Source organism: Scomber japonicus, chromosome 2 (genome assembly GCF_027409825.1).
Source record: "Scomber japonicus isolate fScoJap1 chromosome 2, fScoJap1.pri, whole genome shotgun sequence".
Classification (NCBI taxonomy): Eukaryota; Metazoa; Chordata; class Actinopteri; order Scombriformes; family Scombridae; genus Scomber; species Scomber japonicus.
Window position 1 is genome coordinate 3,353,882 of NC_070579.1, and position 70,216 is coordinate 3,424,097.

At 44.3% G+C, this 70,216-nt stretch overlaps 2 protein-coding genes across 2 annotated transcripts; one reads left to right on the top strand and one right to left on the bottom strand.

Annotated features, from left to right (window-relative positions):
• Positions 1-5,573: 5,573 nt before the first annotated feature.
• On the bottom strand, positions 5,574-47,648 carry kif16ba (kinesin family member 16Ba). Its single transcript, XM_053336835.1, has 25 exons — positions 47,347-47,648; positions 43,989-44,172; positions 40,171-40,287; positions 38,475-38,572; positions 37,808-37,917; positions 36,244-36,386; positions 35,220-35,388; positions 34,354-34,485; positions 33,674-33,849; positions 32,905-32,970; positions 32,033-32,092; positions 30,567-30,686; positions 29,648-29,699; positions 28,786-28,923; positions 27,912-27,994; positions 24,916-25,004; positions 22,404-22,457; positions 20,231-21,583; positions 19,202-19,357; positions 17,173-17,278; positions 13,237-13,284; positions 9,211-9,333; positions 8,604-8,693; positions 7,758-7,841; positions 5,574-5,916 (listed from the first exon to the last, which is right to left on the bottom strand). Exons 1-25 carry the CDS (start codon positions 47,391-47,393, stop codon positions 5,755-5,757), a joined length of 3,960 nt encoding a protein of 1,319 aa, XP_053192810.1. The 5' UTR covers positions 47,394-47,648; the 3' UTR covers positions 5,574-5,754.
• Positions 47,649-49,456: 1,808 nt separating this feature from the next.
• snrpb2 (small nuclear ribonucleoprotein polypeptide B2) lies at positions 49,457-56,852 on the top strand. The gene is made up of 7 exons (XM_053336765.1): positions 49,457-49,479; positions 50,364-50,435; positions 50,788-50,960; positions 52,831-52,965; positions 55,163-55,198; positions 55,337-55,425; positions 56,667-56,852. Exons 2-7 carry the CDS (start codon positions 50,372-50,374, stop codon positions 56,824-56,826), a joined length of 657 nt encoding a protein of 218 aa, XP_053192740.1. The 5' UTR covers positions 49,457-49,479; positions 50,364-50,371; the 3' UTR covers positions 56,827-56,852.
• Positions 56,853-70,216: the final 13,364 nt, after the last annotated feature.

Below are 70,216 nucleotides of genomic sequence, written 5' to 3' on the forward strand. Positions count from 1 at the left end.
TCTTTCCTCCCTCCTTCCTTCTGTCCTCCCTCCCTCCATCCCTCCTTTCCTTCCTCCTTCAATCCTCCTTCCTTCCTTGACTCGAGGACAACAGGAGGGTTAACTGCAGACTGTCACTTTAACTAGACCTTCCATTTGTCTTTCACTCCTTCTTTCCTCCCGTCCTTCCTTCTTTCCGCCCTCCTTTACTTCTTCTTTCCTTCCCTCCTTCCTCCCTCCCTCCCTTCATCTCTCCCTTTCTTCCTTCCTTCCCTCCTTCCTTTCTTCCTTCTTTCCTCCCTCCCTTCCTTCCTCCTCTCTTTCTGTCCTCCCTCCCTCCTTTCTTTGAAGAAAATATCTGTGATGCAGAAAAAGAAAGAAGTCCACACAGAGTTGACTGGAGTAGAGTTTATGATTCCTCCCTTCCTCCTGTCCTTCTGTCGTTCCTTCCCTCCTTCCTATCTTTCCTATCTTTCCTTCCTTTATGTCCTTACTTCCTTCCTTCTTTATTTATTTCCTTCCTTCCATCCATCTGTCTTTCACTCCTTCTTTCCTCCCGTCCTTCCTTCTTTCCTGCCTCCTTTTCTTCCCTCCTTCTCTCTTTCTTTCCTTCCTCCTTCCTTCTGTCCTCCCTCCCTCCTTTCCTACCTCCTTCCTTCCCTCCCTTTCTTCTTCCTTCCTTCCCTCCTTCCTTCTTTCCTCCCGTCCTTCCTGCTTTCCTACCTCCTTCCTTCCCTCCCTTTCTTCTTCCTTCCCTCCTTCCTCCCTCCCTCCTCCCTCCTTCCTTCCTTCCTTCTTTCCTCTCCTCCCTCCTTTCCTTCCTTCCCTCCTTCTCTCTTTCTTTCCTCCCTCCTTCTGTCCTCCCTCCCTCCTTTCCTTCCTTGACTCGAGGACAACAGGAGGGTTAACTTTAACTAGACTTTATGTTCTACGGTAGAATCACAGAAACCCAGAAGAAGAAAATATCTGTGATGCAGAAAAAGAAAGGAGTCCACACAGAGTTGATGTACTGATACATTCCCTTTACTGACATTCAATGCCAATACTTTACATTTCATACAAGCACGAAGTATAGAAAACTATGCACATGAACATTTACAGTCTATATACACACACAGTATGGCTTTATGGCTTATTATGAAACAACAAAAACGCTTTAAATTGGATGGCCGTTTCTATTCAGGCAAAATGAACCGAGTGTTTCCTGTCGGGTCGTCAGCTGTTTGTGATCACATGACCCACAACAGCGAGGCTCTGCTGTCTGAGCGGAAAAGACTTCAGGACGGGAGAAAAGGAAAGAAGACAGGGAGGGAGGAAGGAAGGATGGAGGAAAGAAGTAAGTAAGGGAGGAAGAAGGTAGGAGGGAGGGAGGAAAGAAGGTAGGAGGGAGGGAGGAAGGAAGGAGAGAGAAAGGAAGAACGACAGAAGGAAGAAAGGGAGGAAGGAAGGAAGGAAGGATGGATGAAGGAAAGAAGTAAGTAAGGGAGGAAGGTAGGAGGGAGGGAGGAAAGAAGGTAGGAGGGAAGGAGGAAGGACGGAAAGAAGGAAGGAAGGAAAGAAGGAAGGAAGGAAGGAAGGAAGGAAGGACAGAGGAAAGAAGGAAGGCAAAATGAACCGAGTGTTTCCTGTCGGGTCGTCAGCTGTTTGTGATCACATGACCCACAACAGCGAGGCTCTGCTGTCTGAGCGGAAAAGACTTCAGGACGGACCACAGACGCCGTTTTCTTCTCGTCTTCAGAAGATAAAGATTAAAACAGGCTCTGGTAGATTTTATCAGTTAAATGTCGAAAAAGTTTCTCTGCTGTTTTAACCCTCCTGTTGTCCTTGAGTCAAGGAAGGAAGGAAGGAAAGGAGGGAGGAAGGAAAGGAGGGAGGGAGGAAGGGAGGAAAGGAGGGAGGAAGGGAGGAAAGGAAAGGAGGGAGGAAGAAGGAAGGAAAGGAGGGAGGAAGGAAGGAAAGGAGGGAGGAAGGAGGGAGGGAGGAAGGAAGGAGGAAGGGAAGAAGGAAAGGAGGGAAGGAAGGAAGGAAAGAGGGAGGAAGGGAGGAAAGGGAGAGAGGAAGAAGGAAGGAAAGGAGGGAGGAAGAGAGGAAGGAGGGAGGAAGAAGGAGGGAGGGAGGGGGGAAGGAAAGGAAAGGAAAGGAGGAGGAAGAAGGAAGGAAAGGAGGGAGGATGGAAGGAAGGAAAGGAGGGAGGAAAGGAAAGGAAAAGAGGAAGAAGGAAGGAAAGGAGGGAGGAAGGAAGAAGGAAGGAAAGGAGGGAGGAAGAGAGGAAGGAAGAAGGAAGGAAAGTAGGGAGGAAGGAAGGAAAGGAGGGGAGGAAGGGAGGAAAGGAAAGGAAAGGAGAAGAAGGAAGGAAAGGAGGGAGGAAGGAAGAAGGAAGGAAAGGAGGGAAGGAAGGAGGGAGGAAGAAGGAAGGAAAGTAGGGAGGAAGGAAGGAAGAAGGAAGAAAGGAGGGAGGAAGGGAGGAAAGGAAAGGAAAGGAAAGGAGGAAGAAGGAAAGGAGGGAAGGAAGGAAGGAGGGAGGGAGGTCAAGAACTCCACTCGTGTTCCACTCCCTCCCTCCCTTTCTTCTTCCTTCTTTCCACCTGTCCTGTCTTCCTTCCATCTTTCCTTCTCCTCCTCCTCCTTTTCCTTCCTTCCTACCTCCCTCCCTCCCTCCCTTTCTTCTTCCTTCCTTCCACCTGTCCTGTCTTCCATCTTTCCTTCTCCTCCTCCTTTTCCTTCCGTCCTTCCTTCCTTCCTTTCATTTGTCCTTTCTTCCTTCCTTCCTACCTTCTTCTTTCCTCACTCCTTGACTCACTCCTTCCTTCCTTCCTTCCTTCCTTCCTTCCATCTTTTAATGATCCGGCCCACATCAGATCAAATTGGACTGCATGTGGCCCTTGAATGAAAATGAGTTTGACTTTTGAGACCCTTCTTCTTGTAAAGTTACTAACAAGCTCGTCTAAAGCAACTATCTGTAACCGCCCTGAAGTCACACAAAAGACTACTGATTGATATATATATATTTATATTTATATATATATATATATTTGTAAGTTTTTTTTGGCTTTTATTTAAACTGTTCTGCTGCTCTGTGGCACTAATGATCAAGTCATTGTGGGGAATTAAGGATCCAGTGTGCAGGATTTAGTGCCATCTAGTGGCGAGGAAGCAGATTGCAACCAACTGAATAATCTCCAAATGTCTCTTTTTAAGTATTTAAGAGAACCTGCAGTGGCCACGAAATGAAAGAAATAGATGAAAGTCCTTCTCTAGAGTCAGTGTTTGATTTGTCTATTCTGGGCTACTGTAGAAACATAATGATGCAACACCTTCTGTAGATATAAAGGCTTAAATCTAAAGTACCCCGAAAACACCCTGATTCTTATTTTCAGATGACTAAACACTAATTAAAATATACTTATGGTTTTTATTATATTCAGTTTCTGCCAAGTTCATGCCACTTGATTCCACTAAATTATACAAACTGGTCCTTAATACCTTGATTTGGTTCTTAAAACATGATAAATGAACATGCAGGTTTCGTCTGTGATCAAAGTACAGCAGCTGCATCTAGTGATTATTTACCTTTAGTCTTCCTCTCTCTCTCCTCTCCTTCCTCTCTCTCCTCTCCTTCCTCTCTCTCCTCTCCCTCTCTTTCCTCTCTCTCCTCTCTCCTTCCTCTCTCTCCTCTCCTTCCTCTCTCTCTCTCCTCTCCTTCTCTCTCTCCTCTCCTCCTCTCTCTCTCTCCTCTCCTTCCTCTCTCTCTCCTCTCCTTCCTCTCTCTCTCCTCTCCTTCTCTCTCTCTCCTCTCCTTCCTCTCTCTCCTCTCCTTCCTCTCTCTCTCCTCCTTCCTCTCTCTCTCCTCTCCTTCCTCTCTCTCTCCTCTCCTTCCTCTCTCTCTCCTCTCCTTCCTCTCTCTCCTCTCCTTCCTCTCTCTCCTCTCCTTCCTCTCCTCTCCTTCCTCTCTCTCTCCTCCTTCCTCTCTCTCCTCTCCTTCCTCTCTCCTCTCCTTCCTCTCTCCTTCCTCTCTCCTCTCCTTCCTCTCTCTCCTCTCTCCTTCCTCTCTCTCTCCTCTCCTTCCTCTCTCTCTCCTCTCCTTCCTCTCTCTCTCCTCTCCTTCCTCTCTCTCTCTCCTCTCCTTCCTCTCTCCTCTCTCCTTCCTCTCTCTCTCCTCTCCTTCCTCTCTCTCCTCTCCTCCCTCTCTCTCTCCTCCTTCCTCTCTCTCTCCTCTCCTTCCTCTCTCTCCTCTCTCCTTCCTCTCTCTCTCCTCTCCTTCCTCTCTCTCTCCTCTCCTTCCTCTCTCTCTCCTCTCCTTCCTCTCTCTCTCCTCTCCTTCCTCTCTCCTCTCTCCTTCCTCTCTCTCTCCTCTCCTTCCTCTCTCTCTCCTCCTTCCTCTCTCTCTCCTCCTTCCTCTCTCTCTCCTCTCCTTCCTCTCTCCTCTCCTTCCTCTCTCTCTCCTCTCCTTCCTCTCTCTCTCCTCTCCTTCCTCTCTCTCTCCTCTCTCCTTCCTCTCTCTCCTCTCCTTCCTCTCTCTCTCCTCTCCTTCCTCTCTCTCTCCTCTCTCCTTCCTCTCTCCTCTCCTTCATCTCTCTCTCCTCTCCTTTCTCTCTCTCCTCTCCTTCCTCTCTCTCTCCTCTCCTTCCTCTCTCTCTCCTCTCCTTCCTCTCTCTCTCCTCTCCTTCCTCTCTCCTCTCTCCTTCCTCTCTCTCTCCTCTCCTTCCTCTCTCTCTCCTCCTTCCTCTCTCTCTCCTCCTTCCTCTCTCTCTCCTCCTTCCTCTCTCTCTCCTCTCCTTCCTCTCTCTCCTCTCCTTCCTCTCTCCTCTCCTTCCTCTCTCTCTCCTCTCCTTCCTCTCTCTCTCCTCTCCTTCCTCTCTCTCTCCTCTCTCCTTCCTCTCTCTCTCCTCTCCTTCCTCTCTCTCCTCTCCTTCCTCTCTCTCTCCTCCTTCCTCTCTCTCTCCTCCTTCCTCTCTCTCCTCTCTCCTTCCTCTCTCTCCTCTCCTTCCTCTCTCTCTCCTCTCCTTCCTCTCTCCTCTCCTTCCTCTCTCTCTCCTCTCCTTCCTCTCTCCTCTCCTTCCTCTCTCTCTCCTCTCCTTCCTCTCTCCTCTCCTTCCTCTCTCTCTCCTCTCCTTCCTCTCTCCTTCCTCTCTCCTCTCCTTCCTCTCTCTCTCCTCTCCTTCCTCTCTCTCCTCTCTCCTTCCTCTCTCTCCTCTCCTTCCTCTCTCCTCTCCTTCCTCTCTCTTTACACCCTTTCGACTAAATCAAGTAATCGTTTAGTCTAGAAAAACGTCAGAAATATAGTGAAAAATAGTGAATAATGCCCCAGCGTAGCTTCCCAGAGTCCAACCGGGAATCCAACTTACAACCCTTGGCAGTGATAGTGTTCGGTTCTAACTAGTGTTGAGCAGTGACGTCGTGGCATAAGTATCACAGATGCATGTAAATATATTTAATACAGGTGATTATCGGCTGGATGTGAAGCAGAACTGACCAAACTGAAGCAGAAAGTCGTACCGTTCTAGAAAATGAAACCACGGTTAGATTATGTTGAAATTAAACTCTCGACTGCTGGATTTCCTACCTCCACACATTCATGGTAATGCCTTCTCGTGGACTAAGTTTTGAAAGTTTGAAACATTCGTCTCAGAGAGGAAACTGACCTGCAAGTTTTCCCTCCTCTGACCTACTGAGGCGATTCTCCCGGGACGAGACCCGAGGAAAAGGCACCGAGCAGCTTTTTGTTTTTTATGTTTTGGTATCGAGGAAACATCGGCGCCGAAACACAACCGGGATTCAACCGGTACCGTGGCTGCCGTACTCGAAGACGCCCTTCTTGAAGAAAGGCGAGAACTCACAGATGGCGTGTTTGGACAGGTGGAAGCCGCTGTCTGTGTCGACTCTGAGAGGAGAGCAGGAGGACGACAGCATCACCCGGAACAAGTTCCTCAGGTAACGCTGCAAGACACGAGTGAAGAGAGAAAGTCACTTATAGGCCTCTAACTCTAATAATGCCTTCTTAACCCTTAAACAGGCAGCGTGCACCAGGAGATACAGACTCTTTAAGGAGCATGATTGGTTAAGGTGGTTGTTTAATTGTATATGTGCCTTTTAATTGGTAGAATTGAAGCTTGTTGGTAGGTTTATACTTTGATAGAAATGATCAAAATCAGTTTAGAAACTAGTATGTGTGATATTAATGAGCAGAATGTTAAATAACACATTTAAGTGTTTTTACCATTATGACCATTTTATACCTTAATAAGGGCAAAGCATCCTGGTGGAGATACAACTCATAAAATCCAAAATATATTAAAAATATGAAGGAAATGTTTTACTTTAGGTGTAAATGACATAACTAGTGACATCAAATTAGGATTTTTCACATCTAATTTTCCATCCTGCCTGTTTAAGGGTTAAAAACATACAACATTTCTTTTTGGACAAATCAAACATTTACACTGGAGAGGAATTTTCACTTTTCTTCTTTCTTATTGATGCTCGCTTGCTGCTGTAAACCTGTACATTCCCCCATCGTGGGACTAATAAACAGGGTTTATGCAGGTTTGTCTCGTCTCACAGGTAATCTGGGCCTGTAGACGTCCGGACGACAGATTCCAGTCCCGGACCTTCTAGCTTCATTGTTGATTTTCATTGTGCCTCTCTCCTCTATCCTTCCTCTCTCTCCTCTCAACCCCAACCGGTCCAGGCAGATGTTCTCCCACTCTGAGTCTGGTTCTGAGGGTTCTTCCTGTTAAAGGGAGTTTTTTCTCTCCACTGTTGCTCATGTGGGAATGTTGGGTCTCTTTAAAGTTAAAACCTGAAGAGTTCGGTTTAGAACCTGCTCTATGTGTAAAGAGCCTTGAGATGACTCTGTTGTGATTTGGCGCTATACAAATACAGATTGATTGATTGATTGAACAAGTTAAATTCAAGACCTTTTTAAGACCTTTATGAATTAAATTTAAGATCTACACGACGTACGACAAAATAAGGAAAATCGCAGTCTCAGGATTACTTTCGATTAACTAAATATCTGATGTGATCTTGTGTCTGACATCAGTGCTTTCACACCAAGTCTGCATTTTTATTTTTTATATTTTTATTACTATTAGTGGGGTGGGGGGGTTTAATTGTATGTTTCAATGTTTTTTGTTTCCAATTCTTACTGTTAAATGTTTGTTTTATGTAAAGCACATTGAGTTGCCATTGTGTAGAGAAATATATAGATAAGCTGCCTTGCCTTGCATAATTTGAGGGACTTCTTGCAGATAATACACAGTGTTTCAAATTGATTGTCGGTTTTAACCAAACACTGAACTCTGATTGTTGAATCCAACACTACCTGGATCCTTCAGAAAGAACCACAACACACAGATCTAACTGTGAATCCCACCAACGTACATATAAGACTTAAGACCTAGTATGCAACATATGGACGTATTTAAGACTTTTTAAGACCCAGCAGAAACCCAGAATAAAGTATTGTCTTATCTTATCTTGGGATATTATACCAGTGCACCGATGATTCCCAATGTTTTTCTGCCTCACGTGCCCAAACAGCCCCATCAGCTTCCTCTAAGTACTTGAGGTATTAAATAAGTTTATATCAACTCTTGTACATACTGTTACAATTTATTATTTCCTATTGTTCTTTATTTTTGTTATCCACTTACTGCTGTTACACTGTAAATGTCCCCATCGTGCATTGGGACTAATAAAGGATAATCTTATCTTTATGAAATGAGCCAGTATTTCTGTGATGCAAATAAAATAATTACAAAAATAAAAAGTCTTACCTCCAAATGATTCCGGCGTTCAGCAACCATCCGCTCGTCTCTGTTTCCAAACAGTTTCTTCGGAGGGAACTCCAAAGCTGCCAGCTGGAAAGGAGCCCAAAGACTTTAACACATTAACATAAACCTTAACACTGTTTCAGGTTTTCTAACAAGCCAGGTTTGAGTCGTTGAAGGATAAAAACCAACAACTAGTCCTCTGTGAAGTTTCCCAATGGACATACTGTTAACCCTCCTGTTGTCCTCGAGTCACCTCGAGTCAAGGAAGGAAGGGAAGGAAGGGAAGGAAGGAAAGGAGGGAGGAAGGAAGGAAGGAAGGAAGGATGGAAGGGAGGGAGGAGGAAGGGAGGAAAGAAGAAAAGGAGGGAGGAAGGAATGGAGGAAGAAGGATGGAAAGGAGGGAGGGAGGAAGAAGGAAGGAAAGGAGGGAGGAAGGACTGGAGGAAGAAGGATGGAAAGGAGGGAGGGAGGAAGAAGGAAGGAAAGGAGGGAGGAAGGGAAGAAGGAAGGGAGGGAAGAAGAAGGAAGGAAGGAGGGAAAGAAAGGAGTAAGGAGGGTGGGAAGGAAGGAAGGAAGGAAAGAAAGGAGTAAGGAGGGAGGGAGGGAGGGAAAGAAGAAGGAAGTGAGGAGAGAAGGAAGGGAGGAAGGAAGGATGGAAGGAAGTGAGGAAAGAAGTATGGAAGGAGGAGGGAGCAAAGAAAGAGGGAAGGAGGGGAAGAACAAAGGAAAAATTTAAGAAAGAGGGAGGAAGGAAGGAAAGAAGAGATGGGGTCAATTTGACCCGGGAGGACGACACAGGAGGGTTAAGTTCAGTTGGACTTTGCTCTCAGATCGTAATGTCTCACTCACCTCTGGATACTTCAATTTGAGGCTCTTATGCATTTCCCGGAAGCGGCTGTAGCGTCTGAACACTGTCCACGTTTCGTCCATCACAGCGATCTGATAGAGAAACACATACGAGGTTCTGTGTTGTTCAACTGTCACGACTCCACAGAACAAATGACTTTAAAAGTACCTCAAGAAGAACACTTTAACTCCTTGTGTCGTCCTCCCGGGTCAAATTGACCCCATCTTATTCTTCTTTCCTCCCTTCCTTCCTCCCTTCCGCCTGTACTTCCTCCATCCCCCTTTCTTCCCTCCTTCTTTCATTCCCTCCTTTCCTTCCTCCCTTCCTTATTCCTTCCTCCCTCCTTCTGTCTTTCTTTCCTCTGTCCTTCTTTCATACCTTCCTTCCTTCTTTCCTTTCCTCCCTTCTTCCTTCCCCTCCTTCCTTCCTCCCTCCTTTCCTTCCTTCTTTCCTTTCCTCCCTTCCTTCCTCCCTCCTTTCCTTCCTTCTTCCTTCCTCTCTTCCTTCCTTCCTGTCTCCTTTCCTTCCTTCTTTCCTTTCTTTTCTTTCCGGAAGGACGACACGAGGGTTAAAGTTTGGTGGAAAAACGCAATTCTCAGAAAAACTCACCTTCACCTCGAACTCAAAGTGCTCGTCCTTCCCCTGCCCACGCAGAACGTAACGGGGAATGCTAATTTTAACGGGCTCCTGGAGGCTGTCGGAGCTCATCCCAAGAGGACGAGACACCAAGTGCTACAGAGGGTTAGGGTTAGGGAAAGAGAAAGAGAAGTGGAGAGTAAAGTGTTGACAAGAAATTATAATAATTGCAGTGAATCAAATTTCTGGACTTGATTTCTGCAGAATTTGAGAATTATTTACTGTGATTAGCAAATAAAAGTAGTCAGCAGATTCATACAAAGTTCAATCTTTATTATTTTGCGACAGGTTCTCACTGTATAAAATTATAAAGGCACATTTAACAGGAATTCTTCAAGTACACACTAACCATATTTCCCCATTTTTAAGTTATCAAATAATTCATTCTCTTAAAGTGTGACTGCAAAATTATAGTCTGTGCAATTAAGTGTCCCATTCTTCATATTCTCAATATAAGATCAAAACTCAAACAAGAAAAAACACAATGATTGTCGACATCACTAAAATGGTAAACAGAAAAAGCCAAAAGACACTTAACTTTTATAAATACATTAATTTAGCAGTTTTTTTTAGCATTCATTATGAAAACATAGAAATTACAAGAGATTACATTATCATAACACAACATAACACTTCAAATCACAATCTTAAGGATTTAGTAGCCAACTGAAAACCAAATCACACATTTACATTTGAATAACATTGAAATGTTTAAAAAAAATGTTAAAACTGTTTTCAGATGTGTCTTTTCTTACTTTGGCTCAATGATAAATAACCTTTTCAGACAATATCGCAGAACTTTACTTTCCTGTCGAACAGTGGTAGCTTATTTAACGCATACTTAAAATACATAAAGTGTCTCCCTCATAACTTCTTTTAAAGACAACAGTGGACAACTTCAGAAAGCTGTAATGGTTTCAGGTTCTTTCTGTCTTTAGGTCTTAAACTCAGTTACAGAGATGATGAGTCAAGATCACAGCTTCTGAGGTACAACCGAAACATAACTTCCAGGAATCGCACTGATCGCGGGGCGCTGGCCTGGACTCCATCTTCTCCTCTCGAGTTGTGAATACGATTTCCACCACCAGGCAGTTGTCGCTCTGCTTCAACAGCAGGCATCGGATGTCTGAACGGTTGCGCAGTTCAAGTCCCTGAAACTGGGGCTGGATTGGGACCCGGCTGGAGCCCTGCGGCACCGGGTGAAAAACAGCATCCTCACGGAGAAGAGCTACATGAGTGTCTGTCAGGAGGAACTGGAAGATGGTGTCCTGGTGTACACGAGTGGAGTTCTTGACTTTGACACTGGTGTAGAGGAGAGGACAAATGTCAGCCAGGGAAGGTTTGTTAGGACCGTCCATGTTCCCGTGGATAATGTAAAGCAGGTCTGCGAGGACTCGTTTGAATCTGGAGGTGATGTGGAGGCCGTTGTCCAGGACAATGTCAGGAGCTCTGGCCTTCCAATCAAGAGAGAGGACCATGAGGTCATCGGTGAGCAGTGGGTGCCCTTCAGACAGCTTTTCAGGAGCGAGAGCCTTCAATAAAGCCTTGCAGAGCTCCTGGGTAAGCTCTTTGCTGTGGGTGAAGACTGCCAACACGGTGTCTTCAGTGTCACCAATGAGGCGGACGTGCTGCCCAGCCAAGCTAATCTGCACCTTCTTGATCTCCAGGAGATTAAAATGGTGAAAAACAGCTAAGGAGTCCTCAGAACCTCTACAGGCTAAGACTACTGTTATGTCCTTTTCAGACAAAAGCAAACATCCAGGTGTTGGGACGGGTTGCTTAATGTTAGCGGTTTTGAGCCAGAAGATACTCAGTAGTTTTCCAACTTGTATTTGAGGAGCCAGAGATTCCAACTTTTCCAGCATCTTCTGTGATGAAAATGACTGTAGCTGAGACAAAGCTGATGGCAGCTGCACCAACCTCTGATGAAACACTTCAGGGCTTGTGTGTCTGACGGAGGATACAGAGCCTTCGGGCAATCGAGACACACCAGGGATCGCAGACATGTCGCAATTTGGAGGAAGACTAAGGGTACAATCCCTGGCTAGATTCACCAAACTGACTTTGTTTTTTGGAGGGACGCAAGGTTCTGGCTCTGGTTTAAGCTGCAATCGATTAATCAGTGGCAGCTCACTGGACATCATAGTCACATACTGAGACAGCACAACCTTCATTTCACCCACTCCAACATTTCGAATAATGTCACGTGTGCCCTGCAGCCTTCTACCTGCGTCTTGATAAGCTTCAGACAGCTTTCCAGCAAAGTATCCAAAAACGTTGCTCCTGCTGACTTCAACTGTATCAGCTCCTGTCTCTTGTTTAGGCTGACCATTTACTGCTTCCTTTGACTTCAGTTTAAAATTGATGTGACTTCGGACAGAGGTGTTTGTCATTTGACCACAGGACGGCTCTGTCTCCACCATTACGCCAGGGTCAGATGTTTCCTGTTGGACCTTTTCCTTTGAGAAAGAATAAGAGAATCCACTCACAAACAAATCTTTCCCTTTATCTTCAACCTTTTTGTCCTCACCAGGAACACAGCAAGCAGAATTGTTTCTTCTTTCGTTGGTGATATTCTTGTTTTCGTCTAAATCTTCGGTTTTTGAAAAGGCATACCTATACTCTTTGCGTCCAGTATCACATCGATCAACTTTTGAAACAGCTTGGCCCACTACTCCTGGATGTACATTCATTCCTCTTTGCCAGCAATTACTTCTGCCCCCTTCTCTGTAAAGCACTTCCTCTTTTTCAATTAAGAATTTAGCTGTGGATATTATTTTTTCTCCTCCGTGAAGCTTTAAGAGGTGTTTCTCTGGTTCTTCTGATGTGTTTTCCTGGATGTTAGCAGGGGAGTTTGCCTGGAGCTCCGGGGCATGCAGGAGGCTAGGCCCGACCCCGCAGGCTCTCTGTGTGCACAAGGGGGGAGTCCATGACTACATCATCATCATCATCAAGAAGGACGTGAAGGCTCTTTGAATTATACTGAAGTCCTTAATCCAACCCAAAGAGAATTACATTTCTTCCATCACCAGGTGCAAAGGGTGAGTTGTAAGTGATTGAAAAAGAGGTTTCACATGCAAATTAGGTGCAAAACTACTCAATACTGCTTTAAAAAAATGTTAATATCCAATCAAACGTGGGGAAAGTAGCATTAGCAAACTACTGTCATGATAACCTTGGTGCCAAGATGGATAACGTTCACATAATTCCTTATTTTGTTTCTGCTTTCAATGTCATTTTACCTTGAATCAAACATGAGTTAAATAGCATTTGCCTTTTTCTTCTTTCTAATACATACAGTCAAGCCCGAAATTATTCATACCCCTTTTGGACATGCCACTTTTTGTTCAAATGTAAATAAAAGCTGACTGAAATATTTTTTTTACCACAATGATGCCTTTTGTACATCGTCTTTTTATCTTCTTGGAGACGCCTGTGTCACTTCCGGTCAAAAAACAACTTGCTGGTTGAATAAAAGTAACTTTAAGTCAAAATTTGCCAGGGGTATGAATAATTTCGGGCTTGACTGTACTATTTATAGAGTGCTTCTATAAATAAAATGTATTTGAAAGAAGAAAAAAGCATCTACTATTTTACCCATGTTTGATTCCTGTGAGCTGAAATATTATAATATTATACATATATATCTTCTCTACCTTATTGTTTCCTTGAGTTTACTGTCATCATGGAAGGAAATGAGCTTCCTTTCAAGCCAAATTGGAGTGATTTTAGTGTGTTTGTTCAATTATAAAACATAATGTGTCTGTCAGTACATTCCTGTGTTTGGAAACCCTTAAGATTTAACCCCATTCACCATTTCCTTCAAATTACTTCAAATTTCCATTTTCTGATATAATTGTTTATCATCATGCACACGAGCAATTACAGGCACATTTATACAACAATACAAAGCTATTCTAAATTTGTAGAGGGGTTACATGTGTTAAATGATTGATTATTGTAATTAAACCAAAATCAGATAATAAGATCTGGTCTTACCTCATATTTAAACCTCCTTGGATTAATGTTTTGCAGCTTTTCATCATCCTGAAAACAGCAAAACTAAACATTAGCGAGTGATCTCAATATCATTCAACAATTAATCTAACCCTCCTGTTGTCCTCGAGTCAAGGAAGGAAGGAAGGGAGGGAGGAAGGAAGGAAGAAGGAAGGAAAGGAGGGAGGAAGGAAAGAAGGAAGGAAGGAGGGAGGAAGGAAAAAAGGGAGGAAAGGAAAGAAGGAAAGAAAGGAGGGAAGGAAGGAAGGAAGGAGGGAGGAAGGAAAAAAGGGAGGAAAGGAAAGAAGGAAAGAAAGGAGGGAAGGAAAGAAGGAGGGAAGAAAGGGGGATGGAGGAAGTACAGACGGAAGGAAGGAAGGGAGGGAGGAAGGAAGGAAAGGAGGGAGGAAGGAAGAAGGGAGGAAGGAAGAAAGGGACGAAAGGAAAGAAGGAGGGAAGTAAGAAGGAAGGAAAGGAGGGAGGATGGAAGGAAGGAAGGAAGAAGGAAGGAAAGGCAAGAAGGAAGGAAGGAAGGTATGAAAGAAGGACAGAGGAAAGAAAGAGAGAAGGAGGGAGGGAGGAAAGAAGGAAGGGAGGAAGGAGGGAAGGAAAGGAAAGGAGGGAAGGAAAAGAGGAGAGAAGAAAGGGGGATGGAGGAAGTACAGACAGAAGGAAGGAATGAAGGAAGGAAGGAAGGGAGGAAGGAAAGAAGAATAAGACGGGGTCAATTTGACCCAGGAGGACGGCACAAGGGTTAAACCAAATATTCCTAATCTGTAAAATGACAAGCAGAATAAAAAAAATTTAAAAAAGCTGCAAATTATATTTATAACAGGAAAGAGAAAATCAGAGATAAGAAAAAAAATATCAAGACAAAATAAAAAAATCCAGGTGAAGAAAAACCAATTAACCCTCCTGTTGTGTGACCCTATCTCTTTTGACTGTTCCTTCCTTCCTTCCTCATTCCTTCCTGCCTGCCTTCCTCTTTTCCTCCTTCCTTCCTTCCTTCGTTACTTCCTTCCTTCCTTCCTCCCTCTTTTCCTTCCTTCCTTCCTTCCTTCCTCCCTCTTTTCCTCCCTTCCTTCATTACTTCCTTCCTTCTCTCCTTCCTTCCTTCTTTCCTCTCCTTACTTCCTTCCTCTTTTCCTCCTTCCTTCCTTCGTTCGTTACTTCCTTCCTCCCTCTTTTCCTTCCTACCTTCCTTCTCTCCTTCCTTCCTTCCTTCCTCATTCCTTCTTTCCTCTCCATACTTCCTTCCTCTTTTTCTCCTTCCTTCCTTCCTTCGTTACTTCCTTCCTTCTCTCCTTCCTTCCTCATTCTTTCTTTCTTTCCTCTCCTTACTTCCTTCCTCCCTTCCTTCCTTCGTTACTTCCTCCCTCCCTCCTTTCCTCCCTTCCTTCGTTCCTTCCTCATTTTGTTCGTTTGTTCGTTCCTTCCTTCTCTCCTTCCTCCCTCATTTCCTTCCTACCTTCCTTCTTTCCTCCTTTCCTCATTTTGTTTGTTTGTTCGTTCCTTCCTTCCTTCCTTCCTTACTTCCTTGACCTGAGCACAACAGGAGGGTTAAAGGAACTACTAGTCAAACTGATTGGGGAAAGTGCGATTGATTGATTGATTGATTGATTGATAGTGTGTGTCGATCAATAACCAGAACCGGGGGTGGGGTGGGGTGGGGTGGGGGGGGGGGGGGGGTCATGCAGATTACAGGGAAGGGAGGAAAGTCTCATTGTGACATACAGAGAGCAAATGGGATCCTGGTCTTACCTCGTCCGTTAACCTAACAGAGCTACAGTCGCTAACTTCCTCGTCCTCCTGCGGGGGTTAAAGAGCTAAACATCAGTTCTACACAAAGATGGAGTCGGCTTCACTCACAATCTGTTAGCGGACCTCGTGGATTTACTGATTCACTCTGAGAGTAGAAAAACCTGTCTGTCCACAAACTGTCAAATATGAGCAAAGTCATTTAAATTTGAGAACCTACGGAGGCGTATCGCATTCACTTGAATTTTAAAAAATAAAAAAATCTGGTTTTTCTGTGTCATTTTTTTTTCTTTTTAGCTACGCCCTAATGCATACCCTGCTTTATCGTCACATATAAAATCAGGGAGGCCAAAATGTCCCAAATGAACATCATACTGCATTGAAGAAGGCTTTAAACTAGCGATTGAGACCATAAACACATTTTGAAAACGTTTACTGAGGTTAGAAATCAAGTGAGAAGTTGGTGAATTCTCCATTGACTTGTATAGAGACGGTCGCCCCCTGGTGGCCTTTTGATAGAATGCAGTTCTAAGTTACTTCCTGGTTGGCTTCATTTCAGAGGACCAGAACTCCCCGCCTGGTTAACCATAGATGAGAGTCACTTGCAGGTTGGATGTTCTCGCGTGATTTCGAAGTATCGCGATAATTCAGAGAAAAAAATTACCACGAAAAACAGGAAGAAAAAAAAAAGACTCAGAAAAACAGGATTTTTTCTTTTTTTTTTTTAATTCAAGTGAATGCAATACACTTCCGTAAGAACCAGATCTCAGTTTGGACAGATCGCAGCTTAAATTATGTTTTGAGACGTGAAGCCGGTTGCAGCAGCTGTTCAAAGCACCAAACTTAGACTCATTATAACAAAACTGACTACATCACACAACCAAGAGATGAGTTGTTACTACTAGACCCTTACAATATATCGGTCAGCTGGTATTATTGGCTGATACCTGTCTCAGATATATCAGTATCGGCGTATATGTTGTTCGATATGTGCCTATACTATTTTAACTTGTATAGACAGCATTCAATGTACAGGGTTTCCATAAAGTCTCTTTACAATTTAACACATTTATTATAAAAGCAAATGAACCTGCTGGACACCAGAACCCATCAAGAGTCAGAGGATCCTGGGAGTTACAGCAGAGCTCAGTGTTAAGGCCATATTGTACATTAATAATATCCATAATTTGAATATTGTGTATTTGCAAAGATTTTACATTTTTGTGAAATCTCCAATTTTATGTCATCATTTAATAGCAACAGACAAACATCATTTAGTTAGAAGTGAGGTTATTAACATCGTGTCGTCCTCCCGGGTCAAATTGACCCCGTCTCTTTTGACTGTTCCTTCTTTCCTTCCTTCCTCTTTCCTTCATTCTTCCCCTACTTCCCTCTTTCTTTGCTCCCTCTTCCTTCCATACTCCTTTCCTCACTTCCTTCCTTCTGTCCTTCCTTCCTCCCTCCCTCCTTATTTCCTTCCTTCCTCCCTCCCTCCCTCCCTCCTTCCCTCTTTCTTTCCTCCCCCCTACCATCCTCTCTTTCTTCTTTCCTCGGTCCTTCTTCCCTCCCTTCCTCTTTTCCTTTCTCCCCCCTACCATCCTCCCTTTCTTCTTTCCCCCGTCCTTCCTTCCTTCTTCCCTTCCTTCCTTCTTCCTCCCTCCTTTCCTTCCCTCTTCCTCCCTTCCTTCCTTGACTCGAGGACAACAGGAGGGTTATTTGAAGTAATGTTGATTGTCTTATCTGGCATTGACTTTTATGTAAGCTACATTTGTGCTCCATTAGTCTGTCCTGGGTTTGCGGGTTTCTGGGTAATTTAAGGTAGTACGCTGAAGATGCGCAAGAGAGCAGGATGTGGAGCAACAGTTTTCTGACCGTAAATAGGCTCGGTCATTTTTCGTTGATTTTTCTTTTTAAGTTTTATTAAGGATATAGACTGCTGGACAGTGTTAGGTAGCATAGGACTCCAGTTGTTAAAATAAAGGCGATAATTTGTACTTTACTCCAGCCTCATTTTTGCACACGTTTTACTTTTGAACATGGAAAACACGAGTCAGAAACTTTTGCATCCTGCAGAAGATTTAGTCACAACACTCAACAACACTCAGTACAAACAGCTGATGTGGATGTGAAGTCAGATGTGTGAAATGATGTGCAGACTAGACTAGACTGGACTGGACTCACCCTGAGCGATTCACAGGACAGAGACAGATCCTTGTTGCTGCTGCCGTTGAGAAGGTTCAGCTTACGTAACCGTCGCTGCACTTCCTCTTCGATGTACGCGTTGATCCTGAGGAACGGAGAAGAAGCAAAGACACCGAACAATGAGCTGAATGAGACTATAACTGACCTCCCTCCACTGGCTAGCTGAGCACTTTAGAGTCCATTTTAAGATTCTTGTATTTGTTTTCAACCCTTGTGTCGTCCGCCCGGGTCAAATTGACCCCGTCCGTTTTGACTGTTCCTTCTTTCCTCCCTCCCTTCCTTCCTTCTTTCCTTCCTCCCTCCCTCCTTTCCTTCCTTCTTCCTTCCTTCCTTCCCTCCTTCTCTCTTTCTTCCCTCCTTCCTTCTTCTTTCCTCCCTCCTTTCCTTCCTTCCGTCCTTCTCATTCTTTCCTCCCTCCTTTCCTTCCTTCCCTCCTTCTCTCTTTCTTTCCTCCCTCCTTTCTTCTTTCCTCCTTCCCTCCCTCCTTTCCTTCCTTCCCTCCTTCTCTTTCTTTCCTCCCTCCTTTCTTCTTTCCTTCCTCCTTTCCTTCCTCCCTCCCTCCTTCTGTCCTCCCTCCTTTCCTTCCTTCTTCCTTCCCTCCTTCCTCCCTCCTTTCCTTCCTTGACTCAAGGACAACAGGAGGGTTAAATCTTTAAATGGTCTGGCCCCGCTCTACCTCTCTGAGCTCCTTCACCCCCACGCTCCTGCTCGGTGCCTCAGGTCAGCTGATCTGCTGCTCCTAGAGGTACCGAGGTCAAAGTGGAAGCTCAGAGGGGATAGGGCATTTTCTGTAGCTGCTCCTAAATTATGGAATGAGCTTCCTTTAAATATTAGACAAGCCAAGGGAGGAAGGGTGGAAAGGAGGAAGGAGGAAGGGTGGAAAGGAGGAAGGAAGGATGGAAGGGAGGAAGAAGGAAGGAAAGGAGGAAGGGAGGAAGGATGGAAGACAGGAATAAGGAAGGAAAGGAGGGAGGAAGGAAGGAAGAGAGGAAGAAGGAAGGAAAGGAGGGAGGAATGATGGAAGGGAGGAATAAGGAAAGGAGGGAGGGATTAAGCAAGGGAGGAAGGAAAGAAGGAAGGAAGGAAGGAAGGAAGGAAGAAGGGATGAAGAAGGAAGGAAGCTCCTCACTGTCCATTTTTAAAACTCGTCTTAAAACCCATTTTTATTCCTTGGCTTTCAACCCAGCATGAGACCCTGCTCCTGTTTTACTGTTTTATGGTTTGTTTATTTTAATTAGTTTTATTGTTTTTAATTTGTTTTAAAAACAATAAACAATTATCTTAGTATTTATTTCCTGTTAATTGTTTTACGTTCCTGTGTTGTTTTATCTATTTATGTACAGCACTCTGTTTCAGCTGTGGTTGTTTTAAAGTGCTTTATAAGTAAAGTTGAAGTTGAGTTGAGTTGAGTATAACTGGCTGGTGGGCTTTAACCCTTAAACAGACAACGTGCACCAGGAGATACAGACTCTTTAACCTTCCTGTTGTCCTCCCGGGTCCTTCCTCTGTCCTTCCTTCCTTCCTTCCTTCCTTCCTTCCTTCCTCAGATCTAAGTTCAGCTGTTAGGGTAAATGTTCCCTCCTTCTGTCCTTTCTTCCTTCCTTCATCTGTCCTTCCTTCCTTCCTCCCTCCTTTCCTTCCTTCTTCCTCCCTTCCTTCCCTTCCTCCCTCCTTTCCTTCCTTCTTCCTCCCTTCCTCCCTCCTTTCCTTCATTCTTCCCTCCTTTCCTTCCTACCTTCCTTCCTTCCTCCCTTGCTTCCTTTCCTTCCTTCTTCCTCCCTCCTTTCCTTCCTTCTTCCCTCCTTTCCTTCCTACCTTCCTTCCTTCCTCCCTCCTTCCTTTCCTTCCTTCTTCCTCCCTTGCTTCCCTTTCTTCCTCCTTTCCTTCCTTCTTCCGTCCTTTCCTTCCTTCCTTCTTTCCTTCATTCCTTCCTTACTTGAGGTGCAAATGACATAACTAGCAAGGTCTGTTTAAGGGTTAAGGAGAGCGGTGTCGTCTGTGTGGTTACCGGTCGTCCGACAGCGGCAGCAGCGTGTTCAGACTCTGGATGTGGCTGACCGGAGAGCTGTGACCCGTCTTGTCGTCGTTGCTGTTGGAGTGAGTCCTGGAGTTTTCTTCCCCTTCGCTGATCCTCTGCCTCAACTTCTGGATCTCCCGCTCAACTCTGGAAACAAAAAAACACAACGAGATTAGGAGCTTAATTGTTTAAAATGACACACTTTAGAGCAGGAGGGTCAAACTCATCTTCATTCAAGGGTCACACACAGAACAATTCCTTCCTTCCATCTTTTCCATTAAAAAGATGGAAGGAAGGGAGAGAAGACAGGAAGAGAAGGAAGGAAGGAAGGAAGGAAGGAAGAACAGATAGAAGGGGGGAAGGAAGAGAAGGAAGGAAGGAAGGAAAGAAAGAAAAACAGATGGAAGACAAGAAGGAAAGAAGGAAGGAAGGAAGGAAGGGAAGACAGGAAGGAAAGATGGAAGAGAAGACAGGATGGAAGGAAGGAAGGAAGGAAGGAAGAGCAGACAGGAAGACAAGAAGGAAGGAAAGAAGAACAGATGGAAGGGAGGAAGGAAGAGAAGACAGGAAGGAAAGATGAAAGGGAAGACAGGAAGACAAGAAGGAAGGAAGGAAGAGAAGACAGGAAGGAAAGATGGAAGGAAGGAAGGAAGACAGGAAGGAAATATGGAAGGGAAGACAGGAAGGAAGGGAGGAAGGAAGGAAGACAGGAAGGAAAGATGGAAGGAAGGACAGATGGAAGGGAAGACAGGAAGACAAGAAGGAAGGAAGGAAGGACAGATGGAAGGGAGGAAGGAAGAGAAGAGAAGAAGGAAAGATGGAGGGGAAGACAGGAAGGAAGGAAGGGAGGGAGGAAGAGAAGACAGAAAGGAAAGATGGAGGCAAGGAAGGAAGGAAGGAAGGAGTGAAAGACAGATGGAAGGAAGAGAAGACAGGAAGACAAGAAGGAAGGAAGGAAGGAAGGAAGGAAGGAAGGAAGGAAAGACAGATGGAAGTAAGAGAAGACAGGAAAGTGCTGACCTCTGCTGGTCCAGTTCTCCTCCCGTCCTCTGGTTCCTGAGGACCGAGCTCTTGTGTCTCTGCTCCTCGGTGTCGGGCTCCAGAGAGACGCTCCTCCTCAGGGCCGAGTGCCTCCTCTCCAGCCTCGCCACCGCCTGCTCCATCGCCTCCCTCTGCTGCTTCTCCTTCGACTCCAGGATCTCCTTCTCCTTCCTCCTCACCTTCTCCTCCTGCCGGGCCACGTTGGCCGTGAACTCGTAGGTCTCCTGGAGCTGCTGGAGCTGCTGGGCGCTGTTCCAGTGGAGGTTCAGCTTCTCCTCTTTGTCCTCCAGCTCCTTCTCCACCTGGTACAGCGTGTTGTCCAGACCCGGCGGACTGTCGCAGTTGCCGTTGTCGCCTCGGCCGCTGCGCTCCAGGACCTCCACGGCTCTCTGCTTCTCCTCGGCCAGCGCCGGGAGGAGTCCGTCCGCCAGACTCGCCAGCTGTCGCTCCTTGAACTGCAGCCGGTGCTCCGCCTGTTTGACCAGCTGCTCCTCCTGGCAGACCGCCGTCGCGTCCTGCGCCCCCTTCTCCTGCGTCTCCTTCAGCTGCTGTTGGTGCTCTTTGAGGCCGTGGCCGAGCAGCAGCATGGTGGCTCTCTCGGCCGCCACCTCCTCCTCCAGACGCTCCCTCTGCTGCTGGAGCTCCTCCTCCAGTTGGCCCAGCTCCTTCACCTGAGCCGCCTTGAAGTCGGTGTAGCGGGTCTGAGCGGATCTCGCCTCCTCGCTGGCTCCTTCCACATCCGTCCGCTCTCCTGCTTCTTTGGCACGGAGCAGCGCCTCCCTGATCTCGGCCAGGGCTCGGCGCTCCTCCTCCAGGCGGCGGGCGTCCTCCCTCGTCAGCAGCGTGGTGGCCGCCTCGTGTTTCTCCCTCAGCTGCTCCTCCAGCCTCCCCACCAGGCTGAGCTGCTCCCGCTCCTGCTCCTCCAGCCGCCGCCGCTCCGTCTCCAGTCGCACCTTCTGCTCCTCCCGTTCCCTCTTCAGCTTCTCCAGCTCGCGGTAGATCTCCGTCTGCTCCGCCGCCTCCTGCTGCCTCCTCAGCTCCTCATCCTGCTGCTGCTCCTCCTCCTCCTCCGCTTCGCCCTCCTGCTGCTCCTTCTGGTCCATCCCCTGGATCTCGGAGCGTCTCTCCTCTTCGAAGCGCTCCTTCTCGGCCAGGAAGTCGCGCAGGCGGCTCTCGATGTCCTGACTGCGGTGACGGAGGGTTTCCTCCTGGCGCATGATCCGCTGATGCACCTCCTCTGACTCCTTCCTCTGGCTCTCCACCTCCTGCTGCAGACGCTCCAGCTCCGCCTTCTCAATCTGCTGCTTGGCCTCCATCTCCTTAATGAGCCGCCTACAACAACACACACAGAGCAGTTAGATAGACGACTCTCTTCCTCCTTTATCTTTCTTTCTTTCTTTCTTTCTTTCTTTCTTTCTCCTCTTCCTCCTTTATCTTTCTTTCTTTCTTTCTTTCTTTCTTTCTTTCTTTCTTTCTCCTCTTCCTCCTTTATCTTTCTTTCTTTCTTTCTATCTTTCTTTTCTTCCTCTATCTTTCTCCTCCTCCTCCTTTACCTTTCTTTCTTTCTTTCTTTTCTTCCTCCTTTATCTTTCTTTCTTTCTATCTTTCTTTTCTTCCTCCTTTATCTTTCTTTCTTTCCTTCCTTCTCCTCTTCCTCCTTTATCTTTCTTTCTTTCCTTCCTTCTCCTCTTCCTCCTTTATCTTTCTTTCTTTCTTTCTTTCTTTCTTTCTTTCTTTCTCCTCTTCCTCCTTTATCTTTCTTTCTTTCCTTCTATCTTTCTTTTCTTCCTCTATCTTTCTCCTCCTCCTCCTTTATCTTTCTTTCTTTTCTTCCTCCTCTTCCTCCTCTATCTTTCTTTCTTTCTTTCTTTCTTTCTTTCTTTCTTTCTTGATGGATCATATATGTAATATGTATCATTCTATTGTGGTTACACTATTTGACATTTTCAGGAGCATTCAGTCTTACTTCATTTAAATGATATAAAACCAACAAAAATACTGAATGTACATTTTAACAAACCTGATGCTGCTTTAAAATCTAGTTTAACTGATTGTTGAATTGATCATCTTCCCATATTTCAACATTTCTAATCATCAGAGTGACTTTACGTTCATCTGTCGGAAGGTTTTGAGTAGATATTGACTCGTTCACCTTTTCAGCTCCAGTTTCTCCAGCTCTTCTCTCTGCTGTCTCTCAAACTCCAACCTGGAAACACAAAAACTGACATTAACATCTTCTACTGTCGTCAGAAAACAGACCACACACACACACACACACACACACACACACACACACACACACACACACACACACACACACAAAGACACACAGACACACACACACACACACACAAAGACACACACACACACACACACAAAGACACACACACACGCACACACAAAGACACACACACACACACACACACACACACACACACACACACACAAAGACACACACATCAAACACCACAACTCTAGTAAATATGTGAAAGCAGCAGCCGACGAAACATAAAATGGTTTCAAATGAAATGCACCAAAAAAAAAAAAAAAGCGATGACAAGCTTTTCTACTCTCAGACGTCAAATGGAGACACAAGCAGCGAGACGACGTGCAAAAATAATAAAAACAGACAATGAGGGTTCAGTTTGTGAGACTGGACGGGTCAACACACGCCTCTCTGTGTCAAACAACAGGACAGTTAGACAGGAAGTGGACAGCTGAGTCTACCTGAGGAAGACGGGGCCCTTCTCAGTGAAGAGACTGTCAGGATAAGTGGGGAGGGGGGGGGGGGGGGACGGGGGGGGACAGTTAATACCAGCAGGTCTGAACCACAGAGAGTTTACACATGATTGGAAACTGTGAGCTTCATATTATAATAAACTACACTGCTGGTTACAGGCTACAAGTTCAACCAACACACGATCAATAAATCTGTTAATACGATCAAATACAAACATTAGCTAGAATTTAAGCTAATTTTAATTAATATATTTTATTCAACAATAGAGAAACTTGAGGTTGATGTAGTTAAAGTATTACAGTAAAAGTACTGATATATTATTATATAGCTGCTGGAGGTGGAGCTAGTTTATACTACTTTATATACAGTTAGCTAGTTTATACTACTTTATATACAGTTAGCTAGTTTACACTACTTTATATACAGTTAGCTAGTTTATACTACTTTATATACAGTTAGCTAGTTTATACTACTTTATATACAGTTAGCTAGTTTATACTACTTTATATACAGTTAGCTAGTTTACACTACTTTATATACAGTTAGCTAGTTTACGCTACTTTATATACAGTTAGCTAGTTTATACTACTTTATATACAGTTAGCTAGTTTATACTACTTTATATACAGTTAGCTAGTTTACACTACTTTATATACAGTTAGCTAGATTACGCTACTTTATATACAGTTAGCTAGTTTATACTACTTTATATACAGTTAGCTAGTTTATACTACTTTATATACAGTTAGCTAGTTTATACTACTTTATATACAGTTAGCTAGTTTACGCTACTTTATATACAGTTAGCTAGTTTACACTACTTTATATACAGTTAGCTAGTTTACGCTACTTTATATACAGTTAGCTAGTTTATACTACTTTATATACAGTTAGCTAGTTTACACTACTTTATATACAGTTAGCTAGTTTACACTACTTTATATACAGTTAGCTAGTTTACGCTACTTTATATACAGTTAGCTAGTTTATACTACTTTATATACAGTTAGCTAGTTTACACTACTTTATATACAGTTAGCTAGTTTATACTACTTTATATGCAGTTAGCTAGTTTATACTACTTTATATACAGTTAGCTAGTTTATACTACTTTATATACAGTTAGCTAGTTTAGTCCAGTGGTTCCCAACCTAGGGGTGGGGCCCCTCCAAAGGGTCAGCAGATAAATGTGAGGGCTGCTGAGATGATTAATGGGAAAGAAGAAAAAACAAAGTTCTGATACACAAATGTGTTTTCAGTTTTTGGACTTTTTCTCTAATCTTTGATTTTTGCTGAAATATTGGATCATTTGAACATTTATTGAAATGAAAGCATGTGAGAAGTTTAGAGGGAAGAATCAGTATTTGGTGGAGCTGTTAACAACTCATAGACATCTGAAATGTGAGCCGACTACACACTGCTGACTGGTTTCATCTTTAACAACGTGTTGTATTTTAAAAGCTTGTTATATTATCCATTGTGTCAAATCTGCATCTGAAAAGTAACTAAAGCTGTTAAATAAATGTAGAGTGATGTTTGTTTGGAGTCACAGGACAAAAAGGTTGAGATCCACTGGTTTTATCTTCTAAGTAAGTAACAGGAAACCTCAACACAGTAGTTTAGTACAGAACTTTTCTGCTTTCCACCACAGTGAGAAACTTCTAACTGGACAGAATAACAATAACCAACAAACAGTGCTTCTCCAGCTATGACCAGTAAAGAGGAAAGAAGCAGTTTATTCTGGACTTAGCGTAATAAAAACATGTTCAGCGCTTCGTATCTAGAACAGATCGGATCAGGCAGCAGCAGCTCTGATGACGGAGGAGTTTGATGCAGGGAGGAGATGCGCTGCAGGGACTGAGCTGATCATCACATGCAGCATGTTTATCATGTTTCTATATGTGTGTGTAATCACTGAACTCACCCGGGGTTGTAGAGCATCACAGCGGACAGATTCTCACAGGACTGAGACAGATCGGTCATGGAGAGGCTGAAGGAGGAGAGGAGGCCGCTCTGAGGAGACAAACAGGGTCAGAAACATTAAACAGACTGAAAACTGGTCTCTAACCCTAACCCACTGGTCTCTAACCCTAACCCACTGGTCTCTAACCCTAACCCACTGGTCTCTAACCCTAACCCACTGGTCTCTAACCCTAACCCACTGGTCTCCAACCCTAACCCACTGGTCCCTAACCCTAACCCACTGGTCTCTAACCCTAACCCACTGGTCCCTAACGCCAACCCACTGGTCTCTAACCCCAACCCACTGGTCTCTAACCCTAACCCACTGGTCTCTAACCCCAACCCACTGGTCTCTAACCCTAACCCACTGGTCTCCAACGCTAACCCACTGGTCTCTAACCCTAACCCACTGGTCTCTAACCCTAACCCACTGGTCTCTAACGCTAACCCACTGGTCTCTAACGCTAACCCACTGGTCCCTAACCCTAACCCACTGGTCTCTAACGCTAACCCACTGGTCCCTAACCCTAACCCACTGGTCTCTAACCCTAACCCACTGGTCTCTAACGCTAACCCACTGGTCCCTAACCCTAACCCACTGGTCTCCAACGCTAACCCACTGGTCTCTAACCCTAACCCACTGGTCTCTAACCCTAACCCACTGGTCTCTAACCCCAACCCACTGGTCTCTAACCCTAACCCACTGGTCTCCAACGCTAACCCACTGGTCTCTAACCCTAACCCACTGGTCTCTAACGCTAACCCACTGGTCTCTAACCCTAACCCACTGGTCTCTAACCCTAACCCACTGGTCCCTAACCCTAACCCACTGGTCTCTAACCCCAACCCACTGGTCTCTAACCCTAACCCACTGGTCCCTAACCCTAACCCACTGGTCCCTAACCCTAACCCACTGGTCTCTAACCCACTGGTCCCTAACCCTAACCCACTGGTCTCTAACCCTAACCCACTGGTCTCTAACCCACTGGTCTCTAACCCTAACCCACTGGTCTCTAACCCTAACCCACTGGTCTCTAACCCTAACCCACTGGTCTCTAACCCTAACCCACTGGTCTCTAACCCTAACCCACTGGTCTCTAACCCTAACCCACTGGTCCCTAACCCTAACCCACTGGTCTCTAACCCTAATCCACCGGTCCCTAACCCTAACCCACTGGTCCCTAACGCTAACCCACTGGTCTCTAACCCTAACCCACTGGTCTCTAACCCTAACCCACTGGTCCCTAACCCTAACCCACTGGTCTCTAACCCTAACCCACTGGTCTCTAACCCTAACCCACTGGTCTCTAGGTTTACGTTCATGAGACACAATTAAACTTCGTCGAAATATTGCACGATCACGCACAGATCTCTAGATGTGCTGTGCGGGTGTCTGGCGAGACCACAGTCAGGTATTTCAGTCATTGCACGATATTCCGCCGATGTCTCCAGCTTTAGCAGTAGCAGCAGAGTAAAAGCCATCAGGTAAGTATTATTTTAATAAACTCCTGGTGTACTTACAAACTTTCCAATGCATCGATTTATGAGTAAAGACCTTATTTGTACTACTGTAGAAGTTTGATAACAATCCAGGCATTATTAGTGGGGTCATTTTCCAGATACACTGGTGGTCCCGTTAGCGCCTGGTGGTCCCGTTAGCATCTGGTGGTCCCGTTAGCACCTGGTGGTCCCGTTAGCACCTGGTGGTCCCGTTAGCACCTGGTGGTCCCGTTAGCACCTGTACTAAGACATTCGACTGATGGCTGATAGCTCTAACTCCACTAATTTGCGACCACATTTTTAAAAAATGGCTGAGGTGGTGTTTAGATAGACGTCATGGTGCATATGACGCTAGGTCGAAATTACGCCGAACCATTGCTTTAATTTTGCTGAACTTTGACCTGTTGTCCTCATTTGTAAGTGCTTTTTTGTGCCACCTAGTGTTAATAAAAGCACATTACAGTGTAAAAAAATCAGAGCAAAAAGTCAATCAACAGCCGCTCTCCAGTCAAAAATGGAGCAGGTACTAAACCGCATCACATTTCATGGTTGAATCTGGATTATTTATGCTTAATAACGTTTATAGTTTGATATGTTTTACAAATTTGACTAACAAACTATGACGCTGCTAATTCATACAAAAGGGAATAAACAGCTTAATACACTGGTGATTTAATTTTGACCCATTAGACCCATTGTCCAACATTTGAGGACATTATTTATTTTAAAAACTTCCTTTTAAAAGACGATGTTTAGGCGGAGTTTAGCTCAGTGGGAGGAGCGCCCACCACGTGTTGAGGCTGTAGTCCTCGCTGCAGGTGACCCCGGTTCGAATCCCGCACCGAGTGGTCCTATCCTGCGTGTCATTGTCCCCCTCTCTGTCTCCTGTTTCCTGTCTATCTCTAGTAACCTGTCCATTAAAGGCAAAAAGCCCAAAAAATATATACTTAAAAAGACAATGTTTAGTTTTTGTTCTCATCAGGTCCGACTAATCCCAAAAATCTAAAGACATCTAAAGAACAGCAGCTCGGGTCTCAGGAGGGTAAGTATGACTAGGTTAATATGGGGCAGGGATGTCAAACATGCGGCCCGTGGGTCAGATCCGGCCCGCCGAGGGGTCAGGTCCGGCCCTCTTTCCTTATTCCCCCCTTCCTTACATCGTCCCTTCCTTCCTTCTGTCTTCTTTTTCTTCCTTCCTTCTTTCCTTTATCCCTTCCTTCATCCCTTCATTCCTTCAGTCTTTCATTCCTGTCTACTCTTCCTTCTCCTCCTTATTTTCCTTCCTTTTTTCCTTCTATCTGTCCTTCATCTCTTCTTTCCTCCCTTCCTTCCTTCCTTCCATCTTTTTAATGATCCGGCCCACGTGAGAATAAATTGGGCTGCATGTGGCCCTTGAATGAAAATGAGTTTGACATCCCTGATATAGGGTTTAGTGTTCAGACTTCCAGACAGTCTCACCTTTCGTTTCTCTCTCAGCCTCGCCGCCTCCTTCGGATGGTTGAACCGGAACATGTTGGTTCTGCCGAGTAGAATCACCGCACCTGGACCAGAACAGCACCAACACGATCAAGCATTTTCATGAAACCAGAGGAGCTAAACTAAACTTTTCCTTTTCTCTGCATCTGAATAAACGTGTTGATTAAACATGAGGCCCGTGGGCCAGAACCGGCCCATTTTCCTTCCTTCTGTCCGTCCTGTCTTCTTTCCAGCTGTCCTTCCTCCCTTTCTTCCCTCCTTCCTCCTATTGTTCCTTCCTTTATCCCTTCCTTCCATACTTCTTTTCCTTCATTCCCTCCTTCCTTCCTCTTTCCTTGCTTCCTTCCTTCCTTCTTTTCCTTCATTCCCTCCTTCCTTCCTCTTTCCTTGCTTCCTTCCTTCCTTCTTTTCCTTCATTCCTTCCTCCTTCCTTCCTCTTTCCTCACTTCCTTCCTTCTTTTCCTTTATCCCTTCTTTCCTCCCTTCCTTTTTTCCTTCCCTCCATCCTTCCTTCCTTCTTTCCATACTTCTTTTCCTTCATTCCCTCCTTCCTTCCTTATTTCTTTCCTTCCCTCCCTCCTTCCTTCCTTCCTTCCTTCCTTTATCCCTTCCTTCCTTCTTTGCATACTTCTTTTCCTTCATTCCCTCCCTCCTTCCTTCTTTCTTTCCTTCCCTTCCTCCTTCCTTTCTCTCTTCCTCCCTCTTTCCTTCCCTCCTTCCTTCCTTTTTAATAATCCGGCCCCTTGAACTAAAATGAGTCTTACTCCTCTAAAGCAGTTTGTTCCTGCGCTCCTCTAACAGCTTCCTGTTTAGGAGAATCTCTTAAAGACTAAATGCTGTGACTTCCTGTCCTCACCTTGGTTGAGCTGCGACGGCTCCGTCACCTGAACGCCGTTAACCGAACACTGAGCCCCGCCGAGTGGCACCAGGATCACCGTCCCGTTCTTGTTCTCAAACATACAGTGTTCGCTCTCCAGGTCCAAACCGTGCAGGACTGCAGGGGGGGGGGGGGGGGGGGGGGCAACACAGGAGAGGCATGGGTACGGTCCACAACATCAATTAAAAGGTCAAACTGCACTTTAAATATGATTATTAACATTAAACTAACATACAAAGAAGTAGGGCTGTCAGCGTTAATGCAATCCATAACGCGTACATTTTTTTAAATGGCATTTTAATGTAGCAAGCCTTTTTGTCCCTTCTACTCCCCCGTAGACGGCTCCTCTAGCTGTAGCGCTATGCTTTGAAGTGGCCTCCTGCAGTAAACCTACCGCGCTGATGGAAAGTAAGAGAGCTACTGGACTTTTGAACGGCTTGTTTAACTTTAAAACACTTCCAGACGCTTCAGTTGACAAGTCAAAAGTAAAATGCAACCTGTGTCAAACGGAGTTTAACTACCACCGGAGTACGTGGAGTTTGAGTTAGCACCTCCACGCTAAACACCCAGGTGCAGCCAAGCCAGCCTCAGCTCCACCAAAGGACCATTTTGGAGTGTGGGAGTCGCAGCAGAGCCGTGATTGATTCCCAGTTAAGACACTCTGGTAAGAAATGCTTTACATTATGGGCTTAAAACTGCCTTCAAATGGAAAATAACAGGATTTTATACATGCAATTCAAAACGCCATTAATCGTGATTAACTATGGAAACTCTGCGATTAATATCGATTAAAAAAATTAATCGTTTGACAGCCCTAGAAAGAAGATAAAAGGTTACTCACTGATGTCCTGCTCTGTGGACGCGTCATCTCTGCCAACGTACGTCCGTCCCTCCTGAGGCGGGAAAATAGAAGTTTAGATTTTAGAAGTAACGCGTGAACAGAAAGAAACATGCGGCCCGTGGGCCAGAACCCGCCCGCCGAGGGGTGTGAACTTTCCTTTCTGTGTTCTTTTCCTTCCTTCTGTCCTTCCTTCCATCCCTATCTTCCTTTTATCCTTTTTTTCCATTCCTTCCACCTGTCCTTCCTACCTTCCTTTTTTCCTTTCTTCGTTCCTTTCTTCCTACCTTCCATCTGTCCTTCCTCCCTTCCTCTGTTTCTTCCTTCTGTCCTTCCTTCCTTCCGTCCTTCCTTCCATCTGTCCTTCCTTCCTTCTGTCCTTCCTGCCATCTGTCCTTCCTTCCTTCCTTCTGTCCTTCCTGCCATCTGTCCTTCCTACCTTCCTTCCTTCCTTCCTCCGTTTCTTCCATCTGTCCTTCCTTCCTTCTGTCTGTCCTTCCTACCTTTCTTCCTTCCTCCGTTTCTTCCATCTGTCCTTCCTTCCTTCCTTCCTCCGTTTCTTCCATCCGTCCTTCCTGCCATCTGTCCTTCCTACCTTCCTTCCTTCCTACCTTTCTTCCATCTGTCCTTCCTGCCATCTGTCCTTCCTACCTTCCTTCCTTCGTTTCTTCCATCTGTCCTTCCTTCTGTCTGTCCTTCCTACCTTTCTTCTCTCTTTCTTTTTGTCTCTCTTTCCTTCCTTCCCTTCTTATTTCCTCCCTTCCTTCCTTCCATCTTTTTAACGGTCCGGCCCTCATGAGATCATATTGGTCTGTTTGTGGCCCTTGAATGAAGATGAGACTCCTCTGCTCTCCAGCTAACCAACACTTCTTTAACTCATCTATCGTCTCGGTGAAACGCTCTTCGTGACGTAGATTCTGACCTTCAGGTGATAAAGGATGATGCCGGTGCTCAGGAGATCGTCGTCGATGCCGATGAGGTGAGGAAGCTCCGAGTCCAACACCACACCGATCCCTTCTTTCCTCAGAGCCAGAGTCTCCTCCTGCAGACACGCAAGGTCACATTTATTATTTTATTTTCTCTCACTGCAACAACTCAACTCAGTTTATTTATTTATTTATTTATTCATAGATCAGCTTTAATACACCAAAGCATCCCAGAGTGTTTCACAGAGCAAAATAAAAAAAGTTATTAAATAAAAGTAAAAGAGTGCAATGTCGAAAGAATGATTAAAAACCAATAAAACCAAAAAAATTAAAAAATTAAATAAAATAAATAAAATATTTTAAAACCAATTAAACAAAAAAATATAGAAATAATTAAAATATTTTAAAATCAATTAAACAAAAAAAAATATTTTAAAACCAATTAAACAAAAAAATAAATAAAATGTTTAGAAAAATAAAATAACTGTAAAATGAACAAAATGTTAAAACAATAAAATAAAATAAATGTTAAAAAAATAAAATGTTAATGAAATAAAATAAATGCTAAATAAATAAAATGTTTTAAAAAAGGTTAATAGAAATAAATAGGTACAAATATCAAAGATAAAATTTAATAACTAAAACTTGGCCAAATGTAGAGTGACTCAGATTATGTGAAAAGAAGTTTAAAACTTTGATTAAAAAGCAATAAACCTTTTGAAAGTGGAGATTTGCTTAAAGGTAAAACATCAGTCAGGTGTATCTGCAGCTGCAGCTGTGTTTAACCCTTTATTGGGCAAATAATTATATTTGGTAACTTCTGTAAATATCCCAAAATATCCTTTCTTTCTTCCCTTCCTCTTTTCTTTTCTCCCTCCCTCGTTCCTTATTTCCTCCATCCTTCCTTCCTTTCCTTCCTTCCATCTGTCCTCCCTCCCTCCCTCCCTCTCTCCTCCCTTCCTTCTTTCCTTCCTCCATCCCCCTTTCTTCCTTCCTTCCTTCCTTCTTTCCTTCCTCCATCCCCCTTTCTTCCTTCCTTCCTTCTTTCTTCCCTTCCTCCGTCCCTCCTTCTCTCTTTCTTTCCTCCCCCCTACCTTCCTTCCTTCCTTCTTTCCTTCCTCCCTCCTTCCTTCCTTCCTTCTTTCCTTCCTCCCTCCTTCCTTCCTTCCCTCCTTCCTTCCCTCCTTCCTTCCTTCCTTCCTGCCTTCCTTCCTTCCTTCCTTCCTCCCTTCCTTTCAATGAGTGTCCTATAAAGGGTTAATAAATGGGAACAGATCACTTACTAATTCTTCTCTTAGCAAATTAAAACTTTGTATAACTGCACAACAAAGATTGGAGACTGCAGAAAACAAGACTAGCAGTGTTTCACTTCCTCCACAGCGGTTGTTAGTTTCTCTTCAGTGATTTCAGGACCGACTGAACACACATCGGTCACTGAAGATAATCAAACATGCTCTCTCACTTTCAGGATGTTCTGGGTCTCGTTCCACTTGTTGGTCCACTCTTTCGTCAGCTCCCGAACCTGCAAACACGGATAAAAACGGATCAACAGAGACCAACAGGAAATGAATCACGGCTAGCAACCGAGCTAGCCGCGATCGGGGAACATAGGTACGCTCCCCAGGTTTAACTGCTACTCCCACTGGCGTTACAATGTAATGTACCTCGGTGGTTTCAAGTCAGTTACAGCGAGGGTATGTTCGCTTCCTGTTTTCAAAATAAAAGCACCAACTCTATCGTTATGGTTTTCTTAATAATAAAAGGCAACGGGTGTTTTATTTTGTGAAAATGACCGGAAGTGCGTTACTCGCTACGGCTAACTTGAGTGGCTCCGAATTCTCAGGAACAAAAAATAAAATCCGCTTCAGCCTGCTGGTTTCAGTTTGGGTAGGAACGAAATGCATTATGGGTTATCGTGTAGTTTACTGACTGGTCTGCTCACGCCGATCAGGCTACAGAAACAAGCTATCATTTTGAGTTGGGAGCTAGCTAGCTAATCGATTACACACCACTCAAAGAAAGACTTCCAGTTGAAGACTGGCTAACATTAAATACTGTTGTAGAATTAATTGGTCGAAATTAGTCGTTACCCTGTATGACTCATCACTTGATATGACGCTGGCTAATCGACTGACGCACTCGGCACCGGACCTGGCAACCCGACTGCTGGAATTACTTTTTGGTTGTTGCGACTACGATCTCGAGACACTAGATGGCGTTGTTCTGCTCATTCTACATATTCTACCTTTAAACTCTCCTGATAGACAGACACTGATATCATGATTTTGTGCGTTAATTGGACCGGAGCCAGAAAGGTTGGAACATCGGACTCACTCTGGCTTCGTTCTGGTGCAGTTTCTCCTCCATGCTCAGAGCAGTCGGTGAATCCAGGAGAGCGATCTAATAAAAAAGAACAAAAAAAGAAACAGTCAATAAACACTTTCACTGGATCGTCTCCACAGTGACATTCATCAGCTGCCTTTAACCTTCCTGTCGTCCTCCCGGGTCACATTGACTCGTCTGTTTTGACTGTTCCTTCCTTCCTTCCTTCCTTCCACCTGTGCTTCCTCCCTCCTTCTCTTTCTTCTTCTTCTTCCCTCCTACTTTCTTTCCTTCCTTACTTCTTTCCTCCGTCCTTCCTTCCTTCCTTCCTCCCTCCTACTTTCTTTCCTCCCTCCCTCCTACCTTCCTTATTTCCTTTCCTCCCTTCCTTCCTTCCGTCCTCCATCCCCCTTTCTTCCTTCTGTCGTTCCTTCCTTTCTCTCTCCTTCCTTCTTTCCTTCCTTTCGTCTGTCTGTCCGTCCTTCACTGTCTGTCTTTCCTACCTTTCTTCCCTCCTTCCTCCCTCCCTCCCTCCCTTCTTTTTGTCTGTCCTTCCTTCTTTCCTTCCTTTCGTCTGTCTGTCCGTCCTTCACTGTCTGTCTTTCCTACCTTTCTTCCTTCCTTCTTTCCTTCCTTCCTCCCTCCCTTCTTTTTGTCTGTCCTTTCTTCTTTCCTTTTTTTCGTCTGTCTGTCCGTCCTTCACTGTCTGTCTTTCCTACCTTTCTTCCCTCCTTCCCTTCATGCCTTATAGGTGTATTCTGCTCAGTGGGATGCTGCTTACCTGGTTGCCCTGAACCAGCAGAGCCTTCAGTCTGGCGATCTCAGCCCGCAGTTCTCTGATCAGCCTGACGTTGCAGTCCTCGTTGATGGTCGGCTTGTTGATGATGTTCTTGGCTCGGTTGGCGTAGCGCAGGGTGCTGAGCGTCTCGCCGTAGTTCACGTCAGCCGGGGAAACAGCTGCAAGGAGAATATAAATTCATTACATCCAGTAGGTACGTTTTTTAACCTTCCTGTTGTGTTCGAGTCAAGGAAGGAAGGGAGGAAGGGAGTGAAGGAAAGAAGGCAGGCAGGGAGGGAGAAAGGAAGGAACGACAGAAGGAAGAAAAGGGGATGGAGGACAGATGGAAGGAAGGGATGAAAGGAAATAAGGAAGGTAGGAAGGAAGGATGGAGGAAAGAAGTAAGTAAGGAAGGAAGGTAGGAGGGAGGGAGGGAGGATAGAAGGTAGGAGGGAGGGAGGAAGGAAGGAGGGAGGGAGGAGGAAAGAAGTAAGTAAGGAAGGAAAGAAGGTAGGAGAGAGGGTGGAAAGAAGGAGAGAGGAAGGTAGGGGGAGGAAGGACAGAAGGAAGGAAGAAAGGGAGAAGAAGGCAAGAAAGAGAGAAGGAGAGAGGAAGCACAGATTGGAAGGAAGGAAGGAAGGAAGGAAGGATGGATCTCTGTAATGATGGTTTTATCTGCTCACTGGCGATCATGATGGTCTTGGCGTTGCCTCCCAAGCTGTCCTTCAGCAGCCACGTTAACACGGAGTCTCTGTAAGGGACAAACACTGACTTCTTCTTCAGGTTGGTGTTCACGCCGTCCTGCGCCATGTCCGCTAGGAAACAGGAAACAGGAAACAGGAAACAGATCCTTCATTGAGCTGCAACAACTCAAATTATTATCTTCTCACTACTTGTTTCCATCTATAATGTTCTGTTATTTATACTTTAAACAAAGCTACTATAGTTAGCTTACGCAGAAGCTTTGGTTGCTAAGGTGGTTGCTAAGGCGGTTGCTAAGGTGTTTCCACTCCCATATCTCTGATTTGAACATTTGGAGTAAAGAAGGAGAAAAAGAAGTGAAATCCTGCTACTATAGTTAGTTCATGTAGAAACTTTGGTTGCTAAGGTGGTTGCTAAGGTGTTTCCACTCTCATAGTATCTCAGATGTGGTTCAGCTCCAACATGTATGGATGTGATTTTGAGAAGTTGAACATTTGAAGTGAAATCCTGCTACTATAGTTAGTTTACGCAGAAGCTTTGGTTGCTAAGGTGGTTGCTAAGGTGGTTGCTAAAGCGGTTGCTAAGGCGGTTGCTAAGGTGTTTCCACTCCCATATCTCTGATTTGAACATCTGGAGTAAAGAAGGAGAAAAAGAAGTGAAATCCTGCTACTATAGTTAGTTAGGCAGAAGCTTTGGTTGCTAAGGCGGTTGCTAAGGTGTTGTTAAGGTCTTAAAGAGACAGGAGCTAAAACAAGGTTTCTGACACAGACAAAGACTTTAATTCCATCACAGCTCAACACTCATCACACTTTATCATCATGTCTGTTTGCTTTCTTTGTTTTCTGACCTAGAGCGGAGATGACGTTGCCGAGGGTAACCAGCGACTTGTTGATGTTTCCTCCTTCCTTCAGTCGGACGCCGGTCGCTCCGGTGGCGTCGGCTCGCTCGCTGCCAGCCAGGTCGACCAGGTGGATCTTACTGACCGTCTCACTGGGCATCTCCGCGTCGAACTTAGCCTGAGAGCATAAACACAATCAGTTATTACACAAAACCTACAAAACACTACTTTCAAGATCAAGATTCACTCTAAATCAGAGGTGTCAAGGAAGGAAGGAAGGAAGGAAGGAAGGAAGGAAAAGGAGGAGGAGAAAGATGGAAGGAAGAAAAGATGGAGGGAAGAGGACAGATGGAAGGAAGGAAGGAAAAGAAGACAAAGGAAAGATGGAAGGAAGGAAGGAAGGAAGGAAGGAGTCAAGGAGTGAGGAAAGAAGGAAGGTAGGAAGGAAGGAAGGAAGGAATAAAGAAAGGACAAATGGAAGGAAGGAAGGAAGGAAGGACAGAAGGAAAAGGAGGAGGAGAAGGAAAGATGGAAGGAAGACAGGACAGGTGGAAGGAAGGAAGGAAGGAAGGAAGGAAGGAAGAGAAGACAAAGAAAAGACGGAAGGAAGGACAGAAGGAAAAGGAGGAGGAGAAGGAAAGATGGAAGGAAGACAGGACAGGTGGAAGGAAGGAAGGAAGGAAGGAAAGAAAGATGGAAGGTAGGAAGGAAGGAAGGAAGGAAGGAATGAAGAAAGGACAAATGGAAGGAAGGAAGGAAGGAAGGACAGAAGGAAAAGGAGGAGGAGAATGAAAGATGGAAGGAAGACAGGACAGGTGGAAGGAAGGAAGGAAGGAAGGAAGGAAAGAAGGAAGGAAAAGAAGACAAAGGAAAGATGGAAGGAAGGAAGGAACAAAGAAAGAAAAGGAGGAAGGAAGGAAGGAAGGAAAAGAAGACATGAAGGGGGCCGGGGCGGACCCCTTGGCGGGCCGGTTCTGGCCCACGGGCCGCTTGTTTGACACTCCTGCTCTAAATGTTGTGTTTCCATGCCGACCTGCGTGAAGTTGATGGTGAAGATGGCATGCGAGCGGCTGCTGACGTCGTTCATGCCGGTGCTGGCGGTGGTGCGGTTGATGTTTCCCGCCTCCATCAGCTCCTCCACATCGCTGTAGTTCTGCACCAGGTGTTTGGAAAGATCTGACAACAGGAAGTGGAAGCAGAAGGAGACAGGAAGTTTAACACATGGACATAGAAATAAGAGAGGAGACAGGAAGTGGAAGGAGAGGAAACAGGAAGTGGAAGGTTTATTAGTCCCATTGTGGGACTAATAAAGGAATATCTGATATTACATCTTAACTGACTAATTGCTTCTCTCCTATCCTTCCTCTCTCCTCTCCTTCCTTTCTTTCCTCTCCTTTCTCTCTCCTCTCCTCTCCTTCCTCTCTCTCCTCCCCTTCCTCTCTCTCCTTCCTCTCTCTCTCTCCTCTCCTTCCTCTCTCTCTCCTCTCCTTCCTCTCTCTCTCTCCTCTCCTTCCTCTCTCCTCTCCTCTCCTTCCTCTCTCTCCTCCCCTTCCTCTCTCCTCCCCTTCCTCTCTCCTCCCCTTCCTCTCTCTCCTCTCCTTCCTCTCTCTCCTCCTCTTCCTCTCTCCTCCCCTTCCTCTCTCTCCTCTCCTTCCTCTCTCTCCTTCCTCTCTCCTCTCCTTCCTCTCTTCTATCCTTCCTCTCTCTCCTCTCTCTCTCCTCTCCTTCCTCTCTCTCCTCTCCTTCCTCTCTCTCTCCTCCTTCCTCTCTCTCTCCTCTCCTTCCTCTCTCTCCTCTCTCCTCTCCTTCCTCTCTTCTATCCTTCCTCTCTCTCCTCTCTCTTTCCTCTCTCTCCTTCCTCTCTCCTATCCTTCCTCTCTCTCCTCTCTCTCCTCTCCTTCCTCTCTCTCCTCTCCTTCCTCTCTCTCTCCTCTCCTTCCTCTCTCTCCTTCCTCTCTCCTCTCCTTCCTCTCTTCTATCCTTCCTCTCTCTCCTCTCTCTTTCCTCTCTCTACCCCAACTGATCGAGGCAGATGTTCTCCCACTCTGAGTCTGGTTCTGAGGGTTCTTCCTGTTAAAAGGGAGTTTTTTCGGGGGGCTAGCTCATAGCATAGCTCAGTTGGTAGAGCACCCGCCCCATGTGTTGAGGCTACAGTCCTCGTTGCAGGCGACCCCGGTTCGAATCCCGCACCGAGCGGTCTTATCCTGCATGTCATTCCCCCTCTCTCTGCCTCCTGTTTCCTGTCTCTCTACTAACCTCTACATTAAAGGCAACAAAGCCCGAAAAAATATACTTTAAAAAGAAAAGTTTTTTCTTGCCACTGTTGCTCATGTGTGAATGTTGGGTCTCTTTAAAGTTAAAACCTGAAGAGTTCGGTTTAGAACCTGCTCTATGTGTGAAGAGCCTTGAGATGACTCTGTTGTGATTTGGCGCTTTACACATAAAGATTGATTGATTGATTATAGTCTCAGCATTAAAAAGCTCATCTTTGTAGAAAAATAACACCTGAACCAATTCCATATCCAGCCGACTAAAACCAACATTTATTAAAATGAAAGAATCTTGAGAATAAAACCTAGCAGTGTGGATGTACTGACCCTCTACATACGGTCCGTCTTTAGGATGCTCCCGGACTCTCAGGTTGTAGGTCTGAGTGGATTTCCTCCTCAGCAGGTCTCTCACTCTCTCGTTGTAGATCTCCAGGTAACTAAAAGAAGAGAGTAAGACATAGATCCAAACTTTACTGCTCAGTGTCTGAAGTTTGAACGACTCTTTAACCCAGAGGTGTCCAACATGAGGCCTGAGGGCCAGAACCGGCCCGCTGAGGAGTCCAATGATTGGACTCCTCGGTGGGCCGGTTCTGGCCCACGGTCCTCATGTTTGACCTCCTGATTTAGAGCTTCTACTAATCAAGGCTTTCCTCCTCATACCTGAAACACTCAAACTAAATAAAAACTAAACTAAAAACTACTTCATCACTAGTTAACCCTCCTGTTGTCCTCAGGTCAAGGAGGGACAGAAGGAAGGACAGGAGAAAGGAGTAAGGAGGGGAGTAAGGATGAAAAGAGGAAGGAATTTAGGAGAGGAGGAAAGCAGGGAGGAAGGAAGGAAGGAGGAGGGAGCAAAGAAAGAAGGGTGGAGGGGAAGAAGGAAGGAAAGAAGGAACAGTCAAAAGAGAGATGGGGTCAATTTGACCCGGGAGGACGACACAAGGGTTAAACAAAAAAACTAAATAAAGACAGGAAGGGTTGACTCTGGACTCACCTGACTTCTGTACGAAACGAAGCTTCATCCCATCGAGTGGCGTCTGAGATCCGGCTGAACAAACCTTCACAGATCCTCGGGATCAAACCTGCGTCTCCCTGACAACCACACAACAAACATTCAGTTATTATCAGACATCAAACACACTAGAAAATTAAAACCAGATCAGATGAAAGCAGATTTATTACTGGTGATATTTATGGTACAGCTTTGTGTGTCGACGTGTTTGTAACTCGACATCATCGTAAACGGAGGCGACCTCAATGATTCTTCGAGTTTTAATCAGACGGGGAGTTCAGGCCAGGAAGTAACTTAGAGCTGCATTCTATCAAAAGGCCACCAGGGGGCGACCGTCTCTATACAAGTCAATGGAGAATTCACCAACTTCTCACTTGATTTCTAACCTCAGTAAACGTTTTCAAAATGTGTTTATGGTCTCAATCGCTAGTTTAAAGCCTTCTTCAATGCAGTATGATGTTCATTTGGGACATTTTGGTCTCCCTGATTTTATATGTGACGATAAAGCAGGGTATGCATTAGGGCGTGGCTACGTCCTGATTGACAGGTTGATTGACCAATGTCCTCGAGATCCAGCCCTCGCAACCATAGCAACCTCCCCGCTCCGCCTCATAGCCATATAAGTAGAATCCGTATTTCTATTTTTCCCAGCATGCACCTGAAATTTTCAAGATGGCGCTGCCCAGATTAGAAACTATTGGCTTCCAAGCAGCAGTCCACAAACCAATGGGTGACGTCACGGATGTTACGTCCATTTCTTTTATACAGTCTATGGTAGGACCCAGATAGCATGCGAATGTGGGCCACTTGAGGCAATGATCCGGCACTGTAGGCATTCTTCTGGCCCGGACAAAACAGACGTGAACCTAAACTGGCCCATACATTTGGGCCAAATATCACAAAACGAATATGGCCCATCTTTGGCCGAAATATGGCAAGTATGGCAATGACTAATCCGGATGTGAGCCTAAAGAGGCCCACATATAAGGAAACATACTTGGCCCACCTTTGTTGAAACATATTTGGGCCAGTCTTGGCTGAACTGGTTTATTTGGTGTGTTTTTGGTTGACATCTGGCATTGTGATGGCTTGGTTATGGCCCACTTTTGGCAAACATGAGCGGACCGCCCAAGTGCCATCATTCCATGCTGTATGTGGGCCGGATGAACATGTCAGGTGTGGGCCAGATATGGGCCAAAAGAATTTTGCTATCTGGGGAACCAGTGAGCTTAACGCTGAGAGTCACAGACAGTCAGAAAGTATTGAGAGACCGACTGAAATTACGTTTTTGGAGATTTTTTTAGAGGTTTGAAGACAATATTGTAGCTGCAACGAAAAAATCATCTACATCTACTACTTTGAGTCATTTTTAAAGAAGATAATGTTCAAATTCTCTGATTCCAGCTTCTCAAATATGAACATTTTCTATAGTGTCTTTAGTTCTCTGTGACAGAAACTGATGAAACTGTTCTTTGGCTTGAGGGCGGGGGGGGGGGGAGCGGGGGGGACTTTGGACCCATTATCTTTAAAAGTGACAGTCATTTAAATCTGAGCCGAGGTCAACGTAACGACCCGGAGCCTTCGGAGACGATCCAGGAGTCTGAAGCTGTTCCATCTGATCATCTCATCTCAGGAATGTTAAATTAAAAGGGTTAGAAGAAAGTTAAAAGCGTCTCACTGGATTTCCCATCATGGTGTAGGATTTCCCCGAGCCGGTCTGACCGTAGGCGAAGACGCAGGCGTTGTAACCTTCGAACGCCGCCTTCAACACATCGGTGCCCAAATCCTTAAAAACCTGCCAAGGAAACAAGAAAATAATAAGAAACTTTAATACAAGATCATCATAAAACCAGATGTAGAATATGTAACACTGCTGGTTTCATCGACCTACTTAGGAAGGAAGGGAGGAAGAATTAAGGAAAGGAGGAAGGAAGGAAGGGAGGAAGGGAGGAAGGAAGGAAGGAGGAAAGGAGGGAGAACGGAAGGGAGGAAGGAAGAATGGGAGGAAGAAGGAAGGAAAGGAGGAAGGGAGGAAGGAAGGAAGGAAGGAGGAAAGGAGGGAGAAAGGAAGGACGGACGGAAGAATTAAGGAAAGGAGGGAGGATGGAAGGAAGAAAGGGAGGAAGGGAGGAAGAAAGAAGGAAAGGAGGAAGAAGGAAGGAAAGGAGGGAGGACGGAAGGGAGGAAGGAAGAATGGGAGGAAGAAGGAAGGAAAGGAGGAAGGGAGGAAGGAAGGAAGGAAGGAGGAAAGGAGGGAGAAAGGAAGGACGGACGGAAGAATTAAGGAAAGGAGGGAGGATGGAAGGAAGAAAGGGAGGAAGGGAGGAAGAAAGAAGGAAAGGAGGAAGAAGGAAGGAAAGGAAGAAAGGAAGGAAGGAAGGAAGGAATGAAGGGAGGAAGAAGGAAAGTCTAAATAAATATTATTAGGGCCCGAGCGCTAACCAGCGAGAAGCCCCATTGTATCTGTAGACCGACATGCATGGGGGGGGGGGGGGTGGCGAGGGCCCGTTCATTCCTGCTTGCAGCTTTAATTCTTATTAACTTCCTTCCTTCCTTGATTCGAGGACAACAGGAGGGTTGAAAGTTCATAATAATACAAATAAAAACTATTTTGCACTGAAATAATCTGCTGGAAAACTTCCTGCAGTTGTTTTGTCACAGTTTGAGTACAGTGAGCCGTTGATAGTTTACTCAGTGATATGAGGAAGGACAGCTAACGATGCTAACGAAACGGCTAACGACGCTAACGAAATGGCTAACAATGCTAACGAAACGGCTAACGACGCTATCGAAATCCCACGAAGGTTCAGCTCGTCGAGAACACGAGGCGTTTAGAGATTCACGGCAGGTTTGTTCACTTACGTTAATTTTACACCAGAGTTACCGTAATTTATTTATGTAATAGGAGTATTAATATAGTAGTAGTAGCAGTATTAATAGTATTAGAAGCAGCAGTAGTAGAATTAATAGTAGCAGTAATATTAATACTAGTAGTAGTAGTAATAGTAGTAATATAGTAGTATTAATAATAGTAGTACTATCAGTATAGTAATCAGTATACTAATTGTTGGTCAAAAAGGGAAAATATATAGTTTAAAATACACACAGAGAATTGTATTAAAAGTTCATAATAATACCAAATATTTTGCACTGAAATAATCTGCTGGAAAACTTCCTGCAGTTGTTTTTGTCACACTTTGAGTTCAGTGTGCCGTTTATCAGCTGCTGATAGTTTACTCAGTGATACGAGGAAGGACAGAAGATAAAGGTAAGCTGCTTCAAACTACTGATTTATTACTATTTCTCTTGGTTTTCTATCCTTGGGGTGCTCATGCTGTGAAGTGAAGACCCAATAAAGTGTATTAATAATTAAAAGAATAGAAGAAGAAGAAGAAGAAGAAGAGGCGTTTCAGCTCCTGTTGAGTAAGACTACTGTTATTATTTCACTCCCAACATTTCATCAGACGTGTTCAGACGAGTTTCAGGTTTCTGTAACGTGATCCGTCTTGTTTTGAGTCCTGAGTAAACACAGCTGCTCTGACCCAGAACACGACTCTGATTATAGACCCAGACCAGGACTCTGATTAATCCACTTCTGTTCCCCTTAAATCACCAAAACAACAAGAAGAGGAGATTTACAACTCAGAGCTGCAGATTTAACCACATTAACTCTTTAAAATCCTGCTTTTCTTTCTTTATTCTCTCTACTTTTAATTATCCATCAGGTTTAAAACTGTAAACTATTAGTCAGTTGATAGATTAGTCAAATAAATTCACATTTTAGTCATTTACTCTTTAATTTAAGCATAAAATTGTAAATATTTGCTGGTTTCAGCTCTTCAAATGTGAAGATTTGATGCTTTTGTTCGACAACAGTCCCTAATATAAAAAGATATTCAACTTATTTTTCATATAAGACGAAGAAAATGAGCCAATATTCATATTTAAGATTTTTAATTTTTTTAAAAATGACCAACAATTAAAACTAATTTTGTGAATGACTCAGCTCTAATTTAGTTTTTGGACAATTTAAAAAACAGACTAAATTAAAGAATGAACGACAATAGACCTAAAGAAAGCAATATATTAGTATAATTAGTAAACTGAATATTCTTGTTTTTTGGACTGTTGGTCAAACAATACAAGACATTTGGTAACTGTAATTTCTCAATAATTTTTAAATTTAATCGGACAAAATGATCAACCAATTATTTGAGGAAATAATCATTAGTGTCCAATCTGACAGCAGCAGCCTTTAAATTAAACGAAAATCCAACTTTTTTGTTACCCTTTAGGAACATTTTTATGCACAAACCAACAGGTAGCTTTATATCAATGATGCTAACGAAACGGCTAACGATGCTAACGAAACGGCTGACGATGCTAACGAAACAGCTGACGATGCTACCGAAACGGCTAACGATGCTAACGAAACGGCTAACGATGCTAACGAAACAGCTGACGATGCTAACGAAACGGCTAACAATGCTAACGATGCTAACGAAACAGCTAACGACGCTAACGAAACGGCTAACGATGCTAACGAAATCTCAGGAAGGTTCAGCTCGTCGAGAACACGAGACGTTTAGAGATTCACGGCAGGTTTGTTCACTTATGTTAATTTTACACCAGCGTTACCGTAATTTATTTATGTAATAGGAGTATTAATATAATAGTAGTAGCAGTATTAATAGTATTAGAAACAGTAGTAACAGAATTAATAGTAGCAGTAATATTAATACTAGTAGTTGTAGTAATAGTAGTAATAGAGTAGTATTAATAATAGTAGTAGTAGTAGTATTAGCAGTAGTATTAGTAGTAATATCAGTATAGTAGTATTAATAATAATAATAGTAGTAGTAGTAGTAGTAGTATTAATTATAGTAGTAGTAGTAGTAGTAGTAGTATTAATTATAGTAGTAGTAGTATTAGTATCAGTACAGTAGGGTTAATAATAATGGTAGTATAGTAATAGTAGTAGTAATATCAGTATAGTAGTATTAATTATAGTAGTAGTAATGGTAGTAGTAGTATAGTAGTATAAATTATTGTAGTAGTAGTAGTATCAGTACAGTAGGGTTAATAATAATGGTAGTATAGTAATAGTAGTAGTAGTAATATCAGTATAGTAGTAGTAGTAGTAGTAGTAGTATTAATAATAATAGTAGTATAGCAATAGTAGTAGTAATATCAGTATAGTAGTAGTATAAGAGTAGTAGTAATATCAGTATAGTAGTAGTATAGTAGTAGTAGTAATATCAGTATAGTAGTAGTATAATAGTAGTAGTAATGTAATACTATCAGTATAGTAGGGTTGATAATAATGGCAGTAGTAGTATCAGTATCATTTAGATGTCTACTCTCTGCCAACATAGAAAGCTCAGAGTTCATGGTTCACAGTAGATAAACCAACATGTTGTTCATTCTCAGTGTTTTAAACCTTCAGATTAACTTCTTCAGTTTTCAGATAACAGAAACTGGGGAGAGAGCGTTTACCTTCTCCTGAGAGACGAAGCTGGAGCTCTTACAGTCCGAAGAGTCGTAGGAAAAGTCGTAGGTGAAGGTTTTAGTTCGGTCCCTCGTCGTATCTCCTGCGATGCCGTCGGGAAGCTTCAGGTTGGTGATGGAGGTTTTGGTTGCTTCCATCTTGATGATGCATTTTGCGGTTAAATCTTTCTCCCTGAAAAACAAGAAAACACATTTAACACATTTTAAATAAAGATTTCTGCTCAGAATCATACTCAGTTTATTTTAGATTTTTTTCCGAGACAGTTTTCCCGCCAATTTTTTTTAGTATTTCCAAAGTCGAGAATTCATTTAAACTTCCTGCTAAAATCTGAAACATTATTATTAACTATGAGGCTTTGTCACACCGCAGTTAAAAGTGACCTGAATCCGACTTGTTGGCTCAAATGTGACCCAGATCTGATTAGTTTCTGACAATGTGAACAGCACAAGTCACATTGAATCTGACATTTACAAATCTGATTCAGGCCACTTTTTAAAACGTGAAACTGAATCTGATACATATCGGATTTTTATGAATGCGACCGCGATCTGAACAATCAGGTTGCATTTAACGTTATTCTGGAGCAACACACATCACAGCTCCTCATAAAGACTTCATTAAAGTATTAATCTTCTTTCTCCTCTTCCTCATTTTTAACAGGAGGAAACATTTAAAAGTGTAATATGAACAGCCAAACAAAAAAAATCAGATTTGAGCATTAAAGCCAGCGGTGTGAACGTAGCCTGAGAGCCCAACCAACTGATACTATCGGCCGATCACAGATAAATATCCGTATCAGTATATTTAATCCATCGTTCCATGCTCTGTCTCTTATCCAGGGTCGAGTCACGATGGCATCAGGCTGAGCAAAATCAGTTCAAACTTTGAGCTCAGGAGACAAAAAAAATCAGACTTTTGGGCTCTGATGGATTTAATAATCAGGACGAGATGAAGAATAGCCAAATTTACCTTCTGAACTCTGATTGTTTGCTCGGTTTCACTCCTTAAACATACAGATTCATGTCAGAGTCACTGCTGGAGTTATATTATATATCTAATACTGTTAGAGCTCAACTCAACAACTAACACTTTAACCCTCCTGTTGTCCTCGAGTCAAGGAAGGAAGGGAGGAAGGAAGGAAGGAACAAAGGGAGGAAGGGAGAAAGGAAGGAAGGAAAGATGGAAGGAAGGAAGGAAAGATGGAAGGAAGGAAGGAAAGATGGAAGGAAGGGAGGAAGGAAGGAAAGGAGGGAGGGAGGAAAGAAAAGAAGGAAGAGAGGAAGGAAGGAAAGAAGGACAGACGAAAGAAGGAAAGAAGGAAGGAAGGAAGGAAGGAACAGTCAAAACAGACAGGGTCAATTTGACCCGGGAGGACGACAGGATGGTTAATATAATAATAACTAGTTTCATCATATTATAAACTATTTAATATTGTCGGGGCTTTGTGAGCTTCTATAAATTCTGTCCATTAATAATTAAATGTTAAATAATTTTCCATTAGTAATAAACATGTTTGGAGTTTTGACACTAAGGTAACAAATAGCTGCGTAGTGTGTTAGTATTTCCTATTAGCAGCTTCCTGTTAGCAGCTTCCTGTTTACAGCTTCCTGTTTCCAGAGTAACGTCAGACATTAAATGTTAAAGTTTAATAAGAATCACATGAAACTCATAAATGTTTAGAGTGAATCAGCTGAGATCAATAAAGAGTCACATGACCCAATCTGATCTGTGTCAACATTTAATGTGTGTGTGTGTGTTTGTGTGAGTCTGTGTGTGTGTGTGTGTGTTTGTGTCTGTGTGTGTGTGTCTCTTTGGGTGTGTCTATCTGTGTGTGTGTGTGTGTGTGTGTGTGTGTGTGTCTGTCTGTGTGTGTGTGTGTGTGTGTCTGTGTGTGTGTGTGTGTCTATGTGTCTCTTTGGGTGTGTCTATCTGTGTGTGTGTGTGTGTGTGTGTGTGTGTGTGTGTGTGCCTCTCTCTGTATGTGTCTCTGGGTGTGTCTATCTGTGTGTATGCGGGTGTGTGTGTGTCTGTATTGTCTGTGTGTGTTTTTTATCTGTCTGTGTGTGCATGTGTGTGTATTGTCACTGTGTGTGCATGTGTGTGTATTGTCACTGTGTGTGCATGTGTGTGTATTTTCACTGTGTGCATGTGTGTGTATTGTCACTGTGCGTGTGTGTGTGTGTATTGTCACTGTGTGTGTGTGTGTGTGTATTGTCACTGTGTGTGTGTGTGTGTGTATTGTCACTGTGTGTGTGTGTGTGTGTGTATTGTCACTGTGTGTGTGTGTGTGTGTATTGTCACTGTGTGTGTGTGTGTGTATTGTCTGTCTGTGTGTCTTCGCTGCAAAACATCCTGCATGAGATACAAAAGGTGTGTCTGTCTCCGTGTGTGTGTTATCTGTGTGTATTATCTGTGTATATGATTATGTAATACTGTGTGTGTGTGTGTGTGTGTGTGTCATCTGTGTGTGTGTGTGTATCATCTGTGTGTGTGTGTGTGTGTGTGTGTGTGTAATATAATTGGAGGATCAGGTTCAGTAAATGTACTGAAGGTTCCAGCAGCTTAATGATTATTCACATTATAGTTTATATTTTTATTATTAATTATTATTAGTTATTAATTATCTCTTTAATGGTTTGGTCTATAAAGATATCAGAAGAGTAGTAGTGAGTCTAAAATCTAAATATATTCTACTTTCTTTTTATAGAAGACGAAGAAAAGAAGCAAATATTCACATTTTTAGAAAATTAATCAGTAAATATAAAAGCATTAAAAACACATTTCTGTTACTGTGAAATTTTGTGTTTAATGCTTTTAAATGTTTATGATTTAAAGTATTTATATTATAATATTATTATTATAACCCTGATTTAATATTTAAGATCAAATTTGTACATTTAAGAGCAGTAAACCCAACATTTCAGCATGACATAAAATGTGTGAAATTGGAGTTTAATGCTCTTAAATGTACAAATTTGACTTTAAATATTAAATCAGGGTTAAGTTAAATTATCTAGAGTCACTTTTATACTTTTTACTTTAAATGCAGGACTTTATTATTAAGGTTTAAATACTTTAAATGCACTAAATAATCTGGAAACAGTCTATTTATGACATTTAACCCATTTAAATGTACAAATTTGACCATAAATATTAAATCAGGGTTAAGTTAATTTATCCAGTGTCACTTTTATACTTGTTTATTTTAAATGCAGGACTTTAATATTAAGGTTTAAATACTTTAAATGCACTAAATCATCTAAAAATAGTCTATTTATGACATTTAACCATTTAAACACACTATAATAATCGCCGGTAACCGGTTAATCTCGGTGCTTCACTCACCGTCTGTTCATGGGTCTGACCCGGACAGCCACCCGCACCGACGCCATGGTTCATCCCGGTGTGCTCGCTCTCTCTCCGGTCCCGGTAAGGCTCGCTCTGTCCCGGTACGTCTCTTTATACCCCCGGTCCCGGTTAGCTCCAGCGGCTAACCGCAGCACCAACCGCCGGATAAAGAGGTCAGAAGTCGGTCAGATAAGCGGCAGACTGACCGTGGAGGATAGACGGATGATGAAAGAGAGAGAGAGAGGGAGGGATAGATAACGAGAGAGGGGGAGGTGGAGAGGTACAGGTGTTTACCGGAGGCCCGGGACACTGAGTCTCTGTCCCGGTAACCGGCTCGGTGTTAGCATGTTAGCATGTTAGCTCCGCTTCATCAGCTGATATAAACAGTGCAGCTGTACGGAAGCTCGGAGGAGGAGCTAAAACGCGAACAACATGATTTGATTTAGGAGGGGTTAAAGTATTTTTATTTGTACACGCATAATATAACATTATAAAGTAAATTAAAGTATTACAGTCATAAAAAAATACTGCAGTACTTTTACTGTAATACTACATACTACATCACTATACTACTGCAGTACTTTTACTGTAATACTGCATACTACATCACTATAATACTGCAGTACTTTTACTGTAATACTGCATACTACATCACTCATAATACTGCAGTACTTTTACTGTAATACTGTATACTACATCACTATAATACTGCAGTACTTTTACTGTAATACTGCATACTACATCACTCATAATACTGCAGTACTTTTACTGTAATACTGCATACTACATCACTATAATACTGCAGTACTTTTACTGTAATACTGCATACTACATCACTCATAATACTGCAGTACTTTTACTATAATACTGCATACTACATCACTCATAATACTGCAGTACTTTTACTGTAATACTGCATACTACATCACTCATAATACTGCAGTACTTTTACTGTAATACTGCATACTACATCACTATAATACTGCAGTACTTTTACTGTAATACTGCATACTACATCACTCATAATACTGCAGTACTTTTACTATAATACTGCATACTACATCACTATAATACTGCAGTACTTTTACTGTAATACTGCATACTACATCACTCATAATACTGCAGTACTTTTACTGTAATACTGCATACTACATCACTATAATACTGCAGTACTTTTACTGTAATACTGCATACTACATCACTATAATACTGCAGTACTTTTACTGTAATACTGCATACTACATCACTATAATACTGCAGTACTTTCACTGTAATATTTTAACTTAACTTGAATCCCATTTCCTGTATTTTACAGGCTACATACATTTAGGGACTATGGTGATACAAAATCCAGGATTTAATTAAGTGGATAATCATAATGATATATTCTGGCAGACAGTATAGTACCACTATATAGCAGACCGGTAAAATCTGGACTGGATTATCTCAGAGAGGCCAAAGTCTCTTTAAAACACAGTTTCAGAACTGTGAAAGCTTTATTCTATTTGTGAAAATGCAATAAAAGCAGATTTCACTGGGTTTTGTTTTTCATATGTAGAAAGTTTAGACCATGCAAGAGGACTAAATGAAAAAACAGTGATCATCCCTAGAGATGATGCCATGTGGTTAAAAGTGGATTTTGTCCCTAGGTTGAAACTGCTCATTTTTCACAGTAAATAAGATAAGATAAGATATTCCTTTAGCTGCAGGGAGGGACGACACACTTTGGATGGTTGGTTTATTATAGTAAAGTTATAATATATATTATTTGTAGGTCATTCTGCAATGGTTTTACTGGTTCCTGCCCAAGTTGACATCAAACTGAGTTGTATTTAACCATAGACTGTTTAAAAGAAAATTGAATGTGACCCCTGTGATTTGGCGTATACGGTAGCTGCAGTTCTCCTCCTGGCCTGCTGGGGCCGGTAAGCCATAGACGTATATATGTCTATGGCGGTAGCTGCAGTTCTCCTCCTGGCCTGCAGGGGGCGGTCGCCATAGACGTATATATGTCTATGGCGGTAGCTGCAATTCTCCTCCTGGCCTGCTGGGGGCGGTGTAGCAGGAAGTGCTGTTAAAGCGGCAGTAGTGTGTTTCCTGTTGAATGTGAGCGGTGTGAGTGCACAAGAGGTGAGTTTACTCTTTTGTCAATTTAATGAATTTAACTCATAAATACGACTTTTAACGGAACAGCCGGGGCCGGAATAAAACGCTTAGTGTCCCTCTAACTTAAAACGCGGCGGTGTCACTCTGCTAATGTAAAACCGGCGGGATATAGCATTGGAGCTAACTGCTGAGCTAACGTTATGAATGAACGTTTGATTAGCGTCGGCTAGCATCAGAGCTAACAATACTAATATAACAATAATACAAATATAAAAACTATTAAACTCTATGGTTAAAGTATTATAGTAAAAGTACTGCAGTATTATAGTGATGTAGTATGCAGTATTACAGTAAAAGTACTGCAGTATTATAGTGATGTAGTATGCAGTATTACAGTAAAAGTACTGCAGTATTATAGTGATGTAGTATGCAGTATTACAGTAAAAGTACTGCAGTATTATGAGTGATGTAGTATGCAGTATTACAGTAAAAGTACTGCAGTATTATAGTGATGTAGTATGCAGTATTACAGTAAAAGTACTGCAGTATTATAGTGATGTAGTATGCAGTATTACAGTAAAAGTATACAGTTGGCTAGTTTATACTACTTTATATACAGTTAGCTAGTTTATACTACTTTATATACAGTTAGCTAGTTTATACTACTTTATATAAAGTTAGCTAGTTTACACTACTTTATATACAGTTAGCTAGTTTATACTACTTTATATACAGTTAGCTAGTTTAGTTCAGTGGTTCCCAACCTAGGGCTGGGGCCCCTCCAAAGGGTCAGCAGGTTGGACACAGAGGGGAGATGCTGGTTATACTGGGAGAAGGATGCAGATGATGGAGGGAAACAGGAGGTTTGTGGATGTAAATATATGATCAGCTGTTTATCGTCTCCTCAGACTCCACCATGGACATCCGACCGAACCACACGATCTACATCAACAACATCAATGACAAAGTCAAGAAAGAAGGTCAGTTCATATGATTAAAACAGCATCTGTCTGAACATTACATTCACAGTAGAGCAAAACGAGACATTTTAGGATGTTATTTTGGACTTTGGGAAACACTTTTTCACCATTTTCTGACATTAAATGGTCTTAATAACTGATTATATGCAGCTGTGAATGGAGACGCTGTTAATAAATGAGCTCTGTTACATCTTTTGGTTCATCTTGTTGCTTATAGGAGGATATTAGTGTGTCTGTAAGAAGGAAAATAATGATTATAGTGATTATTTTGGGCTCAAGTCGTCTGGAATAAATATCAACGTAATCTCTCTCTCTCTCTCTCTCGCTCTCTCTCTTCTCTCTCCTCCTGCAGAGTTGAAGCGTTCTCTCTACGCTCTCTTCTCTCAGTTCGGTCAGGTCGTTGAGATCGTGGCGATGAAGACGATGAAGATGAGGGGCCAGGCCTTCGTCGTGTTCAAAGAGCTAGCTGCCGCCACCAACGCGCTGAGGCAGCTGCAGGGTTTCCCCTTCTACAACAAACCCATGGTAAATAAAAGCTAATTCTTCTGAGGCAGCACTTTGAGACAGTAATCCACGCCAAAATGGCTCAATAGCGCCCCCTAGGCACATGAAAAAAAATTGAGCCCCTCACTCCAGATTGACGTGGGATTACAAAATTTAGTACATGTATGTATCAAGTTAAGACGCACAAAAAAGCCTCTTGGACCCAAACCCTAACTCCAAAAGGAAGTCGACCATTTTTATTCAAATGTGCGATTTTGCCGCCTTTTTTTGCGACTTCCACTTATCGTACCTTAAAACGATTTCCTCCTAGAGATTTAATCCAACCGACTTCAAATTCACTCAGAAACATGTTGAGACACTCAAGATGAAAATCTATGAAAATCTTTTTTCCTCCATTACACCTGGTTGCCATGGCGATGTCGATGTTTCGCTTGTTAAACAGGAACTGCTGGCCAAATGGCGCCACTTAGAATAATTAAAAAATTGAGCCCCTCCCTCCTGATTGACACAGACTAACGAAATTTGGTACACATATGTATCATGTCAAGACGCGCAAAAAAGCCTCTTGGACCCAAACCCTAACTCCAACAGGAAGTCAGCCATATTTATTCAAATTTGCAACTTTGCCGCCATTTTTATGATTTCCACGGATGGTACTTTAACGAATTCCTCCTATAGATTTATTCAGACTGACTTCAGATTCACTCAGAAAACATCTTGAGACACTGGAGATGATATGTCATCAAAATCTATGTTATACCTGGTTGCCGTGGCGATGCAGAGAATGTCGATAAACAGCAACTGCTGGCCAAATGACGCCACTGCATCCCATAGAAAAACTAAAAAAATTGAGCCCCTCGCTCCAGATTGACGTAGACTAACGAAATTCGGTACACATATGTATCGGGTCAAGACGCACAAAAAAGCCTCTTGGACCCAAACCCTAACTCCAACAGGAAGTCGGCCATTTTGATTAGTCTGGTTTGGTTGGATGGCAGTCAGCTGTTTTTTTTCCTCTCCTCCGATCGGAACGAGCTCGAGCTTTAACCGTCTCCTCTCTCCTTTCTCCTTCCTCCTCTCTCCTTCCTCCTTCCTCCTCTCTCCTCTCTCCTCTCTCCTCTCTCCTTCCTCCTTCCTCCTCTCTCCTTCCTCTCTCTCTCCTCTCTCCTCTCTCCTTCCTCCTTCCTCCTCTCTCCTTCCTCTCTCTCTCCTCTCTCCTCTCTCCTCTCTCCTTCCTCCTTCCTCCTCTCTCCTTCCTCCTCCTTCCTCTCTCCTTCCTCCTTCCTCCTCTCTCCTTCCTCCTCTCTCCTTCCTCTCTCTCTCCTCTCTCCTTCCTCCTTCCTCCTCTCTCCTCTCTCCTTCCTCCTTCCTCCTCTCTCCTCTCTCCTCTCTCCTTCCTCCTTCCTCCTCTCTCCTTCCTCTCTCTCTCCTCTCTCCTTCCTCCTTCCTCCTTCCTCCTTCCTCCTTCCTCCTCTCTCCTTCCTCCTTCCTCCTCTCTCCTCTCTCCTTCCTCTCTCTCTCCTCTCTCCTTCCTCCTCCTTCCTCTCTCCTTCCTCCTTCCTCTCTCTCTCCTCTCTCCTTCCTCCTCTCTCCTTCCTCCTCCTTCCTCTCTCTCCTTCCTCCTCCTTCCTCTCTCCTCTCTCCTTCCTCCTTCCTCCTCTCTCCTTCCTCCTCCTTCCTCTCTCCTCTCTCCTTCCTCCTTCCTCCTCTCTCTCTCCCCTCTCTTCTCTCCTCCTTCCTCTCTCCTCTCTCCTTCCTCCTTCCTCCTCTCTCCTTCCTCCTCCTTCCTCTCTCCATCCTCTCTCCTTCCTCCTTCCTCCTCTCTCTCTCCCCTCTCCTCTCTCCTTCCTTCCTCCTTCCTCTCTCCTTCCTCTCTCCTTTCTCCTTTCAGAGGATACAGTACGCTAAGACCGACTCCGAGGTCATCGCCAAGGTGAAGGGAACGTACGGAGACAAAGAGAAGAAGAAGAAGGACAAGAAGAAAGCTCAGGAGCCGGCGGCCAACCAGACCAAGAAGCCGGCGGCGGTGAGTAGAGTTAGAGTTCAGGGTTCGATCAGAGTTACAGAAATAAAAATAAAAAGACTGAAACTAGAAACTCAGAGAGTGGAAGATAATAACATGTCAATACATCTCTCTACTTCTTTACGTCCTTTCTTTCTTTCCCTTTCTTTCTTTTCTTCCTTTCTTTCCTTCTTTCTTTCCTTCTTCTCCTTCTTTCCTTCCTCTCATTTCCTTTCCTCTCTTTCCTCCCTTCCTCTCCTTCTTCCCTTCTTTCCTTCCTCTCCTTTCCTTTCCTTTCCTTTCCTTTCCTTTCCTTTCCTCTCCTTCTTTCCCTCCTCTCCTTTCCTTTCCTCTCCTTCCTTCCTTCCTTCTTCTCCTTCTTTCCTTTCTTTCCCTCCTCTCCTTCCTTCCCTCCTCTCCTTCTTTCCTCTTTTTTTCCTTCTTTCTCCTCCTTCTTTCTTTCCTTCTTTCCCCTCCTTTCCTTCCTTTCTTTCTTTCCTTCCTTCCCTCCTCTCCTTCTTGCCTTTTCTTCCTTTCTTCCTTCCTCTCCTTCTTTCCTGTCCCCTCCTTCTTTCTTTCCTCTCCTTCTTTCCTTTCTTTCTTCCTCTCCTTCTTTCCTTTCCTTTCTTCCCTTCCTTCCTTCCTTTCTTGCCATTAAAGGGAGAACCACAGGTACGTTATTTTGAATGAGGCCCTTTTATTTTCACTCCTTTCTTTTATTATATTTTATTTTGAAATTTTCTTAAACGTTCTGAAGGAAGTTTGAAACCTTATAAACCTCATGAACAATATACTGTAATAATTAACATCTATACTGTAAATATAGTCATTAACTTTAACTTATAACTATATTAATTAGTTATTATGTTTTTATCACTGTGAGACACAGCGAATAATCACTGACCATAAAGAAAAGTTTAGATGAAAGATGGATTTATAACAGTAAAACAGGTTCAATTATCACACTTAGCACATTTGTTCCAAGTAATTCAAACATTTTATTCTCTTAATATCGCCATAGCAACAGTGTCAGTGTATTTTTTTAATATAATTTCTCTATTAATCAGCTGTTCATTTGGTACAATGAAAAATATCCGTCTCAGTATCCTCGAGCTCCAGTTGTCATTTAATATCAGATTTTTATATTAAAATTTTTTTCATATAACAAAATAAAGAACAAAAGAGCAAGCACAGTCTCACATCTGAATCTAAAGTCTGTAGGTTTAACATAGTTTAAATGTTTTTCATATATTTCCCTCCTTCGTTTCATCGCTGTGTTAAACTTTCACAGCCTCAGATTAAAGTTTCTCTCATCTCTGAGGAGGAGGAGGAGGAGAGAGTGATGAGAGCAATAAAAGAAGAGAAAAACAACAAAAACAGAGTAAATAACATCCCATAATACAGAGCAAGCAGGCAGTCAGGAGGATAAAACACATAAAGACCTCGTGTTGCCATGGAGACGAGGATAAATGAGGCTCATACTGATATAAATATAAAGTGCTGCTTCATATCTTTATTATATTTCTTCTTCTTCTCTAACTTCTAAACTCACTGCTTCACACTTTTATTACTGAACCTGTAGAAGAGACGCAGGAGGTCAAACATGAGGCCCGAGGCCCAGAACCGGCCGCAGACGGGTTCAATCAGGCCCACCTCTCTTCTCTTCCTCCCTTCCGTCCTTCCTTCTTTCCTCCCTCCCTTTTCTTCTTTCCTTTTTTCCTTCTTTTCTCCCTCCCTCCTTCCCTTCCCTCCTTTCCTTCCTTTCTCTCTTGATTCCTTCCTTCCTTCCTTCTTTCCTCCCTTCATTCCTTCCGCCCTTCCCTCCCGTCCTTCCTTCCATCTTCCCTCCTGTCCTTCCTTCCATCTTCCCTTCCTCCCTACCTCCCTCCCTTCCTTCCTTTTTTCCTTCCTTCCCTCCATCGTATCTTTCCTCCCTCCCTTCCTTCCTTCCTTCCCTCCCTCCTTCCCTTCCTTCCCTCCATCCCCTCCTCCCTCCCTCTCTTCCTCCCTCCCTTCCTTCCTTCATTTTAATCGCCCACATCAGATCATATTGTTCTGTATTTTTCCTTTGAATGAAAATTAGTTTGACTTCCTGCTTTTATTATAATCTGCAGTTTCAAAATAAATCAAACAAAAGTGATTAAACTGAATTATAAAGTGATGAAGATGAAGATGATGAAGACTCTTCTCATTGTTTTGTGTCTTTCCTGTTTGTTTTTAGGGATCAGCTGTTCCTGTTCACTCACCTGCAGTCCAGGTAAGAGCCCATAATAATAATAAAAGACTAAATATATGTAATAAATAATAATACAATGATGGCAGGAAAAGCTTTTATTAAATCTGTTCTTACTGATTATTGATTATTGATGAGGATCTATCTCTGCTCTCCTCTCAGGTTCCTGACAATCCTCCGAACTACATCCTGTTCCTGAACAACCTTCCAGAGGAAACCAACGAGATGATGCTCTCCATGCTGTTCAACCAGTCAGTTCATTTATTCACTCTAACCCTTAAACAGGCCTTACTAGGTATGTCATTTGCACCTAAAGGAAAGAAGGAAGGAAGGGAAGCAAGGGAGGAAGGAAGGGAAGCAAGGGAGGAAGGAAGGGAAGCAAGGGAGGAAGAAGGAAGGAAGGAGGGAGGGAGGAAGGAAGGAAGGAAGGTAGGAAGGAAAGGAGGGAAGAAGGAAGGAAAGGAGGGAAGAAGGAAGGAAAGGAGGTAGGGAGGGAAGAAGGAAGGGAAGCAAGGGAGGAAGAAGGAAGGAAAGGGAGGAAGGAAGGAAGGAAGAAAGAAAGGAAGGAGGGAACATTTACCCTAACAGCTGAACTTAGATCTGAGGGAGGAAGGAAGGAAGGAAGGAAGGAAGGAAGGACAGAGGAAGGACCCGGGAGGACAACAGGAAGGTTAAAGAGTCTGTATCTTCTGGTGCACGTCGTCTGTTTAAGGGTTAAACTTTAAACCAGCAGGATCAGAGCTGTGATGTTTGATGCTTTTATGACTCAAAATGATCAGTTAGTAAAATAATTATTAATTAACTTAAAGAAGTAATATGACGCTCTGTTCCCAGTTTAATATAATAAAAGTTGACATCTAATTGACTACTTACACAGACCGTATAAAAGAAATGGACGTAACATCCGTGACGTCACCCATTGGTTTGTGGACTGCTGCTCGGAAGCCAATAGTTTCTAATCTAGGCAGCGCCATCTTGAAAATTTCAGGTGCATGCTGGGAAAAATAAAAACACAGATTCTACTTATATGGGCATGAGGCGGGGCCATGGGCGGAGCGGGGAGGTTGCTATGGTTACGAGGGCTGGATCTCGAGGACATTGGTCAATCAACCTGTCAATCAGGACGTAGCCCCGCCCCCTAATGCATACCCTGCTTTATCGTCACATATAAAATCAGGGAGGCCAAAATGTCCCAAATGAACATCATACTGCATTGAAGAAGGCTTTAAACTAGCGATTGAGACCATAAACACATTTTGAAAACGTTTACTGAGGTTAGAAATCAAGTGAGAAGTTGGTGAATTCTCCATTGACTTGTATAGAGACGGTCGCCCCCTGGTGGCCTTTTGATAGAATGCAGCTCTAAGTTACTTCCTGGTTGGCCTCATTTCAGAGGACCAGAACTCCCCGTCTGGTTTAACATTCGGCTATATGTTCTAACTATTACATCTCACGTGTCCCTGACGGTGTTCTTTCTTCTCGTCCTCTTCAGGTTTCCCGGCTTCAAAGAGGTTCGGCTCGTTCCCGGCAAACACGACATTTCCTTCGTGGAGTTTGAGAGCGACACGCAGGCGGGCGTAGCTAAAGACGCTCTGCAGGGCTTCAGGATCACGGCTACCTGCGCCATGAAGATCACCTACGCCAAGAAGTAGCTCCCCTGAACCCGGACCCTCTAAGAGACTCTGAGTGGGGGAGGGGAGGAGGAGGAGGAGGAGAGGGAGGGGGGGGGGGGTCACTGGATATCCGTTGTGTTCCCAGGCTCTTCTGATTTTTCTTGTTTTTTTTTGTTTTTTTCTACTACTTTTGTTTTTTTGGGGTAAATTCTGTGCCGTCACTCGTCGGGTCGTCTGGCCTGCACCTTTTTTTTGTAAAATAAAAATTAAAAAGATTTTTACATACGTTTCGCCTCCAGATCAAATCAATCAATCTTTATTTGTATAGCGCCAAATCACAACAGAGTTATCTCAAGGCTCTTTCCACATAGAGCAGGAGAAAGGAGAGAGAGAGGGAGGAAGGAGAGGAGGGAGAGGGAGGGAGGAGAGGAGAGAGAGAGGAAGGAGAGGAGAGAGAGAGAGGGAGGAAGGAGAGGAGGGAGAGGGAGGGAGGAGAGGAGAGAGAGAGGAAGGAGAGGAGAGAGAGAGAGGGAGGAAGGAGAGGAGGGAGAGGGAGGAAGGAGAGGAGAGAGAGAGGAAGGAGAGGAGAGAGAGAGAGGGAGGAAGGAGAGGAGAGAGGGAGGAAGGAGAGGAGAGAGAGAGGAAGGAGAGGAGAGAGAGAGGGAGGAAGGAGAGGAGAGAGAGGAAGGAGAGGAGAGGGGAAGGAGAGGAGAGAGAGAGGAAGGAGGAGAGAGAGAGGAATGAGAGGGAGAGAGGGGAAGGAGAGGAGAGAGGGGAAGGAAGAGGGAGGAAGGAGAGGAGGGAGGAAGGAGAGGAGAGAGGGGAAGGAGAGGAGAGAGAGGGGAAGGAGAGAGAGGAAGGAAAGGAGAGGAGGAAGGAGAGGAGAGAGGGAGGAAGGAGAGTAGAGAGAAGCACATAATAATAATAATATAGTTGCTGACTTTAGTTTCATCATCGCGGGGAAAACATGTTTTTTTTCCTTGTGTGGCCTTAAAGCTGCAGTTGGTAACTTTGAGGAGAGAGAGGACTTAGCATCAAATTTGAAGAAGTACAACTGTCAGATCCCTCCCTCTCCGCTGCACTCCTGCCCTGCCTCCAAAGTCCCTCCCCCAGAGGAGGCTGACGTGCACCCGACCACGTGCACGCGATCGGTAATACATGAACTACTCTCCACACAGCTAGATATAAAACGCTTTACAGTGACTTTCACATGGCTATACCTCACCTAGAAACTCAGAGATATGAGCTTGATGAGCTGAGGAGGAAGGGGGAGGGGCCTGTGAGGAGGAAGGGGGGTGGCCTGTTAGGAGGAAGGGGGAGGGGCCTGTGTACGTGAGCAGTGATTGACAGCTGTCAGACACTCCATCAGACACAATCCTGGCTCTGATTGGTGCAGTAGGAGCAGTAGGCGGGGCTAAATGAGCCTGGTTCTTTTTAACAGATTACTAGTTTGAAAAGAAGTTATGCTTCTTTACATAGTGACAGTCTGAGCAAATATGACAAAAAGTTACTTTTATAAGACTTACCAACTGCAGCTTTAATACCCCGTCGTATTGGGGGAGGAAGGAAAGAAGGAAGGAAAGGAGGGAGGAAGGAAAGAGTGGATAGACTCATAAAAGTTTAGCATTATGACACATTAACATTCATTCAGTTCATTTCATGGCCGAAGACTTTAGTATATTTCTGATGAGTCGGTAACATTAAAACAAAGTGTCTCAGTCTCAGTTTGAAGTGACTTGTTCTTTATTTCTTTCACTTCCTCTTTAATCTGCGTATCGATTCTCTGGCTGGTGCATCCTTGCTGACTCGATGTCCAGACATAAATCCCTTCAGTCCTTCGCTGATCGCTGATCTGCTGTTTCAGGATTTATATCTCAGGGATTCATTTATAAAAACATGCAGCAGAGTGTTCTCATTGTTCTCCTCTGAAGGCCGAGTCCTCCGGAGGATGCAGCTCACAAAGTTCTATAAAGTTCTTCTTTTCTTTCCTTCCTTCCTACTTTTCATTCTTCTTTCCTTCCTCCCTTCCTCCCTTTCTTTCTTCCCTTCCTCCGTCCCTTCCTTCCTTCCTTTCCTTCCTTCCTTCCTTCCTCCCTCCCTTTTCTTTCCTTCCTTCCTTCCTTCCTCCCTCCTTCCTTCCTTCCTCCCTCCTTCCTTCTTTTCTTTCCTTCCTTCCTACTTTTCATTCTTCTTTCCTTCCTCCCTCTTTTTCTTTCTTCCTTCCTTCCTTCCTTTCTTTCCTCCTTCCTTCTTTCCCTCCTTCTCTCTTTCTTTCCTCCCTTCCTACTTTTTCTTTCTTCCTTCTTTTCGTTCTTCTTTCCTACCTGCCTTCTTTCCTTCCTCCCTCCTTCCTTTCCTTCCTTCCTTCCTTGTTTCCTTCCTTCCTCTTTTTCTTTCGTCCTTCCTTCCTTCCTCCTTCCCTCCTTCCTCTTTCCTTCCTTCCTCCTTTCCTTCCTCCCTCCCTCCTCCCCTTCCTCCCTTCCTCCCTCCCTCCTCCCTCCTTTCCTTCCTTCTTCCTCCCTCCCTTCCTTCCTTGACTCAAGGACAACAGGAGAGTTAATAAGCATGTCCTATTGTTAAATGATATCACGGTCAGATATTTAGACTTGTTTTATTATTATGTTAAATTTAAACAGAGGAGACAGGAGAGAGACGTCAGCCAGCTGAGGAGGAGAAAGAGTTCGAAGGTAAAAAGGTAAAAATAGGTGAAGGGTCTTCCCAAGAGGGTCAAGATGTGACTCACTGTGTCAGAAGGTTCAAACTTTGACCCTGAAATATATAAATGCAGAAGCCACGACTCTGATGAGGCGAGGCAGAGCACCCTTCAACAAATGGAGCAGGGACCAGTATATATATATATATATATATATATATATATATATATATATATATATATATATATATATATATCCCCAAAGGCAATTTGGGAAAAGGCTGTTGAGGTATAGTGTGGAGTGGGAAAATAAATACCCCTGGTTGTGTGTATACTGTTCAACAGTCAGAAAAGGTCAAACACCACATGGCCAGGACCATTGACCCTGTGAAGAAGAGAATAGCAGTGAAACAGCAACATAGAGGCAGGTCTGCAGAATCAACTGGAGAGCATTTCAGGTTGAATGTATTTCTTCCCTTCATTGATCCTGTCACCACAGAACTGAAGACCCGATTTACTGAATCCAATGAACCGGCCCTGCTTGCAGCCTTCTTAGAGCCCAAAGCTCTGCCACAGCTGAGTGAAGACAAAGAGGACCTCCTCCTGTCATGGTACAAAGAGGACCTGCCTCAACCTGATGCTGCAGAGCATGAAATACACAGATGGAGGCATCGTTTCCAGAACTACACTGAGCATCTCCCAGAAACTGCAAAGGAAACATTGCAGAACATAGACATGGATTTTTATGCATCCTTTGCATCTACCTGACGCTGCCAGTCACCACTTGTGAAAGGTCTTTTTCGGCATTACGTCGTCTCAAAACCTGGCTTCCATCTACTACGGGTGACGAGAGGCTGTCTGGTCTTGCTCTCATGAATATCCACAGAAACATGGAAGTCGAATCCAAAAGAGTCCTGCAAAGGGACTGGGATGCTTCTGGCCACAGGTTGGGGGGGGGGGGGCTCAACTCTGCTCCACATATTTCACACCTGACAACATTATCCTTTACTTTCTGGAAGCTTTTAAACCACGCTGGACTTTAGTGTGTCTTCGTCTGCATCATGTTCCCTCCAGTCAGCTAGCTAGCAGGCTAACTTACTACCGAGTCAGCTAGCTAGCATGCTAACTTACTACCGAGTCAGCTAGCTAGCATGCTAACTTACTACCGAGTCAAAGTAGCAGAAATCCACTCTGACACCACTGTGTCAGATTTAGTTCAGCACAAGACGTTTAGAGCTCCTCCTAGTGGATGAAAGTCAAAATTGCTCTCCACTAGCTGCTAATGAACCTTTCATACTAGATTACCCATCCCTACTATCAACCATACTCTAATCTTCCACTCTTCTCTAAATTACGAGAGAGACAGAGAGAGAGTTGTGTCTAAACAATTTTGATATGAACCTTTTAATAAGCTTCCAGGATCTGTCTCTACACTGAAACTGCTCTAACCAGAGTGTTAATGATCTTTTACCTGCTATGGATTGTGCAGCCTTCGAACCATCGATCACTGTCTACTAAACGGTTTTTAAAGGGTTTCTCTATATCTGAAGGCCAATAACTGCTAATGAACTCTTCATACTAGGCTACTCAAAGAAAATGATGTATATGAGCCTTTTCAGTCAGCTGTCAGGGCCTGAAACTGCTCTAACCAGAGAGGTAAATTATATTTTATTTGTTATGGATCATGCAGAAGCTTTGACACCATTGGTCGCTGTATACTAAAAGGTTTTTCCTTATCTGAACCAAGGACAGAGGACAGAGGATGCTGTCGATGCCACCGAAGTTAGTGTGGACAATCATTTCATTATTTGGTTTTAATTACCCATCCATACTATCAAGCATACTCTAATCTTCAACTCTTTGAAGAGAGAGAGAGAGAGAGAGAGAGAGAGAGAGAGAGATGTCTTCATTTTCCACTCATATAAAAGAAAATGATGTATACAAGTCTTTTCATTCAGCTTTCAGGGCCTTTGCACCGACACTGAGACTACGTTTACACGTGCCCGGCTATTTTCATAAACGGGACATTTCATCCTCTCCGTGCACACCAGTCCGCTTTCAGAGAGAGAGAGCGAGATAGATACTTGGTAGGTAGGTAGATGGATGGACGATAGATAGAGGGATGGATGGAGAGAGAGCGATAGAGATAGATAGATAGCAGTAAAAATCCACTCTGTGTCAGATTTAGTTCAGCACAAGACGTTTAGAGCTCCTCCTAGTGGATGAAAGTCAAGATTGCGCTCCACTAGCTGCTAATGAACCTTTCATACTAGATTACCCATCACTACTATCAACCATACTCTAATCTTCCACTCTTCTCTAAATTACGACAGAGACAGAGAGAGAGACAGAGACAGAGAGAGAGAGAGAGAGAGAGACCGATAGATCTCTACACTAACCCGTGTATATATGCCGTCTCAGCTCCTCCAAAGGGATTGCACCAACGTTAATGTGACTGCTATTCTGCATCCATCATCACCAGAGATTAACATAAGGTTCATGACTCCACTTCCTGTTGTCCAGAGGGGTGTGTGACCCTAGTGTGACCCTTGTGTGACCCTTGTGTGACATGACGTTAGGTAATAAATATGCATGTGTGTCGATAGTCATGCAGGTTGACATGTTTGACCAATCACTGATCATTACTTTGCTCCTTCAGAGACTGTAATAGATGAGGTTTGTCTTTTAGCTTGTTGAGATGAGCTGATGTCACTTTCTATGCATGCTTTCTCCTTATTTACTGAATCCTCATATGCAAGTTTAACCCTCGTGTCGTCCTCCCGGGTCAAATTGACTCCATCCGTTTTGACTGTTCCTTCTTTCCTCCCTCCTTCATTCTTTCCTCCCTCCCTCCTTTCCTTCCTTACCTCCTTCTCTTTCTTTCCTCCCTCCCTCCTTTCCTTCCTTACCTCCTTCTCTTTCTTTCCTCCCTCCTTTCCTTCCTTACCTACTCTCCTTCTTTCCTCCCCTCCTTTCCTTCCACCCTCCCTCCTTTCCTTCTTTACCTCCTTCTCTCTTACTTTCCTCCCTCCCTCCTTTCATTCCTTCTTCCTTCCCTCCTTCTTCCTCCCTTCCTCCTTTCCTTCCTTCTTTCCTCCCTCCTTTCCTTCCTTCCGTCTTCCTCCCTCCCTTCCTTCCTTCCTTCCTTGACTCAAGGACAACAGGAGGGTTAACAGATTTAGATTTTAAAACGTCCATTAGAATAATAAATAAGACTTTGTAAACAGTGTGATGTTGATGCTTTGCTCTGATTGGTCTAATCCTCTCACTGTTACCTTGTAATATGTGTACTTATTATATTTATGTATTTATTGAGGCCAAGTCCACACGTACCAAAATGATCTTTTCCCCCTCCGTTCTCCCTGGCATCGTTTCAAGAATATTTGCGTACAAACGGATCCATCTCAACACGACTCAACACGCTACTTCATATTCCAGCCTGTAGGCGGCGCTGTTTCAGTTTCAGAAATTCACCAAAAACGGAGAAGAAGAGGCGGAGCATGCGCATAAAGCTTGAGCGCTGTTTACAAATCGGCAGTAGAAGAAACCAAACTCAAGGAGAAGAAGAAGAGAGGTGGAAGGCTACGCTCGAGGGGTGTGGCGATGACATCATCGAAACGCAGGTATGCGTCTTCACCATCCAAACGAACACTCAAGAGCTGCGTTTGCGAATTTTCCACCCTGGGACCAGGTTTCAGAAAGCTTGGTTTCCACCCTGGGACCAGGTTTCAGAAAGCTTGGTTTCCACCCTGGGACCAGGTTTCAGAAAGCTTCCTTTCCACCCTGGGACCAGGTTTCAGAAAGCTTGGTTTCCACCCTGGGACCAGGTTTCAGAAAGCTTGGTTTCCACCCTGGGACCAGGTTTCAGAAAGCTTCGTTTCACCCTGGGACCGGGTTTCAGAAAGCTTCGTTTCCACCCTGGGACCGGGTTTCAGAAAGCTTCGTTTCCACCCTGGGACCGGGTTTCAGAAAGCTTCCTTTCCACCCTGGGACCAGGTTTCAGAAAGCTTGGTTTCCACCCTGGGACCAGGTTTCAGAAAGCTTGGTTTCCACCCTGGGACCAGGTTTCAGGTGTTTACAGTATTCGTTTGGACGATCTGCGTTGCGTCTCCGTGTGGATGGCCCCTGAGGCGACAGGAAGCATTATATCATTTATTGTTGTGCAAATGTGCAACTTTACTTTCACTTTCTTTGTTCTAACCCTTTTTAACTATGGTGGCAATAAAGTATCTATCTATCCATCTTATTGTACAATGTTTAATCTTCAAGAGTGTTTTGTGTTAAAGTGTTCTCAGACTGTTTCCTCACCAGGAGTTTCGTCCTCCTCTGAGTGTGTCTGAGGAGGACAGAGGACGGAGGACGGAGGATGCTGCTGAGAGTTATGACATCAGACCACACAGATAAAAACTTGAATGGACTTCACTTGTCTTCCTCCAGCTGTCATCGATCGGTGTAATCTCAGCGCGTTGACGTCATTCTTCGTGCTGACAGCGAGCGCCGTACATCACCGTGTCCACTGACAGCTACATCAGTATTGTTTCAGCTCGTATAAGATGTCCACGCTGTCCGTGCGAGAGTTATCGATCAGCTGGCCGCGCGGCACGGGGCGCATCAACTGTTCATTACCGGGCGGGTGACAGCAGGAGTTAGGGGACTGGCGGAGGCTGACTGAAGGAAGGAAAGAAGGGAAGGGAGGGAAGGTAGGAAGGAAGGAATGAATGAAGAAATGAAAGGAGGGAAGGAAGGAAGGGAGGAAGAGAAGGGAGGGAGGAAGGGGAGGGAAGGAGGAAGAAAGGAAGGGAGGGAAGGTAGGAGAAAGGAAGGGAGGGAAGGAGGAAGGAAGGAATGAATGAATGAAGGGAGGGAAGGAAGGAATGAATGAATGAAGGAAGGAAAGGAAGGAAGGAAGAGAGGGAGGAAGGGAGGGAAGGAAGGATGCGTGTGAACTGTTCATTACCGGCCGGATGACAGCAGGAGTTAGGGGACTGGCGGAGGCTCCTCACGGTGATGAAGAGAAAGATGGTTTTAATTCAGCATGAAATGAAAATATCGACTGGTGGTTATGACTGAATGACTGAGTGGAGAAGCTGGAGATGCAAAGTGGATCTGTGCCCTTCCTTCCTTCCTTCCTTCCTTCCTTCCTTCTCTCCTCCTTCCATACATATTCAATTCAGGGATTACTTTAACCCTCCTGTTGTGCTCAGGTCAAGGAAGGACAGGAGGAAGGGATGAGGAAGGAAGGAAGGAAGGAAGGAAGGAAGGAAGGAAGGAAGGAAAGGAAAGGAGTAAGGTTGGAGAGAGGAAGGGAGGGAGGACGGGAGGAAGGAAAGAAGGAAGAAAAGAAGGGAGGAAGGAAAGGAGGAAGGAAGGAAGGGAGGAAAGGAAGGAAGGAAGGAAGGAAGGAAGAAAAGAAGGGAGGAAGGAAAGGAGGAAGGAATGAAGGAAGGCAGGAAGGACTATTCACAAAATGTCATTATAACTAAAGACAGGAACAAATGCTCAGCTGTGATAACTCATTCACAGAGAGGTCAGAGGTCAGAGGTCAGCTGCTGAAGGAAACACCTCCACGGGGTCGATATGTTTGGTTAATTATCTCTTTAATGACGAGTATCACTAGCCGTCCTTCCTTCTTTCCTTCCTTCCTTCCTTCCTTCCTTAATGACGAGTATCACCAGCCGTCCTTCCTTCCTTCCTTCCATCCTTCCTTCCTTCCTTAATGACGAGTATCACCAGCCGTCCTTCCTTCCTTCCTTCCTTCCTTCCTTCTTTAATGACGAGTATCACCAGCCTTCCTTCCTTCCTTCATGACGAGTATCACCAGCCGTCCTTCCTTCCTTCCTTCCTTAATGACGAGTATCACCAGCCGTCCTTCCTTCCTTCCTTCCATCCTTCCTTCCTTCCTTAATGACGAGTATCACCAGCCGTCCTTCCTTCCTTCCTTCCTTCCTTCCTTCTTTAATGACGAGTATCACCAGCCTTCCTTCCTTCCTTCATGACGAGTATCACCAGCCGTCCTTCCTTCCTTCCTTCCTTCATGACGAGTATCACCAGCCGTCCTTCCTTCCTTCCTTCCTTCCATCCTTCCTTCTTTAATGACGAGTATCACCAGCCTTCCTTCCTTCCTTCCTTCCTTAATGACGAGTATCACCAGCCGTCCTTCCTTCCTTCCTTCTTTAATGACGAGTATCACCAGCCTTCCTTCCTTCCTTCCTTCCTTAATGACGAGTATCACCAGCCATCCTTCCTTCCTTCCTTCTTTAATGACGAGTATCACCAGCCAGCCTGCCTTCCTTCCTTCCTTCCTTCCTTCCTTCCTTCCTTCCTTCCTTCCTTCCTTCTTTAATCTAACAGTTTAATTGTGGCTCTGGTCTCTCTGTGACGTTTACAGTGAAATACAGACGAGAAGCGTTTCCCCCAAAAACAGCTTTAAGTCTTCCTCTCAGAGCCGCCGTGACACATTCAGCTGGAGGGATGAATCAAAAGAAGTGTGTGTGTGTGTGTGTCTGTGTGTGTGTGTGTGTGTGTGTGTGAGTGTCTCTCTGTCTGTGTGTGTGTGTGTGTGTGTGTGTGTGTGTGTGGAGGAGAATTAAACTCCTGAGCCAGCTGAGAATATTTCCTTCTCCTCTCCTCTCACTGTCAGGAAGCAAAGTTATAAAAGCAGTCAACAATCTTTTTTTTTTTTTTTTTTATGGCGTCCCTGAAAGCTCGACGCTCGGCACCGAACACGCCTGCAAACACACAAATAAAAGGAAACATCTTCATCGATTGAACAACACTGATTACAGACTGTTAACCAGCAGCATGACTCACTTCTTTACACCGGCTCCAGTTTCAGATTCATGGTCAGACACTGAGTTTATATATCACACGCTTCTTCCTCCCTTCCTTCTTCCTCCCTTCCTTCCTCCCCTTCTTTCTTCCTTCCTCTCTCCTTTCCTTCCTTCCTTCCTCCCTCCCTCCTTTCCATCATTCTTCCTCCATTCCTTACTCCCTCTTTTCCTTCCTTCCTTCCTTCCTTCCATCGTTCCTTCCTTCCTTCCTCCCTTCCTTCCATCGTTCCTTCCTTCCTTCCTCCCTTCCTTCTTTCCTTCTTTCCTTCTTTCTTCCTCCCTTCCTTCCATCGTTCCTTCCTTCTTTCCTTCTTTCTTCCTCCCTTCCTTCTTTCTTCCTCCTTCTCTTCCTCCCTTCCTTCCTCCCTCCTTTCCTTCTTTCTTCCTCCCTTCCTTCTTTCTTCCTCCTTCTCTTCCTCCCTTCCTTCCTCCCTCCTTTCCTTCTTTCTTCCTCCCTCCCTCCCTTCACTCGGGTGAAGAGAGGGGCGGAGCTGTCAACTGATCACCACCTGGTGGTGAGTTGGCTCCGATGGTGGGGGAGGATGCCGGTCAGACTTGGCAGGCCCAAACGCATTGTGAGGGTCCGCTGGGAACGTCTGGCAGAGTCTCCTGTCAGAGAGAGTTTCAACTCCCACCTCCGGGCGAGCTTTGACCACGTACCGGGGGAGGTGGGGGACATTGAGTCCGAGTGGGCCATGTTCCGTGCCTCCATTGTTAAGGAGGCCGACCGGAGCTGTGGCTACAAGGTGGTCGGTGCCTGTCGTGGCAGCAATCCCCGAACCCGGTGGTGAGGGATGTCGTCAAGCTGAAGAAGGAGTCCTATAGGACCTTATTGGCCTGTGGGACTCCGGAGGCAGCAGACAGGTACTGGCAGACCAAGCGGAGTGCAGCTAGGGCGGTCGCTGAGGCAAAAACCCGGACATGGTAGGAGTTCGGTGAGGCCATGGAAAAAGACTTTCAGACGGCTTCGAAGACACTCTGCACCACCATCCGGCGTCTCAGGAGGTGGAAGCAGTGCGCCGTCAACACAGTGTATGGTGGGGACGGTGCGATGAGATCCTGCCCCAAGTGGAGGAGTTCAAGTACCTCGGGGTCTTGTTCGTGAGTGAGGGAAGGATGGAGCGTGAGATCGACAGGCGGATCGGTGCGGCGTCTGCAGTAATGCGGACTCTGCACAGATCCATCGTGGTGAAGAGAGAGCTGAGCTGAAAGGCAAAGCTCTCGATTTACCAGTGGATCTTGGTTCCTACCCTCACCTCTGGTCATGAGCTTTGGGTTCCTACCCTCACCTCTGGTCATGAGCTTTGGGTTCCTACCCTCACCTCTGGTCATGAGCTTTGGGTAGTGACCGAAAGAACATGATCGCGGGTACAAGCGGCAGAAATGAGCTTCCTCTGTAGGCTGGCTGGGCTCTCCCTTAGAGATAGGGTGAGAAGCTCAGTTATCTGGAGGGAGCTCGGAGTAGACTCCTCCGCTCCTCCGCATCGAGAGGAGCCAGATGAGGAGGCTCGGGCATCTAATCAGGATGCCTCCCGGACGCCTCCCTGGTGAGGTGTTCAGGGCACGTCTCACCGGTAGGAGACCCCAGAACTATGTCTCTCGGCTGGCCTGGGACCGCCTCGGGATCCCCCGGGAAGAGCTGGACGAAGTGGCTGGGGAGAGGGAAGTCTGGGCTTCCCTGCTTAGGCTGCTGCCCCCGCGACCCGACCCCGGATAAACGGAAGAGGATGGGACGGTGTTTGTTTTCCGTAACATTGTGAATTTTAGTTTTTAAGTAGACGCTTCAAATAAGACCACCAGGTTTTATATTATTATCATCATACTTTATATTATTTATTGTTCTTTGTCATTTTTTAAATTGTGCAAAAATATAAATATGGTTATAAATCTCCAAAAGCACCAAGGTTCATATACATGCCTCAGTTTTTTATTTCCTACTAATAATTGATTGTTTTTTTTACCTTGAATTGTAAATAAATGTGTGATACTAGTTTATAAATGATAAATGAGTTAATGGAGGAGTAGTGAGAATGGTATGTACTTCTCCCGGCTCCTTTTCAAACACTGTTGTTCTTGTTTTGTTCTCTTGCTCAAAATAAATAATTCAAACTCAAAGAAATTCAAGGATTCAAGAAGTCCCTCGTGCTCGACTGAAAACAAAAGGTGATCTCTGATGAGGCTCCGACAGTCTTCGGTTTCTGTGGACGCGATAAAAAACAACAACAGACTCAAATTCATTCAAACTGAACTTACAGCCGACTGTTTGTGTGTCTGTTCCTCCCTCCCTCCCTTCCTTCCTTCCTCCCTCCTTTCCATCATTCTTCCTCCATTCCTTACTCTCTCTCTTTCCTTCCTCCCTTCCTTCTTCCTTCCATCCTTCCTTCTTCCCTCCATCCTTCCTTCTGCCCTCCCTCCCTCCTTTCTCCATTCCTTCCTTCTTCCTCCCTCCCTCCTTTCCTACCTTCTTCCCTGCTTTCCTTCCTTCTTCCCTTCTTCCCTTCCTCCCTGCTTTCCTTCCTTATTCCCTTCTTCCCTTCCTCCCTGCTTTCCTTCCTTCTTCCCTTCCACCTCCACTCCATCCATCCTTCCATCCTTCCTTCCACCTCCCCTCCATCCATCCATCCTTCCTTCCACCTCCCCTCCATCCATCCATCCATCCATCCTTCCTTCCTTCCATCCTTGACTCGAGGACAACAGGAGGGTTAAATGTCTGTCTGTGGCGTATATTTGATTGTTTCTTGTCTTCCTTCACAGCTGTTTATACTCTGAAGCGGTTTTGTACGTTTATTCTGTCATAAAACAATTTCCCCACATATCCAGCAGGTAGACTGAAGCATGACTCATGAGAAATACACTAAAAGTTACAAGAATCTATTTCCATGAAGACCTATTTTGCATTTCTTGCTCTAAAGCAGTGGTGTCAAACATGCGGCCAGTGGGCCAGAACCGGCCCGCCGAGGGGTCCAATTCGGCCCACTTTCCTTCCTTCCTTCTTTCTTCCTCCCTCCCTCCTCCCTTCCTTATTCTCTCCATCCTTCCTTCCTTCCTTCCTGCCTGTCTTCTTTTCCAACCTCTCTTTTCTTTCTTCCCTCCTCACTTTTATTCTTTCCTTCCCACCTTCCTTCCTTTTGTCCTTCCTTCCTCCCTCCCTGCCTGCCTTCCTTCCTTCCTTCCTTCCTCCATTTCTGCCTTCCTTCCTTCCTTTTGTCCTTCCTCCATTTCTGCCTTCCTTCCTTCCTCCCTCCCTGCCTTCCATCTTTTTAATGATCCGGCCCACATGAGATCAAATTGGGCTGTTTGTGGCCCTTAAATGAAAATGAGTTTGACACCTCTGCTCTAAAGCAAAGCAAAAAGCAAAAAGCAAAAAGCAAATACCCATTTATTTCTGTGTCTGAAGGTTTAAATTACAACAAAACACATTTTTAAAGATTTATTTGTGCAGAAATCAGTAAAAAAAAACAAAAAAAACTATGACTGCAAATAGTGTTTATGAGATTCAAGTTTCATACTGTTTGTACACTCCGCTCAGATTGGGTCTCCCGTCAGTCTCCGCTCACTGATAAATCTTCCGTCTATGAGCCAGCAGGAGTGTTGTGTTAAACCTCAGCGGGACCTGAGATCTGATCTGAGGTCAGTCTGGGTTTACTCAGCTGCGTCGCCGCTTCGCTCTAAAAATGATTATTGTGGTCGAGAGTATTTCTGCACAGACGGATTCATCACAGCAGACACCCTGGGAACAACATGATGGACTTGTGGAAAGTCTCTTATCAAACAGGCGACCTGAGTGTGAGTGTGAGTTATTTGGTGATTTTTAGTGTCCCATCAAGGCTGCACAGCTCATTACAGCCTCAATATGAAAGAGCTGGACAGGACAAACTGCACAGTGGTGATTCAGCTCTTCTTACAGCACTGCTTCTTATTGATTTTTGGCTTGAGACCCTTTTAT

Coding starts and splice junctions, on each gene's coding strand:
- snrpb2 (XM_053336765.1), top strand. CDS start 50,372: ATGGACATCCGACCGAACCACACGATCTACATCAACAACATCAATGAC. Junction 52,966..55,162: donor AGACCAAGAAGCCGGCGGCG/GTGAGTAGAGTT, acceptor GTTTGTTTTTAG/GGATCAGCTGTTCCTGTTCA. Junction 55,426..56,666: donor CTCTCCATGCTGTTCAACCA/GTCAGTTCATTT, acceptor CGTCCTCTTCAG/GTTTCCCGGCTTCAAAGAGG.
- kif16ba (XM_053336835.1), bottom strand. CDS start 47,393: ATGGCGTCGGTGCGGGTGGCTGTCCGGGTCAGACCCATGAACAGACG. Junction 28,924..29,647: donor GTCCACAGAGCAGGACATCA/GTGAGTAACCTT, acceptor CCCCCCCTGCAG/TCCTGCACGGTTTGGACCTG. Junction 7,842..8,603: donor TCAAATTGAAGTATCCAGAG/GTGAGTGAGACA, acceptor GCTCCTTTCCAG/CTGGCAGCTTTGGAGTTCCC.